The 68,126-nt window shown below is 48.0% G+C and overlaps 8 protein-coding genes and 1 pseudogene across 16 annotated transcripts in view; 6 read left to right on the forward strand and 3 right to left on the reverse strand.

Annotated features, from left to right (window-relative positions):
* Positions 1-4,571: 4,571 nt before the first annotated feature.
* LOC120712836 lies at positions 4,572-6,330 on the forward strand. The gene is made up of 3 exons (XM_039998730.1): positions 4,572-4,809; positions 5,672-5,746; positions 5,866-6,330. Exons 1-3 carry the CDS (start codon positions 4,639-4,641, stop codon positions 5,917-5,919), a joined length of 300 nt encoding a protein of 99 aa, XP_039854664.1. The 5' UTR covers positions 4,572-4,638; the 3' UTR covers positions 5,920-6,330.
* A 528-nt stretch (positions 6,331-6,858) lies between these two features.
* Positions 6,859-9,525, reverse strand: LOC120712835 (disease resistance protein TAO1-like). 3 transcript variants are annotated; one of them, XR_005691036.1, is made up of 3 exons: positions 7,962-9,525; positions 7,465-7,554; positions 6,859-7,077 (listed from the first exon to the last, which is right to left on the reverse strand). XR_005691036.1 is itself a non-coding variant. In XM_039998729.1 (2 exons), exon 1 carries the CDS (start codon positions 8,866-8,868, stop codon positions 7,963-7,965), a length of 906 nt encoding a protein of 301 aa, XP_039854663.1. In that variant the 5' UTR covers positions 8,869-9,525; the 3' UTR covers positions 6,859-7,077; position 7,962. The 3 variants fall into 3 exon arrangements, 1 of the variants encoding a protein (XP_039854663.1); XR_005691035.1 differs by having other exon boundaries at positions 7,376-7,554; XM_039998729.1 differs by lacking the exon at positions 7,465-7,554.
* Positions 9,526-9,558: 33 nt separating this feature from the next.
* LOC120712837 (putative disease resistance protein RGA3) lies at positions 9,559-15,145 on the reverse strand. Of its 4 annotated transcripts, none has more exons than XM_039998732.1 (4): positions 14,752-15,145; positions 14,119-14,355; positions 13,923-14,003; positions 9,559-13,227 (listed from the first exon to the last, which is right to left on the reverse strand). In XM_039998732.1, the coding sequence occupies exons 3-4, from the start codon at positions 13,928-13,930 to the stop codon at positions 10,281-10,283; spliced, it is 2,955 nt and encodes a 984-aa protein (XP_039854666.1). In that variant the 5' UTR covers positions 13,931-14,003; positions 14,119-14,355; positions 14,752-15,145; the 3' UTR covers positions 9,559-10,280. The 4 variants fall into 4 exon arrangements, with proteins under 4 accessions (XP_039854666.1, XP_039854667.1, XP_039854665.1 ...); XM_039998734.1 differs by having other exon boundaries at positions 10,591-10,784; positions 10,853-13,227; positions 14,119-15,145; XM_039998733.1 differs by lacking the exon at positions 14,119-14,355.
* A 196-nt stretch (positions 15,146-15,341) lies between these two features.
* LOC120712839 (serine/threonine-protein phosphatase 7-like) lies at positions 15,342-19,974 on the forward strand. 2 transcript variants are annotated; one of them, XM_039998735.1, is made up of 5 exons: positions 15,342-15,993; positions 16,969-17,472; positions 18,687-18,833; positions 19,008-19,115; positions 19,417-19,974. In XM_039998735.1, the coding sequence occupies exons 1-5, from the start codon at positions 15,535-15,537 to the stop codon at positions 19,504-19,506; spliced, it is 1,308 nt and encodes a 435-aa protein (XP_039854669.1). In that variant the 5' UTR covers positions 15,342-15,534; the 3' UTR covers positions 19,507-19,974. The 2 variants fall into 2 exon arrangements, 1 of the variants encoding a protein (XP_039854669.1); XR_005691037.1 differs by having other exon boundaries at positions 15,415-15,993; positions 18,698-18,833; positions 19,417-19,526.
* Positions 19,975-20,025: 51 nt separating this feature from the next.
* LOC120712841 lies at positions 20,026-20,836 on the forward strand (annotated as a pseudogene).
* Positions 20,837-20,906: 70 nt separating this feature from the next.
* LOC120712840 (SAC3 family protein C-like) lies at positions 20,907-24,913 on the reverse strand. Of its 3 annotated transcripts, XM_039998736.1 has the most exons (8): positions 24,571-24,906; positions 24,281-24,381; positions 23,224-23,445; positions 22,392-22,613; positions 22,178-22,263; positions 21,850-21,946; positions 21,350-21,442; positions 20,907-21,274 (listed from the first exon to the last, which is right to left on the reverse strand). In XM_039998736.1, the coding sequence occupies exons 1-8, from the start codon at positions 24,830-24,832 to the stop codon at positions 21,119-21,121; spliced, it is 1,239 nt and encodes a 412-aa protein (XP_039854670.1). In that variant the 5' UTR covers positions 24,833-24,906; the 3' UTR covers positions 20,907-21,118. The 3 variants fall into 3 exon arrangements, 2 of the variants coding, with proteins under 2 accessions (XP_039854670.1, XP_039854671.1); XR_005691038.1 differs by having other exon boundaries at positions 20,984-21,274; positions 21,350-21,495; positions 22,392-23,445; positions 24,571-24,718; XM_039998737.1 differs by lacking the exon at positions 20,907-21,274 and having other exon boundaries at positions 21,350-21,495; positions 24,571-24,913.
* Positions 24,914-28,213: 3,300 nt separating this feature from the next.
* Positions 28,214-30,207, forward strand: LOC120713527. The gene is made up of 4 exons (XM_039999466.1): positions 28,214-28,998; positions 29,780-29,852; positions 29,932-30,090; positions 30,187-30,207. Exons 1-4 carry the CDS (start codon positions 28,214-28,216, stop codon positions 30,205-30,207), a joined length of 1,038 nt encoding a protein of 345 aa, XP_039855400.1.
* A 20,500-nt stretch (positions 30,208-50,707) lies between these two features.
* Positions 50,708-56,126, forward strand: LOC120712842 (squamosa promoter-binding-like protein 15). Its single transcript, XM_039998739.1, has 11 exons — positions 50,708-50,944; positions 51,050-51,788; positions 52,021-52,214; positions 52,301-53,145; positions 53,254-53,328; positions 53,439-53,546; positions 53,629-53,746; positions 53,882-54,017; positions 54,099-54,243; positions 54,338-54,958; positions 55,049-56,126. Exons 2-11 carry the CDS (start codon positions 51,106-51,108, stop codon positions 55,463-55,465), a joined length of 3,342 nt encoding a protein of 1,113 aa, XP_039854673.1. The 5' UTR covers positions 50,708-50,944; positions 51,050-51,105; the 3' UTR covers positions 55,466-56,126.
* An 11,431-nt stretch (positions 56,127-67,557) lies between these two features.
* LOC120712843 (probable L-type lectin-domain containing receptor kinase S.5) overlaps positions 67,558-68,126 on the forward strand; it is a 2,943-nt gene continuing 2,374 nt past the window's right edge. The window contains exon 1 of the mRNA XM_039998740.1: positions 67,558-68,126. This exon is cut by the window's right edge and continues 903 nt beyond it. Coding sequence (XP_039854674.1) covers positions 67,646-68,126 — 481 coding nt within the window. The 5' untranslated portion in view covers positions 67,558-67,645.

Raw genomic sequence — 68,126 nt, forward strand, 5'->3', positions numbered from 1 at the left:
AAGCCTTTTCTGAGGTGTACAACTGAGAAATGAGTTGGGCATACTTAATCTTCCAATGTATGTATATATGTTTTGTATACTGCAAATGAAACAAAATGAAGTGTTTACATGTTCATCTATCTGCTTGTACTCTAAAATTTAAAAATACAAGTTGTGAACTACACTTTCTTTTATTCAGTAATTCTGAATTAGTTGACTTGGGGATTACATTTTCTTTCATCCAATAATCCTGACTCAATTGAGTTCTTATTTGAAAATGGTGTACCAACAGTTCCAGAAAGTGACAGGACAATTTACTTTTCATATGCCTTTCTGAAATGATGAAATTTTAAATGACTAGGTAACTGCAGTCCTAAACCATTTATTTATGTTGTGAAATCCATCTCTGTTGATGCATCTATCAACATTATTATTTAATCTCTCATATGTTGTTTCACGATTTTTTTAATTTTAACCCTTTTTAATCTAAAATTTTAATAATAATCTGTATGGATCTAAATTTCCTAGAACTAGCCCTTTTGGTCACGCCAAAACTCGTGGCGCGACTCACTGAAGAGTCGCGCCAAAGCATTTGGCGCGACCAACCTGCAACGCTAGCAGCTACCTGGCAAGGCTGAGTCGCGCCACATGCTTTGGCGTGACTCTTCAGCGAACCGTGCCGTGCGGCGTGGCGCGACCCTTTAGGGAGTCGCGCCGTGCGGCGTGGCACGACTCAACTTAATAAACGATCGCCTCTTTTTTCTCCTCCATTTCTTCCCTCCGCCCCTCCCACCCAATTTGATCTCCATGGCACCGTCTCTCCCCCTCTAAATCCACTCTATCCTCCACCCGATTCGAAGGGGAAACAAAGGAAAATCAATCCTTGTAGGTAACTCCTCCATTCTAACTAGTTAGTTTTCCTTCATTTCTTGGATTTTCTAGGATTTGATTTGGTTGAGGTTATTATGACGACCGCGCTAGCATTTTTTCTGGCAACTCTTGTTTAATAGCCGAAGTTAAACACTAATTTCAATTGAAACTGGATATCAATTGAAACTATTGGCTCTATTATGTTGCGAAAGTAATCTCTTAGCGAAATCTATGTTGCATTGCAATGGAGATCTATTTCATGTCCGTTGTGCATCTCATGTCCTTAATCTTATTGTAAAATTTATTTGGAAGTGATTGATGGAGTAATCAATGATATAAGAGAGAGCGTGAAGTACATTAAGTGTTCCACAGCTACAAAGGAGAAATTTGAGGAGATAATAGTAGTGATGAACATAGATTGTGGGAGTCGTCCTACACTAAATGTGCCGACACATTGGAACACAACATGTGATATATTGGAGTTAGCTTTGCATTTAGATAAGCTTTTTATGAGTTAGAAAGACATGACCACAACTACATATACTTTCCATAATTTGAAGAATGACAAAGCACTAAAATAGTTTACAATTTGTTAAAGGTATTCGAAAAAGTGACCAATATTGTTTTTGGTTCAAAATACTCCACCTCTAATCTTTATTTTCATGAAATGTGGAGTGTGAAAAAAGTATTGGACAAGTAAACATCATGTCAAAACCAAATTATTGCATTTATGGCGATAGAAATGAAGACGAAATTTGAGAAATATTGGAAAATCTCATACTCAAATTGCATATTAGTTATACTTGATCCTCGATTCAAGTTTGGATTTGTTGAGTTTCGCTTAAACAAGACTTTTGGAGACGTAGCTAGTGTTCAGATTGATTAAGTAGGTAAAACTATAAGAAGTTTGTACAATGGTCATCTCATCTGAAATGGGAGTCTTTTAATTCTTCAGCTCAAGAAGGTGAGATTGCAAGTTGAGGAGATTTGCAGAACACCTAATCTAAGTTGGCGGGCTCCTGCAGAGCCATTAATTAGTGCATACGAGTGAGGCGGATAGCCCTACAGCGTCTGTAGATGGGCCCACTTGCATCTTGAGGCGGTGCCATGGAGAGTGGGAGGGAAAGAAAGGGGAAGGTGATCGTTTATTAAGTTGAGTTGCGCCACGCCGCACGGCGCGACTCTCTGAAGAGTCGCGCCATGCCGCATGGCACGACTCGCTGAAGAGTCATGCCAAAGCATGTGGCGCGACTTAGCCTTACCAGGTCAGCTGTGCTGTCAGCGTGGCAGGTTGGTCGCGCCAAAGCATTTGCCGCGACTCTTCAGTGAGTCGCGCCACGAGTTTTGGCGTGACCAAAAGGTCTAGTTCTTAGAAATTTAGATCCATAAAGCTTATTATTAAAATATTAGAATAAAAAGGGTTAAAATTAAAAAAATCCTTATTTCACTATACATACACATTAAATGAACATCTAATAAAACTTTGTAAAAAAAAACTACATATTCACCACTGTTACAAATCACTTCCATAGCTGTTGCTACTCTTCAATGCTCGGGGCCTATATTTGGAGAACATGAACTGCTACACTATTTTTTTTTTGCTGATCCCAAATGTCAGAAATCAACAAATCAACCAGACACAAGGAGAGAAAAAGGAAAATAAAGTTAAGAACTCATTTCCTCTTTAATACTTATTTCAAGTACACATACATCTGAATGACTTAGAGCTACTTACATTACTTACCTGCTTTGCTTTATTTCCTCCAAAAGGGAAAGGTTTACTGAAACTAGCACTAGCAGTGCGTCTTGCAATCACAAGGGCGATAGTCAAAAATCCCAAAATCTTGCTACTTGATTGTATATCTTGTGCTGTTTACTTGAGAAATCTATTGATAACTCAATATTCCAGCCTGACCAGGCCAATCTACAGCTTCCATCAGCAAGTACACATACATCTGAATGACTTAGAGCTACTTACATTACTTACCTGCTTTGCTTTATTTCCTCCAAAAGGGAAAGGTTTACTGAAACTAGCACTAGCAGTGCGTCTTGCAATCACAAGGGCGATAGTCAAAAATCCCAAAATCTTGCTACTTGATTGTATATCTTGTGCTGTTTACTTGAGAAATCTATTGATAACTCAATATTCCAGCCTGACCAGGCCAATCTACAGCTTCCATCAGCAAAACTTCTGGAAGAAACTGATGATCATATTACACACGTTCAAGTAACAAGCTGCAAGGCTGGCCGATGGTCAATGGCAAGCAAAGCATCCTTGCAAACCTGCATGATCTCATTCTTCATGTGCTACATTAGGTAAATATCATAATCTAGCATTGTTGTTCATCCAATATTGCCATCTACCCTTTTTTGTCTTTTTACCATAGGATTTTCAGAGTTATTCTGTTGTGCTCAACAGACAGAAAATGCCTAGTAGGAGCTATACCATGTTATCTGCTTGGACCACGACATGTGAGAGAATGGACAGAGACACAAACTATACGAGATTATGGAATATTTCTTTCTCAATATTTTCTAGCAATCCAAATTTAATTTTGTTACTATCGAACGATATGTATCCGGGCTCATGGTATTCATGCTGGCCAATCGAAGCCGAAGCGCGGCAACGCCGCGCGTTAATTCTAGTGCTGTCGAGAATCCGGTGATGTGGCTGTAAAAAAAAAAAATTAAAAGCGTGGCCACTGGCCAACCCCTCCATGGCAGTTTCTCCAGTTGCATCAGCACCCAAGCTTTCTGTTTCCGCCCGATTCCGGATCGGCGGTTTTGTTTTGCCACCGGATGCTCTCCAGGCCAGCGGCCTCCACACGTGCCCGTCCCCGGCGAGGTTGGCTGGACTTGGACGGACATGGAGATCACCTTGCTCTGCCAAGCGCCGTCTCGCGGCTTAAAGTAACCGAGATTCTCTCTGCGCGTGCGTGGGGGCGGTCGCCGCTGGTCAGGGGCGCGCAAGTTGCCCCGCGGTCCGGCGAGCGGAGGAGGGGCGGGGCCTGCCGGCGCCGCATGTGACGGCACGGTGGGCAGATCGGATCCGTCCGGCAACGGCACATGGCCTGCCGGCCGGCCTGGGATCCCCGGATCTCCGCCGCGGCCTCTGCGGCGCACGGGCATGCCGTCCACTTGTCGCCCAGGCGCCGAGCTCCCGGCCAAGGGAGCACAGCTAGGCAGCCCGGATCATCGATCACAGTTCACAGGCGAGCGCTGGGGGCAGGGATCTCCGGCGATCTTTCTGGCTCCTGCTCCGGGTCCGGGGGACGCTGCGGCGCGGGCAGCCGGGCACGCGCCGGCCCGAGCGCGCGGTGCGTGGCGCGCGCGCGGGCACGGGGCAGGCTGCAGGCTGGCAGCGTGTGGTGCGACGAGCCGGAACCGGAGCCCTTGGACCCTGGTTGTTAGCGTTGCCCATGTCCGCGTGCCGTAGTCCCCCTCTTCCGGCAGGATGGGTCGTCAGATCACCATCACCGCCGCCCGGGACCCTGCCGGGGAACCCGTTTCGTCTGGATGGACACGTACGCATAAAGTATAATAAAGTTTTCCTTGTTCAAAATATAGACATAATTCCTGACGACCACTAATGGGCCTCTTCTTTTGTTCTACCCCCACTAATGGGCCTCTGTAACTCGCCTCACCAAGGTAACTAAACATTGGGCCCACATACGGGCCCATGTGACGCGTTCACGTGGGCTCATGACTTGCTTCTTCCTCGGGGCGGCGTCGGCGGCAAGGTCGGTCCCGTTGCTTGCGGAGTGGAGCGGAGAGGGGGAGGGGGGAGAGATGGCGCCGGCGAGCGGGTTCGGCCGGGTGGTGGGGAACGCGCGGTCGTTCGTGGGGAACGCGCTGGGGGGGCTCCGCGGGTGGAGCAACCTCGCCTCCTGGACCGTCGCCGGGACCCTCGCCTACTACCTCTGGGTCAAGCCCGCGCGCGAGCTCCAGAAGGAGCAGGAGGTGAGCACCTACTCTTCGCTGCGCGCCCCTTCCCTCCCTCTCCGCCGCTTCGGATTAGTTGGGTCAGTGTGGAATTTGTTGCCCTCAGATCACGAGCGCCCGCTATCATCTGTTGATCGATCTAGCCGCGCCTGCTCGTTTTAGACCTAGCCAACTGTTGAATCCAGCAGTTTGTTAACTGTTTCGCTAGCTCTAGGCGCCGAGAGGTTTTGGCTCACCGGTAAATATGCATTGGATCGCTGAAAAATGTTGCCGCTGGGGGTTGGTTTTACTGCGAGCTGTTCCTATTTCTCTGCCAAATCAAGCCATGAGGATTCGTGGAAGCACGGATTACTTAGGCATCGTCTGTTGATGCTGCTTGTCTGTTTCGTTCTCGAGTTGCTGCTGCGGCTGTAGGGAGCTGTGGAGGCACTAGTCCTTGATTTAGTTATTGTGGCAAATGATGGTGTTTCTCTCATACCAAGCACTTCTGTGCAGCTCTTCTATCCACGGAGCTTATAAAAGATGGTAAAACTACAAACTACAATGATAATCTGAGTCCTCCACACTCCAAACCTGTGTGGGAACTTATTCTTGCAGTCCAATTGTCATAAAGCTTCGCTATGATAAAGTTGATAAACCAAACGGGCACTTATTCTTGCAGTATCTCTCGTTGCACCTGATAGTCGATCAGACAGTGTTTTTTTTCCCTTTATCATGTAGTCACATGCTTATCGTTTTTGTGTACTTTATTGAACTGAATGTGTGTCATTGGTTCCTCGGAAAATATTTTAATTGTGGATATGGCAAAATTACTTCAGAGCTGCACTGCAATCACCTTGCTTGTCCATTCACTGAAGAAATTATATGCCATTTTCTCCAGGAGCGAGCTGCTTTGGCTGCTGCCTCGGATCCTTATCGTTATGTTGAGAAGCAGAAACCAATTCCTGATCCACAGGTAACTACATCCATTATATGTTAGACAATGGAAAAACAAGTTTATTGGCAGATAGGCTGTATAGTTATTATTGACTTATTTCTCATTTTCCCTGTGCTAATTCTGCATGCGATGACTAGGATACTGGCCTTATTTATGGGAAGAAAAAGGAGCCTTCAAAATCTGAAGATTAGCTACTCTGGGCACATCTTGTACCAAAACGTGCCACCCATTTATGCTCAACAATGCAAAGAATGGTTTTATGCATATCTGCTGGCTAAATGATAAACATTCCATGAAACTGTTGCTTTATGCTAGCCATGTAAATGGAGTTTTTCGCAGTTCGAGTGCTTGAGCTCCAGGAAGTAATTTGTCACCATCGCCTGTCGTGTTTGCTCCGATCATGAGAGGTGTGTAAATGCTGTCAGAATAGGAAAAAAAAGAAAGAGAAACTTTTCTATACTTTTTTGCTAGCTAGATCTGAATGTTGACATGTTTATGTATCACTGTATCAATGCACACCATGCCAGGGACTACACATTTATTCTGTTGCATACTGTTAGTGCTGAATAATAATACTGTTGTTCGCTGATGGTGGAGACGAACTCTGATATCGGCTTATGTTATGGATTCATTCGCTTGTTGCCGGTTCATACTGGATCACTCTGAAGCACGGGTGGTGATTTTGTTTTATTAGTTGTGGCTGCTTTTATGTTACTGGTCATTAGTTGTGCTGTTTCACTTAGCATTCCTCTGAAACAAAGCTGTTTAACCCCTTTTTAACGTTTGATTTTGTGCAAAAAGAACCCCACATTTGATTTTGTCTGCCCTGCTCAAAAGACCAAATTTATTCTCCGAAAGTTTACAGCTGATGATAAAACGCATATCAGTCTGGACTTCATCACGAGACAGCGCCAAGGAAGGTTAAAAACAGCACACGAATAACAAAGGTGATTCAGTCTTCGATTATGTAAGCAGTGAGTGTATACGACTCGTCGAAACTTTACAGCCTCCCTGTCATGTTATTGTGATCTTCTCTTTTCCTTCAGTATATCAAATCAAACAGCATAAAGAATTTCCTGAGTTGGCGACAAAATCTGCAAACCGCCTGGATCACACGTCCCAATGAGAAAGAAAGGATCAGAAACAAACCATTTGCACGTGTTTCGCTAAATGGCAAAAATAAATAAACTGCCCAAGGTTTACTTTTCTCGGGGTGGATGCCAATGGATCACGCACTGATACCTCGAACCTCTGGAGACTCATCACCGTCTCCTCAAGGGTGCCACACATGATGAGACAGTGAATATTCGCCATTTTCCTTTGACCCAAACGGTGTGCTCTATTCATGCCTACAAGAGCAGAATCATATTATTCCATTTCAAAACATTGCTTAAAGAAAGCATGGACACAGACCAAGGGTCCATTCACTAATATGTTACAATTACAACTACTCTGGCCTCTTTTAATAGCATCAAACTAGGATACAGAATGAAAATACACCAACAGATACACCTTTACTTTTCTCATGACTCGTGAAGAATTCCCAAGAAAATTGACTTGGGTTGTGAAACAGATTAACGATTTTGAGATATCAAGACAACAAAACCTAATACAAGTAGATATCCTCTCATCATATGCAAAACTAACCTGAAGATCCTACATTGGGTCAAATTTATTTTTAGAGGTCACAACAGATGACCATATATTGCAAATTACAAATATCTGCTTATGAGCACCTCCATTGCAAGAATACCAGCTTCGGCAACCTTTGGTGAACTTTTTGAATCTCTAGCTGCTAGCAATGGGTTCCCATATGTAGCTTGGAACTGTACAGAATAATGTTAGTTTAGACTTCAGCACAAAATACTTTGGACAAGAAGAGACTGAGGTAGATGCAAAAAGACCAACGTGAGTGATAAGTAAGCATTTCTTTCTTCAGGAAGAAACTTTTCTTAGCTTTGAGATTCATAAGGAAGAAAATTATATCATGGAGTTGCATCCAAAATATAACGTTTCCATCCGAGCAAGACATGCATAAGGAAGTCAAATAAAGACATAGCTCCAATACATTATTCTGCAGTTTTTTGTATTAATGTCAAGACAAGGTAATAGATATCAATGGGTCATACATATACATGAAGAACCCATATAGTAATCTGAAGACAACAATGTAAAGAGGAATAAAATGATCCATGCACATATTGACAAGAGTTTCAGTTGCAGTTAAATTTACCTTAATAAAATGATGATGTGGCATCAAGCTTCTCCTGTCCTATCTGCAGATGAGGGATGTGGGAGATGAGGTGCCAGCCCTCACCCTTTCTCCTCTCGCAGTGCCTCGCGAGATTGGGGCAGCCATGGATATCCAGTTCCTGCAGAGCAGTGAGCCCTTTTACCCCTTCTGGCAAGGATTTGATGCCTGGACAGCACCCGATCAAGAACACTTTAAGGGAGGTGAGGTGGCAAATGGATTGGGGAATGCAAGTCAGCAGCGGCAACCTAGAAAGGCAGAGTTTGCGTAGAGAGCGAAGGCCTCCCAGGCATTCGGGTAATTGCTGAAGTGCACCACACATTACTATCTTGGGCAACTGAAGGGATGTGAGACGCCCTATTGATTGTGGAAAGCTTTCGAAGCAATGGCAGATCGTAATGGTCAGCTCTTGCAGAGACGGAAGCTCCCCTAGCGACATGGGCAGCATGCGAATAGCAGAGCATGCAAACACCTCCAGAGACCGGAGGGACTTGAGGTTCCCCAAACTCTCTGGCAGCTCAATTAGACCACTGGAATGCTGAATCTCCAATGACTCGAGTGCCGTCATTGGATGCAGCAGCTCCCACCCACGCCCAGATCCTAATCCTCCGTTCCCCCATACCACGAGCTTCTTCAGCTGGCTAAAATTGGAGGACTGCAGCAGCTGTTCGGTGCAGCCGCACAGCATCAACTTGTGCAGGGATGAAGGCAGGTATGGCTTCACCTTCAAACTAGGACATTTTAGTATTTCCAACTTTGATAAGCAACTACCAACTCGGACCTGTCCTGTATGAGGTGTGCTATTGCTGCAGCCTCCTCCCTCTTCTTCATCAGGCATGGTCCTCTCTGCTACCATCCACACCTCTTCCAACCTAGGCAGTTCACACATCGATAACTTTACCAGCAAAGGAAATGGGCCTCCGCTTATGGTCTAGATAAGGCATTGCTCGCAGCATAAGACTGACTTCAACAGGAGGGAGGCAAATTGAAGAGGCAAATGCAATTTGCCTTGCGTCTACAGTGGTTGAAATAGAGTATTTTCTTGGTGCCTCCAACAGTTGGAGAGGCAAACGCATCCGCCCGCCTTGCCGGCCATCCGCCCGCGCTCGACCAGCGTGCCTCCCACAGAGGAAGCCGAGCGTCGCGGGCAGCCATGGGCGCCACCGCAGCCGCTCCTCCAGCTCCGCGTTGCGGCAGCGGGCGCGGTCCAGCTCGCCGGTCCGCCACTCCGTGGAGCTCGCCGGTCCGCCGCCACTCTGTGGAGCTCGCCGGCCCGCCGCCACTCCGTGGAGCTCGCCGGTCTGCCGCCACCCCTGGAGCTCGCTGGGCTGCTGCGGCCTCGGGAGGAGGAGCTGCCGCGGGGCGCGCGGCCGGGCGGAACCCGCGGCACAGCGCGCGACCGAGCGGGGCCGCGGCGCGCCGCTCCCGAGCAGGGGAGCAGGGGAGGCCGAGAAGGGGACGCCGCCCTCGCCTGCTCGCCGCCGCCATCGAAGCTCGCCAGCGCCCCTCCGTCCCGCCGCACGCCGCGCGCGCCGCTCCGCGTGGACGAGCTCGTCGAGCTTGGCGGATCCGGGCCACCTCCGCCGCGCCGCGCCGCGCAGTCACCGGCCACCGCCGCCTCGGCCGCTCCGCGTCGCCAGCAGGCAGGGGAGGGGGAAGGAGGGCGGCCGCGTGCACAGGGGAGGGGGAAGGTCGGATGCTGCTTGTCTCGCTGCGCAACGCTCCGGCCGGCACGCCCGCCGCTCGCCGTAGCATCAGGAGAGGAGGGCCGCCCTCGAGCTCAGAGGGGGCCGCGCTCGCCGGAGGTGAAGCAGGGGACCTCCTCGCGGCCGGTCAGGTCATCGTCGAGGCCGCTGGGTCCCGACGCCGCCGCGCGCATCCGGCTCCGCCGAGGCCCGCCGCGCCGGCTGCCGCACCGGCCGCGCGCATCCGCTCCACTCCGCTCGAGGCCGTCGGAGGAGGGGGCGCCGTCGAGGTCGCCACGGCCGCGGAGGGAGCTCAAGGCCGCCGTTGGAGCCGCGTCTCGCCACTCGGGCCGCATCGAGGCCACCGTCGGGGGAGTCTAGGGAGACCGAGATTTGCTCCGCCGCGCCACGCAGAGGACACACGCCACCAGGGCGAGCTCCGGCCCGCCTCTGCTCCCCAGCCGGCGGGACCTCCTCGCGGCCGGCCTCTGCTCCCCGGCCCTCCTCTCCGTCCCCTTCTCCCGCGGCAGACCAGGCCCGCGCCGGCGGCCATGGATTGGGCTCGAGCTCCGGCGCCGGCGCTCCTCCGCCACGCTTGTCTCCCACCGGCGTTCCTTCACCGTGCCGCGCTCGCCCTGCGCCGCCGCCCCCGCGCACCCTCTGTGTCGCCGCCGTCGCTCGCGAAATGCATTCGAGGAGAGAGGGGATGTATTTTTACATCTCCTCTCTCCTCGGAAGGAAGTTTGCCTCGCCCGCTGCCTCTGCTGTTTGAGCTCCGCTCGTCGAGGCATAGTGGCGAGCGTGAGGCAAAATTGCGTTTGCCTCGCGCTGTTGGACTCAGTCTAAGCTCCTCCAAACAAGGCAGCTCCGCAAGCCCATTTAGATGCTTCAAGTTCGGCAACTTAAATAGCGCCATCACCCTCAAAAATGGGAAGAAAGGAAGCCCACTTACTCCGCCATCAACTCGATTTTGCATCCACCATGCATATTGCCTACCTGAATACCCACTGATCATTAGCTCTTTAATCCCTTGCGGTGGTTCCAAACAATCAAGGACAGCCTGCTCCAATTCAGTGTTCACCTCGACCTCGTCCTCCATTCTCCACCGTAGGTCCAATCCCTGTAAGTTTGTCATTAGTTTCAAGTGTGCATTGTATGCATCCACTGGGTACAGCCCATGATAAATACCTCTTATACTTAGTTTCCCACCAATCCTAGGTAAGTTTCCAAGTTCTGAGATTCCTGCAAACTTTTCATCCTTCCCCAAAGCAAACAAGCCCAATTTTTGTAGCCCACTAAGCTGTCTGATTCCAACCGGTATGCCTCCCAATTTTTTACATTTTGTGAGGTTCAAAACATGAAGCTTGTCCAAGTTGCCCATGTCTTTAGGAAACTCTACCAGATACCGACAATCGTGAAGGTCCAAACACTCCAAATTTCTCAATGCTGTGACACTTGATGGTAACCTCTCCATTTTGGTGTTGCCTAGTCTCAAAACTCTTAGCATTTTGTTTCTGCCAATAGAGCTTGGCAGTACCGTAAGCTGCTTGCAGTTGCAAAGATCAATGCTTGAAATCATTTGGCAATTAACAATAGAATCTGGTAAGCACTTTAGCTTTTCACAATGTGACAGGTTCAGTGTTCTTAGCTTCTGCAGCTTACCTATGGATTTAGGCAATTCGAGAAGATCACTAGATGTTAGATGCAGAGTTTGCAAGCTCCAGATATCTGAAATAGCTTCTGGAAGTGCTTCACCATACTGTCTTGAAATCTCAAGATATTTCAGATTTTTTACCTGCAATATGACGGCTTGTACTAGTTCTTTATCGACGCAATCCATGGTGACACTGCGCAAGTGTCTTGCATTCTTTAGTGCCTTGCTGAATATTTTACAATCAACTTCACACTTATCAGCATATAGAGCACGTGCTTTCTGGAAGAGATTTTTGGGTAGTAAATGGATTTTCTGTTTAGCTAAAGAAAAATATCTGTAGCTCCTGGTGGAACTGGATGCCTCCTTTGGCACGACAAGTGATATTTTTTCACCCAAGATGGACTGAGCAAGATCATGAACCAAATCACGCATCCTGCATTTCACTCTTCCATAAGAATTTTCATCTACATCCTGTAGAAAGGACCTCTGAACGAGAGAATTAAAGTACTTGTGGGCAGTATACTCGAAGTAATCAACACCAACCTCCACTCCAACCATATCATGGGCAATCCATTGGTCAATCAACTGTTCTTTATCAATCATGTAGCCTTTGGGAAAAAGTGAGCATATTGTGAAGCATGGCTTTAGATGGGATGGCAAATGGAAATAGCTCAACTTCAAGCATGCAAATAGTCTATTTTCTTCACCCACTGCATCTAATAAACTATTGTCTCTCATGGCCTTCCATTCTTCTATTCGTTCCTTGCCAGTGAGGGCACATGCAAGAACTTTAATTGCCAGTGGTAACCCACCACATTTTTTCACAATCTGATTCCCAACCTCTTCAAATTGAAGAGTCCAACGTGTAGCAGGCATTATTATGCTTTGTTGGAACAGTTGCCAGCTGTCGTTCGGAGACAACAATGGCAAGTCAAAGTGGTCACTGGATCCCACTGTTACCGCAACTTCTCTACTTCGAGTAGTGAGCAAAATCGTACTTCCAGGACCAGGTGCAATCCCATTTAGAAATGCCATGAATTCTTCCCATTGAATTGGGTCCTCTGTCCAGACGTCATCTAAAACAAGTAGAAACCTCTTTTCAGACAATTTTTCTGATATTTTTTTGCTCATATGAGGCAAGGGATGGTGGTCAGATTTATTTTCAGCAAATGCTTCAAACAACTTCTCGACAAGCTTTTGAATGGCAAATTCTTGCGACACATGAACCCACAGTCTAACTTCAAAATCCTTTGCAATTATATTCCCATCATTGAAAACAAGTTTAGCCAAGGTAGTTTTCCCAGAGCCGCCAAGTCCAATGATGGAAACTATCTTGATTTTCTGTTGGTGTTTGCTCTCTACCAGTTTGAATATTATTTGGTGCTTCTCTCTATCTCTTCCGATTACTGATGACGCATCCACATTGGGTAATGGTAGCAACTCCACAGTTATATGTCGTGCAGGATGAGCGTCTGGTATGTTATTTTTTATTGCATTGATGTCAGCTCTTTGCTTCACAATTTCAGCAAACCGCTTCTTGATGTCCTTGATTTTCCAGGCCGCCGTGCACTGAAGCAAAAATGATTTTGGCTTTGTGCGGTATGTGGATACTGTTCCACCATCAGAATTGACATCCTTTTTTTCAGCCTCTAGCTGGAACTCATCCACAACATCGTCAACATCATAGGCTACATCTTTCAACTTTTTGAGCCAATTTCCTTCTGCTCTGCCTCCTTGTGCTTCCAGCCAAGAGTTGATCTGCGTAGCAAGATCTTGAAGCTCCTGGAGATCCTTTTTGACACTCACTACACACCTGTACTCTTTGATAACCAGTGGAGCTAACTTGTTGCCCACAACCTTCAATATTCCTGTTACCACAGCAGCTTCCATAGCAACCATGTTTTTCTCCCTACAAATCGAATTTTTGAATTAGTGGCAGATACAAATCAACTTCTGAAATTAGTGGCAGTTATATAATATTGAAAACAAAAGGGTTTGCAAGGTGAAGTCTTCCAGAATAGGGTGGTTTTACAAGTCGCAACTATATTAATCAAGTCTTAGGGCTTTCATGTCTGATTATCTTGTTACGCTGCTACCAGTGTGACTAGTAAAGCGCGAACAATAATCAGGAGAGTGGACGGAAGTTCACAAAATTAAACAGTGGCTGATGGTATTGAGATTTAACCTCCGACGGCAAGTGCAGTACCTGTAGCCCTTTAGCCGCTGATGAATCTCTAGAGTGCTTAATATGCAGACAGACCCTATAAGGCAGCCTTCTTGGACAGGGGTGGTAAAGGGCTCAAAGTTTAGCCTAGATAATTTAAGGGCCGGGCTCTAATCTTATACAATTTTGAGCTAAAAATATACAAGGGATAAATTGGATTGTGAAGAGATCACTAGGGTCATGATCCGTTGCCACCCTACTTGGACATCTCTAGCAGCATAAGAAGGGACCAAAAAGAGAGATCGATGGGATTGGCATGTACTATGCTTGATCAGAAGAGAAACCAGCGTGTTCTTGAAACAAAATAAAAAGGTGCATAAAACAGATAAGGAAAGGTAAAAGCAGGTGAATATAACTTAATGACGGTAGGATGAACATACCACGGCATCAAGTGGAGGAGGATCACAGCACCCTTGTAGCTGTTATGATTTGCCTATGATGACTTGGGATGAACCTGAGAACTGGTGAAACAACATGAAGTCCATATTATTCGACCAAGGAATTACCAGTGAAAAGATGCAGAAGAGAGTGCAGTTGGGGGGGAAATGAAGAGGATTTGGTTAGAAGTATGAATACCTGTAGCTTAGGTGAAACGTGCTGCTTTCGCCCATGACATCTCCAAACACCACGAGCAGTGTGTGTGGATTGGAGATTTGGGATAGCCAGTGTTATCAACTATGGTTACTTTAGTTGCAGAGGAAGGGCAGCAACCAGTAGTGGTAGTAGTTAGGACTTGGGTGGGAGGGTAAGGGTCGGTTAGTCTCGGGGAAAATAAAAATATACGTGGGCGGCTAAAGTAACATTCCAGGCAAGCTGCAAGCACAAACCTTAGCATCACACCAGTGACCTTAAACAAATACTACGCGCTATGCAGTCAGTGTATAGTCCTTAAGAAGTAGTGACTGTGTTGCAAATGCTTAGCTACTTGTATCTGCACTCCACTCCATTTGGTGGGTCCTGGTTAAGATATGGTGCTTGGGATTTGGGAAGCTCCACTTGCAGTCTAAGTAATGACTGGTGATATGAAACGTGGGTTAAGAAAATTTGTAATATTGGAGCAGTTGCTAGCATATTTGGTGAAGGAATTTGTGGTGAAAGCAGAAGGTACAAGCCGAAGAAGAAGTGTGAACAAATGTAACATGGGTATAGGAAACTACGTAGATAGGATATGCTGTGTTGTTGGTTAACAAAAGAAAATAAAGGGAATACCTGGAGCCATGCAGATGTGCTGTTGTGTCATCTGCACACAAGCATTGATCTTCTTTCCTTTCCTCCTATATGGATTCTATGCAAACCAGAGATAGTTTCGGACTTTCGGCGTGACTCCAACTATATGAACTGAAAGGGGAAAGCCTTGCCCAGGAATGTCCGCTTCTGGCACGGCACGGTCCTTGCCAAAGCTGGTTGCCAGGAGGCGGTGGCCAACAGCGAGTCCGCGACAAGGCTCGAGTCATTGAGGATGAGCACCGCTCAGAGACGAGACGGCTGATCAGATCAGGAGAACGCCCGGGTCGAGACGCGGCGAGCTGGTAGATGCCGGTGGTGACCACGAGCACCCAAGCTCAAGACCGCACGCACCCACGGGCCGTCACAGGCGGCACATTTCGTCGAACAGGCCGCGTGCGCCCTCGGCCCCGCCACGCGAATACGAAACCTCCATCCTCTTTTCCTGCCGTCCGCTCGGCTCGCTTTCGCTGCCGCGTCAGCTCCACCTCCACCTCCACGGCGCTGCAAACCCGCGGCTCCGCGGCGGCCAACGCCATCTGAAACGGCGTCACGGGTTGAGGACGCGCAGGGAAAAGGAAAAGGAAAGCAGCAGCAGCCGCCGCAGCCAGCCAGCTGGGCCGAGCGCCCGAGGCCTCACCCGACTCCTGCTGCGATTCTGCCAGCAAAAGAAGTAGAGAAACCAACCAATCCAAAGGCAGTTTTTTTCTTCAAAAAAAAAAGGCAATCACGGGAGACCCACCCATCGCGTCCGCCCTGGCCCACGCCATGGAGCAGCCGGGCGCCGGCGCCGCCGACGCCGTGGCGATGGATCCGTCCCCGTCCCCGTCCATGGCGGCGCCGCAAGCGCCGCCGGTGGTCGAGTGGCCCGAGGGCGGCGCGCTGACGCGGGACTGGGTGGCGGGGCTGGCGTCCACGCTGGACTGGTGCTCGCGCCACCTCCCCGCGGACCGCCTCCCGGCGGTGCTCCCGCCGGCGCTCGTCCAGCGGCTGGTCCTGGCCGCGGCCGCCATCCTGCACCGCGAGCCCAACCTCGTGCGCGTGGACCCGCGGCCCGGGCAGTCCGTCGTCGTCGTCGGGGACGTCCACGGCCAGCTCCACGACGTCATCTTCCTGCTCCGCGACGCGGGGTTCCCCTCGGAGGAGCGGGTCTTCGTCTTCAACGGGGACTACGTCGACCGCGGCGCCTGGGGGCTCGAGACCCTCCTCCTGCTCCTCGCTTGGAAGGTTCAATTCCGCAGATTCGACTCGTTTCTAAGCTTGATATCCCCCCAGCATATGGGGGGTTTCGATTTCGTTTTCTTCTGTTGGATCTACGGAATTGGGGGTCGACTTTAGATTTTCGATAGGTGCGGCAAACACGCTTAGCTTACAATTCCGAGTTTGCTCATTTAGTCTTTTTATTACCCTGACGTAACTTAATTGAAATCAGCTTAGAATTATGAGGCATGATTCACACTATTTATCATTGATAGTACTTGTTCACATTTCCTCAGCATCCAACATTAATGTTGTGAAATATTTGGAGATTGACAGTTCACACGCACTAGCATGCTCGCCATAAGTGAATGTAGCCTATGCTACACTATTTGTAATTGTTTCTACAGCCCTCCCCCTGGTCCAAGGAGAGCTGCTGGATTGTAATTTGGACTAAACTCTTTTCCTCTTAATACAAAGATACGCAGCTCTCCTGCTTGTTCGAGAAAAAAAAGTTGTATTTATTCGACCGTTAAGCTATGTTCTATTCAACTCATTTTAGGTGTTCTATCACAGCACTGGTGGTTCCTTTTTGTTTGTTTGTGGATTCTGCTAAGTTGATGGGCATATTTAGAAAGGCATTTAGATTTTTCTATAGGCAGTGCTAGCAGGCTGAGTTCTTATAATGTCAGTCATGACTGTAATAATGTCGGCTTATGTTTGGATTGGGCTTGGCAATTATGAGCTTGCTCATTTTACTTTGTATGCAATGAATCAGGAATCAGCATAGAATTCTGAGGCACAATTCACAATAATTATTATTGGTACCTGTTCACATCTCCTCACTGTATCAGCATTCTCAAATATATTTGGATCTTTGAGTAGTTGACAGTTATGTTGCACACTCCTGTGGCATTTCAAAAGTAATTTATACTCAATTCTGTTCAACTATCAAATGGTGTGAAACGTAAGTGGATGGTCATTAATATGTCTCATTTCTTTCAGGTGTTACTTCCGAATTGCGTTTTTCTTCTCAGAGGGAATCATGAATCCAAGTATTGCACTTCGGTTTATGGTTTCGAAAAGGAGGTAATGACTAAATATAAAGATCAAGGCCCTCAGGTTTATCGGAAGTTCTTAAGATGTTTTGAGGACCTTCCTCTAGCAACAATAATAGCAGGATGTGTGTACACCGCCCATGGTGGGATCTTCCGTGGGACGATTGTGTTACCATCAAAGAGATCAAAAAAGGCAAAGAAAGGTCGCAAAAACAAGGCAGATTTTACTGTTGATACAATGTCCATTAGGCTTGGATCCCTGGATGAGTTATTGAAGGCAAGGAGAACTGTTCTTGACCCTCCTTGGGAGGGTCAAAATTTGATCCCCGGAGATGTGCTTTGGTCCGACCCTTCCTTGCAGATGGGTCTTTCACCGAATCAAGAAAGAGGCATCGGCTTGCTTTGGGGTCCAGATATCACTCAGCAGTTTCTGCGTACAAATAATTTGAAGGTTCGTTGTGTTTCATTTATTGTTGTTCCTGTTACATTTGAAAGTTGTTGGTTAATAGATTTATTTATTACTAACTAATGACAATGAAGTGTTAGGGTGCCAGTTTTGCTACTTAAGTGCTTGCATTTTGTATTGCTGCGTGCATTTTTAAATTCTTGCAAAGTTTTTGGTTTGTTTGGATTACAAATCTATGAGTAGTAACATGCTTTTCTACTGCTACTTGGAGTTCATTTATGTTTTTCCTGCTAATTGATATATCTCAGTGTTATGGATGGGAGCCTTGGTCTGGACCCATCAGTATGACAGCAGCATGTCATCTAGAGGAGATGAGGATTAGTTGGTTAATCTGTTAGCCTATTTCTTTACTGAGTTGTTAGGCAAATCAGGATTGTTATTACTTTGTTAGGACAATTAGTTGGCTATAAAAGCACAGCTGTACGATTACTTTGAGACAAGCAAGAAGATCCTAAAATAAGCTGTCAGAGCTCCTATAGGGAGAGTGACTAGCTGGTTCTTCCTGCTGTGTGCTGTTCAATCTATCCCAAGTCAATCCAAATGACATAGCTTATTGTTTGCTTGCCCTGGTAATTTCTTAAACCACGATGTACCCACTTTGTTTAATGAAAATAAGTTACCATAAAAAAAGAATATTTTGGATATTGTAGCGAGTACTGTCATTGGTCTGTAGCTAGCCTACTGTTATCTGTAAATTGAAAATGATAATTGTAATGCATTTTAACATTCACAATTATCTCTTAAGTGTCAGTTGTAAGAATGCTTACCTTATTTTTGGTTAAGAGCATGACAAACGATGATTATTAGGACTGTATACTGTCTGGCTTGATTCTTTCTTTTGATTCTCCTTGAATTTCTGTCTGTAAGAAATTCTTGCTTATTTTGGGAATGTGCAATTGATTTAGCAGCGTGGCTGATTGGTTGAGTCTTGTAGAACTCATTGCGTGCTTTGAGCTACAAGCATGCAGTAACATCCCACTAGTCTGTAACCTAGCATGTAGATACCGTAAATATGACATACTTATGTGATTTGGCTTGCTAAGTATTTATGGGCATATTTGAACCTGTTCAGTTGGCATTTGGTTCGAAAATAATATCTTGCGGCAAATTGAGCATGTATCTTGATAACATTTGAAAGTTTGCTAGAACTGTATCAGTTTTAAGTCCACATGCTTACTTCATCTTTTCTTTCAACAAAGTTAATCATCAGGTCACATGAAGGTCCAGATGCTAGAGACAAGCGGCATGATCTATTAAGAATTGATAAAGGATATACAATCGACCATGATGTAGAATGCGGGAAACTTATCACTCTCTTCAGTGCTCCTGACTACCCGCAATTTCAGGTTAATACTTCTATCTACTTATCTGATGTTCATGCACAAATATTTGCTGTCCAATTGCCAATTTATCTTTGGTGAATTAAGAAAACTTTGTGGCTAATGTAGAAGTTCTAATTTTGTTTTATGTATCTTTGCCACATGGTTTTCTAATAATACTTCTTTCCGGACCTGGTATAGGCTTCAGAGGAGCGATACAACAACTGCGGAGCATATATTGTCCTTCATCCACCAGATTTTGCTAGCCCTGTTTTCCATAGCTTTGAAGCTGTCAAGCCTCGACCTCCGGTATGTAACATAGTGTGCTCTTAGGCTTAACAAATTCTATGTCCTGAAGCCTGAATAATACCCCCTCCGTCCCAAATTATTAGTCGTTTTGGCTTTTCTAGGTTTATAGATTTTGCTACGCACCTAGATATATATTATGTCTAGATGCATAGCAAAATATATTATGTATATCTAGAAAAGCCAAAATGACTAATAATTTGGAAGGGATGGAGTACTTGATTATGTGATGTAACCGTGAGGCTATGGATTATGGTTTTAGTATGTAAATAATCATTCGGGAATACTTATTTTTTATGCGCAGGCGCATCCGTTTTATGATTTTGAAGAGGTGATTGACTCAGATGAAGAGTTGAATCTAGACGCCATGGACAGTGGCACATCAAGCCAATGATGATGCCTTCTCGCCTTGTATCATTGTATCTATGATGCCAACTGTCACGGTGTCACCAAAGAAGCATGCCATCAATTTTTTGTTGTAAATGATGCTAACGTAGTGACGTTGCAGGTAATGGCATAGCCGTCATGTGTGCCAATCTGATTTGTAGGTTCAGATTGGGTTGATCTGCATCTAAAAGGCAGTGACCCAGAAATACGACATTTAGCGATTGAGTGCGTGAAAATCAGACGGTTGCAAGGATCGTAATCTCTGAGTCTTCCTCCTGCCGATGCATTCGTTGGAGGATCTCCGCATCCATCCATCTCATGTTGTCTGCAGAAGCTTGTCTGCTTTCTGGTCTTTTAGCAGTGATGCATGTTGCAACATGCTTCCCTGCAATTTTGTGCTTGGGGTTGCTGATCCTGATTCTGCCACCCCAGAAAGAAATTTAAATTATTATGAAACAAATGATTTCCGTTTGAATTTCCATTTGTAAGAAAGGTAAATTTGGAGAGGATAAGCATGAGTAAGCGAAGCCAAGGGCTCTTTGTAGACTACGACGGCTGAACTTGCCGAATTTTCTAGCTATGCGTGTCCTCGATTAGTCAGCCCTCCCAAGTCCCAACGCAACACAATTCAGCACAGCCCGATCTAGTCTCTTCAATGGCGTCATCGTCCGTCGCCTCCCGCTTCTCCGCCGCCTCGGCTCTCCCCGCCGGCGTCGGCGCGCGCCAGCAGCCGAGGCGGCCGAGGCGGCTGGTGGCGGCGGCGGCGGCGGCGAAGCGCCGGTACAAGGGGACGGTGAGGAGGGAGGCGGCGCTGGCTGAGCTGGCGGAGCTGGTGGAGCGGAAGGTGGCGGAGGCGATGGAGGCGTGCGCGGGGCGCGAGGCGGAGGCCGGGTGCCGCGTGGCGTGGAACGAGGTGGAGGAGGTGAGCCAGGCCAGGGCCGACCTCCGCCGCCGCATCGCCGAGGCCCCCGGCGACCCGCTCGAGCCCTTCTGCGCGCACAACCCCGACCGCCGACGACTGCGCCGTCGTCTACGTCGACGACTGACTCTGAACCATCATGGGCGTGGTCTTTGCTTACTGCCTGCAGATCGATCGAGGCTCTAGAAAGAGGGCATGTTTCAGCTTTTAGCTTTGCATTGAATTATCAGACACGTTAGTTATAGCAATGGTATGATTAGGCACCATTAGCGTTGCCTCTTCAATTAGAGAGAGCAAGAATTTATTTCAGTTTCATGGCGGTTTCAGCTGCCCCCTGTATTCTGAATCTGAATGCGACAAGCATTTCTTATCGTAGTGACTGCATGTGCCTGGTGAGGGCAACTCAAGATTGATATCATCCACTTGTTTTTTATAAGATTGATTGCAATTCAAAACCGGAAGATGTACATGTTTCGAGGGGGGAAAAATTCATACCAAGTAGTACGAAGATTGGACAGCTTCATTTTTGGTTGTCACAACATAATTGACACTTTTTCTTGTTACAGTAGCAAGCATTCCTGTGGGTCGTTCCTTTAAAAAAAATCGTGTGGGTCGTGGAGAAATGTTTTACATGTAACATTAGACAAGTTCTTTCTTGATACACTCTACAATCCATTAAACCTGAATTACAATGTTCTTTTCATCTTCCAACCTCCCTTGAGATGTAAATGCCGTTACTTCGGGGCATGGATGTCGGTAGGCTGAAGCTTGTCTGTTTAGGCACAAAAGCTTTCATACCTTCGCTTGTCCTGATTTCAAGCCCACATATTCTGCAAAGAGTTTCCAGTTCCGACTCCTAAACGATTGCCAATAAGCATCAGATATCCCAACAGCAGTGCAATTTATAGGTTCTAGCTTACAGAAAGATTACCTCGATCATCAGGATTTCTGACAAATGTTCCAAAGGGTGGTGTTGGAGTTTGTAGCCGCTATGGTTAAAGTACATTAAGGCTCTAGCTCGGACCTTCAGCAGCAAAAGTGGAGAGATTGAAGTTGACACCCAAACAACAGTACAAGCTTGTGCGCAAGGCAAACAATATCAGATTGTTTATTTTCCTCCCTAAAATGCAGTACTAGTTTTGATATAGAACAATTGAAAGGAAAGAAAATGACACCAGCATCAGAAACTCCAGATGATTTTATTTTTAATATGATGAAAGGATCAAAACACAATTAAATGTATAATTGACAATCAAAACAACTTGAAATCCTTTTGCCACGAAATAAATCATATGTTCAGTATTATGTAGGCTTAAAAGACATTTCATTGAGAAAAAAATAGGCTTGTTAAAGAAAGGGCTAAGAAACCAATGTGGAAGAGAAGTTTATGCCAGCTGAAAATGGCAACCTGGCCATCTCATCTGGACTCACCTCATTTAGAAATGGCTCTACAAGGCGTAACTGAAGATCAGTTGCTTCAGCTGCTATCATGCAAAAGAAGCGCTTGAAGTTTCCTAGGTGGTAGCATCTACAATAAATATATACAATTATCTAAGATTCAAAAAACATGGCTCAGCATGAAATTAGTCAGGCAGTCAGCTAGGAATCAACAATATGTACTTGTGACTAGATCATACAACTGGATACATAGACAGAATCAAAATGATGCCATAGGCTTTGGGCTCAATGCTAAGAATGGAAATAGGAGCATGAACAAAAAAGAAGGTTCACATTGGCAAGCAATACATATAGAAGTTACCTTAATAAATTTCTCGCCAGTATCATTTCCTTTGACTGTCTAACTTGAGGAGCTAATTGGCTATACCACAAAGAGAGTGAATCTACCTGAAGATAAGCAGAAAGTCAGGCTATGAAGTATTTACTAGATGGAGTAAGGTAAACCATAAATAACATGAACAGGTAAATAGAATAAATTTGAACATGGAAGCAATAAGAATGGGGAAGGAATTTACCATTTTGGGTATCTTGCAGCCCAAATGTAGAAGCACATAGAAGGAATAATATTTGGCCTCTCTTTTGCTGTGGAAATCACTCTCATGGATTGCGTGATACATATCAAACAGAGAAAGCAGGCATTTTGTTAGTTGCTCCATGTTTAGGAAACACAATGAAGATGCATCTGAATCCTGACAAGACCTAGCAAGTCTTTGATGGGACCTAATATGAAATGTTACCTGGGAAGTAGGCAGGTATTAGATAAAGCTTTAAAGAGGAATACTTTAATATAAGTTACACTGGACGCAATGGTATTCCTCCAGCTGGAAAGAAAAGGTATGCCAGCAACACAACAAAAATTAACAGTGCCAAATAATTAAAAAAAAAGACCACCTGGTGGGTAAAAACTGATGTATAAAAGGCCTGACAGAAATTACCACCCATTAAACAATAGTTCAGAGAAAAAAAAAACATAATTTCCATCCCGAATTGGGAACAAAAGATAACTAAACAACCATTTGAGCATATCTAGTTATCCTGCCAGATATCATGTGCATAGAGTGATAAATTGGTACGAAAAAAATACTGCAACGTTTCTTCAAGGAAATAAAAGGAAAATTAAGATTGTTTTGTGAGTACAGAAAATTGAACTTAAACTGAATGAAATATGGTTTTTTAATCAAGAGGAACTGTTATCTGACCTCCCAAAACTTGTCTTTAAGGGTCATCAGACTAGACTCTATTGAAAGTTCAATGTTATAAAAGTGAATCTTCAAAAACAACAAAGACAATCTGGAATTATAAAACATGGTTGATGCGATAAAGGGAGTTCACAAGATGGGAATATACCACATCCTCATATATTTGAATTGCTTGATGATTCACTACATTCTGCATACTGAGGTCTTGTCTTATAGACCTTGTCCTATCAAAGATGAAATCATGGATTGTCTCGAATGGATGCTCTGAAGAATCCAATAAATGCAAAAGATAATCCATTGTTTCTCGCAAAACCGGCAGAGGACGTATATCTGAAGCCATTACATTTGTGGAAGATATAGTTCTGCAGAACTAGCATGAAACCAGGGGTTAGAAAAGAAATATGGAATTCATGAAATACTTAGAGGTTATTTCATTCTTTTATGATATTTACAATGTTCATGCGATCATTCAGACAAACATAAAAGCATAAACGGAGGTAAAACTAACTATTGCAATGTCCACATTGCTACTTATCATATATAATTTTCAGCAGTTAGTAAAGAGTTTAAGACCACAAGGATATAGGACAGGGGGTTCTATGATTTTGTTTCTCTGCCAATGTGATGACAAATTAAGCGGAATTCTTTTACAAGTTATTAAGCCTATTCCTGGCCAACTTTCCATTCGAGCAATTCTGGAACCCAGGATTGTCTCTTATCCGATAACTTTCTAGAAAAAGAGGGAATCCCAAGCAAAAGGAAATGCTTGTCTAACTAAAATGTAGGGCTAACGTCTGCAATACGTCCTTGTTGATCATAACAATACAGCTTCATTTTGTCCTGGAGATGATTCGACATAAGGAACGCACATGAAGGCAGGTGCCAACATCAGTGGCATATGCAACAATAGTTCGCAAATCGCAACTAACATAAAGAGTTCGCCAGTTCCAGCACCCATGGCGGATCTCCCTGTAAACAAAAGTACATGGACAGTTGCATGAACATATGCATCCAGCGACATAAATCCACAAAGTGCAGGCGATAACCTAACTACCGCATGGAAGGATGAAGCTGGTCAGGCCAATTGAACTGGGAAAAGACTACAAGTAGTCAAGCACATTCAGGCAAAAGGACCAGCAAGGAAGTAGAAACCTCACACATCGGCACGAACAAACACAGGGCCAATCGCGAAAGGGGCATCTCACCTTCTTGACGGCGAGGGAAGGAGACGTCCGTGCGGGGTCACCGCCCACCCGCTCAAGCACGGCCAGGTCCCTCAGCCGCTCCCTCTGCGCTCGTTCCCTCGCTGCAACAAAAGACCACGGAATCCATAAGATCGATCACCGCACAATCGATCAAACCGGACCGTACTCCTCGCGTAATTTCGTCGAATAGGTGGTGCGCATTGGGGCGCCATGGAAACATCAACCCGGCAGGCGCTAGTGCCTTCGCCGAACAGGCAGGTTGCACTGACGTGAGCAAGGAGGGGGTTTACCTGGGCACATGTCGGGGCAGGTGCCCACAATCGGCGCTGCGTCGTCCACCGTACTGGCAGGTGCCGGAGTGGGGTTGACCGCCGCACGGTAGGCGGTGGAGGAAGGAGCTGGTGGGGAGGGGCGGCCTCTGCCGCCGCCGCCGCCGCCGCCGCCATGGCGTCCGCGTCCACGCCCTTCCCAGCCTCCGCCGTCACGGCCGCCACCGTGGCGTCCCCGTCCTTGCCAGCCTCTGCCACGGGAGGAGCTCGAGCCCCGGTCCATGGCTTCCTGCCTGCAATGTGATGGCTTCGATCTGGAGCTCCTGGGGGATGGGGGTAGTTTGGGAAGTTGTAAATGGTTGAGGAAGCGGCTGGAGCAAGGGTTTTTTTTACATATTTGCCATTATAACAGTTGTCACTCGTCCGAAAACTACGCTTAAAACTCCTACATATTTGCCACCTGAAAGAAGTTTTACTCTTCATTTTGCCATTTTTGCCTAGCTGGCACGCCACGCATGCATGCCACTGTGGCTCCCAGTCGGCAAGGGCATATGAAATGACCTCCCTACCCTTGCCTGCTCATCTCTCTCCCTCTTTGTCAGCCGGGTCCTATAGCTTCCTCCCACTGCCAGGTGGGCCCCACTTGACAGCTTCGTCTCCCACCTCCAGCACCTGCATTGGAACTGGAACTTGCTGTCGGGAAGTCGGAGGTGCTCTCGGTTCCTGCGAATCAAGATGTGGCGCAGGTGACAAGACCGGGAGGAATCAAGATCGCTTTTTTTTTCTTCTCTTGAGGGCTGTCGGCTCAATCGTCCGTGCCGAAAGCCAAAGCAAAGCCACGGGGAGTCAGGAATGAGACGGGAGAAGCGAGCAAGCGAGGCAGCGGCGGAGGAGGGGGCAGCATGGACGCCACGCCGCCGCCGCCGCGCAGGAAGAAGGCACCCGCCGAGGCTGCGAACAAGCGACCGGGAGGCGGCGCACGCGGACCTGGGCCAGGCGCGACCCCGGCGGCGCCGCTCGCGGACCCCACCAGGAGCGGCGCAGCGGCGGCATGCTGCGTGCTTTGCGCGTGCCTCCCCGTGGCCGTGCTCTACTGCGTGACACGTGCACGCCACTCCGCATCGCGAAGCGGGGCTGCGGACGGTGGAGGCAGCGTCCAGTCCTTGCCGGGCAGCGGCGCCTGCGGGCAATGGGGCAGGAGGAGGGCCAGCTCCCAGCTTGGTTGCGCTCGCCGTCCCGTACAAGCAATGACCTGCTAGGCTGCTACCCAGTACCCAGTCCCATCCTAGCCTCTGCATTTTTTGCAATTTAGCCCTTTTTTAAAAAAAATTCACATATAGACCCTTTTTGCAACTTTTTGTAAAAATGGATCCAGGGGGCGGCGCTGAGGTGCCACGCACACACAACAACCCGGATGAGGTGTCGTCCAACGTGGCAAGGATCTCGGCGCCGTAGATCCTGGCATCGAGCTCGATGCCATGGATCTCGGCGCCGAGCTCGACGCCAGGATCTGCGGCGCCGACCCCTTTTTTATCGTTTAAAGAAGAGATTGAATTTTCCTTTTACATTTACTACCCGGCCATTCTTTTACAACGCCGCCCACCCTCCTCGTCGCTGTGCCGCCACCACCGCCGATGCCGACAACGCCTGCCCGGTCTATCCTCCGGCGCCCTCGCCTCGTCCTCGTCTCTGTCGCCCCCTAGTTTGCCTCGCCTCCCCTCCCTGGTACAGGCGGCGCCAGGATCCCGACTCGGCCGCGCAGCCCGCGCGGCGAGCGGCAGGGCGGCAGCAATTTAGGCTCCTCTAGGAGCCGACGCTGGGGAGGGGGAGGCGAGCTGCCGGCGGCTGCGGCCTCCTCCGAGGTACTTCTACGCTCCCATTTTTTTTCAAAATAGTTCAACTGAAATTTAATGTAATTAGTTTAGTTGCTATAGTTATTTGCTGCAATTAGTTTAGTTGATATTTAGTTAGAAACTTTTTGTAGAAATATACTTAGATATGTACTTATGTAGTTTAGTTATCAATTTTATTCAGAAAATTAAGGTAGGAATGGAGGATATTTATTTTTGTTAGGAAATTAATATAGTTAGGTATCAAGTTTCCTAGACAATTTATTTACATACGTCTAGGGAGACAATTCCATTATTTTTAGTAGTTTAGGCAGACAATTCCATCATTGGTGGAAGTATTATAGCTAGCAATTTAATTTAGTGTCAAGTTTATTTAGTTAAGAAATGTGTCAATCTAATTACAAATTTCGTGTCGTGCACACCAACTAGATGGACAATGTAGTGATCGTTTATCATGGAGGAATTGTGGAGACAGATCAGTTTTCGAATGTCACATTTGTTGGAATGGACAGTGTTTCTTTGATGTTTGATACTCGACCACTGTTTAGTGAGCTGGTTGCTAGGGCTCGTGAGGAGCTAGAATGAAATTCAACAGATGATGATATCTCAATTGTAGGGGTATTGCATTATGATAAATCAGGACGAGTTTTTAGCCGGCAAGTCCAAATTGCATCTAAGGTTGGATGGGATACGTATGTCAATATTGTCATGAAGAATGAGATACAATGTCTTGATTTGGTTATGCGGAAGGTTTCAAAAGATCCAAGCCCCCCAGTGTGTCCACCTCGTAATGATCAGCCAATGCCTCATGTGCTATCGCCAGAAGGGGGTAATTCGGCACCTGCAGATCTGTCGTTACCAAACATTCAGATCGATGATGAGAATGGGGTTCGAGTTCCTGATGTTCAATCCAGTCCGAATCAAACTGGGATTGTTCTTGATGTTGGTATATCTCCTCAGGAGATACCAACTAGCCAGGATCATCCAAGTAAGTCTCTTTGTTAAATATTTTCATTTTTAGTTCGATTTGACCCTTAATTCCATTTGTTGGTACCAACATATTTTTTTCTATTTGTGGACGGAATGCAGGAGATGTCCCTAATAATATTGGTATTACTCCAGAGATAGCACCAGTCCATACAGTGCGGGGCTCTAATAATGTGGAATGGTCGATTCATGATGAAGAGGAGCCTTATGAGAATGAAAGAGCTGTAGATTCAGATGATGACCGTTCTATACCCCCATTGAGCGCAGAAGATAGAGAGCTCATCAGACAAGTTTGTCCTGATATTGATCCAGACGTCCCAGAATTCAGTGATGTCTAGAATCTTGACAAGGCATATGCAGAAGGAAGAGAAGCTGGTCTCTTAGAGTGTCGTGAACATGGTGATGATGAAGTACTTGAAGTTAAGAAGGGCATTGTTTTCAGGGACTTGCCTACACTGCGGAGGTGGTTGCAGGAGTACTCAATGAAACGGAAAAGGCCTTTCAGGGTGAAGTATTCTTATGTGTAGAGACGTTACACAGTTGTGTGCGACAAAGCAAATTGCAATTGGTGGGTCTGTGCTCGGAAACAGAAGGTCAAAGGAAAGTTCAAGATCACAAAGGTCGTAGGACCACACACTTGTGCCGAGGAAGAGCTAGAATAGAGGCACCGACAACTGACATCTACCCTCATTGCAGCAAGATTGTGCTCCATATTGAAGGAACAGCCCAATATGAAGGTTAACTCAATTATTGAAATAACAGAGAAACTATTCCATTACAAGATAAAGTATGGAAGATCATAGCGGGCAAAGCAACGGGCCTGGAAGATGATATATGGGGATTGGAAGAAGGCTTATGAGAAGTTGCTAGCATTGTTTAATGCAATGAAAGCAGCTAATCCAGGTATGCATTATGAGTACATCCCAAAACCGGATGAATGGAGGAATGGGAGACAGATTTTCTTCCGTGCTTTCTGGTGTTTTCCGCAGTCCGTGGAGGCCTTCAGGCATTGTCGGCCGGTGTTTTCCATTGATGGTACATTTCTCCTCGGCAAGTATATGGGCACACTATTGATAGTCATTGCATGTGATGCTAACAATACGTTGGTTCCTCTGGCGTTTGCTTTGGTGGAGAGGGAGAACAAAGACAGCTGGGGATGGTTCTTGCGACTTGTTCGGAGACATGTTGTAGGCCCTAGCAGAGAGGTTTGTGTCATTTCAGATAGGCACCATGGTATACTTAGTGCTGTAGAGGAGCAGATTCCAGGCTACCCACCGTTGCACCACCATTGGTGCACTCGTCACCTTGCCGAGAATTTGTTTAAGAAAGATGGTGACAAGGACAACTTTGCACTATTTGAGTTAGTAGCTCCACAGTTGGAGGTGCAATTATTTGGGGAGAAATTTGAGCAATTAAAGACGGCCACAAATGAACAAGGCAGGAGTTGGGTTAGAAGACTGCTGAGGCACCGTGAGAAATGGACAAGAGCTTACGATGAAGTTGGCTGGAGGTATTCATTTCAGATTAGCAACATGGCCGAGTCTTTTAACAGTGTGCTCAAGGGTATACGTGGCATGCCAGTAAATGCTATTGTAGAGTTCACATTCACAAAGTTGGTAGCAATGTTCAACAGCAAACACGAAGCCGCTGTAAAACTTCAGAACAAAGGTGACTTGTTGCCATCTAAACCCAATGAGCATCTAAACGATGCGAAGAGATGGGCCCGCACACATGAGGTCAGATTGTTCGATCTTAGCACGGAAAAATATGAGGTCACGGAACGGGGAGGTACAACGTCCGGCGGAGAGGTGCGGCCTCCAAGAAAATATGTTGTCCTTCTGTCAAATTTTTCATGCACAGGTGGGAGACCGAGGCAGTACCACTTTCCATGCTCTCATTACATTGCTGCAGTGCGGCATCGCAATTTTTCCTACATGAGGAGCATACCCCCAGAGTTTACTATAGATAAACTTGTGCAAACTTGGTCTCCGCGATTCGAGACTTTCCTCGACGAGAGTCTGTGGCCACAGTACACGGGTCCGGTATACATTGCCGATAGAGCATGTTGTTGGGACAAATGTGGAAGCAGGAAGAGGTCTAGACACGGTATGGCTATGGACCAGATTTCCGGGAGGACAAAGAGGAGAAGAGCGAGGCCCTTCGTGGAAGAGCCCGAGCAAAACCAGTGCGGCCGCTGCGGCAGGCTAGGGCACAATTCACGAACATGCTTTTGGACTCTTAGTCAGGTGCCAATAAACCTTGTATATAAGTTCTACAGTTGTTATTATACTAATTGTTACCATTAATTGCAATATTATTCTTATTCTTTGATGCTTTGTCATGATAATTTCATTGAAAAAATATGCGTCTAACATGTAAATCATTTTTTGTAGGATGGCGCTACCCCAACTGCTGGAGCACTACTATGAGGAGAACCATCGAGGACGACGCATTGCAGCGGGGGAGGTAATTGGTTTTGCTGCTCTCTCTCTCTCTCTTTTGCACTGTGTTGTACGGTACTAACGGGTAATTTGCATTTGTGCAGGTAATGCCCCTCCTTCGTCCTCGAACCCATGATAGGTTCTTTGACATGCGGTACGACGACAGGTACACCCCTCTGTTGCAGAGGGCTGGCCTGGACGTTGTATCGTACCAGGTTCACCGCGGGTTGCCTGAAATCAACCCCGCGGCGATCACAGCTTTGGTTGACAGATACAAGACTAAACGGTTACTCCATTGTTTCCTCAATTACAAAATCGAGCATAAACTCATTGTACTAAACATGTGCTTCTTTGTGTAGGTGGAGGCCGGAAACTCATAGTTTCCACCTACCTTGTGGTGAGATGACAGTGACACTTCAGGACGCTCAGAAGATCCTTGGTCTCAGCATTAGAGGGTGTGCAGTCACCGGAATGTGTAAGCTTCGTGGCACGCTCGTATAGCTCAAAATAGGGAGCATAGTGCATCTAGCTACGAGTACGGGATCACAGGTTGCTACTGCTCAGCATGGCGATCACGGGTTCCCCACATGTGTCATCGTTTGCCCAGACAGACATGACAACAGACGACAGCCCAATATCAGTGCCCTTTCACCTTTTCAAAAAGATGTGACAACACGGCAAGCACACCAGCTCACCTTCAATGCTGGCTTTCTAGCGAGGACGACGGGCCTGTCGTCCTACAACGAAGGTCCGCGGCGTCTAGTGGGGAAGGCGGCACCTATGCGCGATCGACCGAGCGACAACGATGCAGTGGCGTGAGTCTGCGGCAAGGCTTGGTGTGCGAGCTACAGTGTCTATTCTCTGCTTGCACTAAGATGCTCTGCATGCACAGAGATGCATCGAGTAGTCAGTTCGAGAATCGAATCTAGCCTTTTCAGTGTCTGGTCAGATAGCCTCTTCACTGTGTTGTCATGTAGCCGTTTTAGTGTGCGGTCATGTAGCCTTTGCAGTGTATTGTCATCCAGCATTTTTCAGGTGCATTTACACATCCATACACCGGGTATCAGACCTTCGTCGACCTATAAATACTCCAAGTTGGTGCACTCCGATCCGCAGCACACAAGTTCATTGTAGAGCCAATGTCTGGAGGAGCGTCTAGCGGGAAGGGTTACAGCAGAGGGAAAGAAAAAGTGGGAAGAAAGGGAGAACCTATAATTGGGGACGATCCTCATGGACCTGATTCCTTTTCGGAAGCGGTGTTTGAGTTTCCACCACAGCACAAGAGTGAATTCACCAAGGAGACTCCTCTTAGATATTATGATGACCGTAGAGAACCGTGGCCACAATGCGTGCATGGTGAGGATTGCTTAGTGCAGATGTACACCGAAGGGATGGATGGCGGTCGTCGTTTTTTTCAAATGCCCACGCGCATGGGTAATATTCGGTTGTTTAATATCTTTGTCTTGCTTTCTAGAACTTATATGAAATTTCTTTTGCATTCTTCGGATGCTCCAGAAAACTGTGGTTTTGCTAGGTGGGTCGATCCTCCTGCACTTGGTCCGCATCAGCAGTTCATCGAGTACCTCCAGATACGTATCTTTGATCTCGAATGCAAGGTGAACTATTATGAGAAAGTGAGCGAGGGTAACAAAGACGACAAAGATGATGATACCAGCAACGCTGCAGCTTCACAGGATGAACCATACACTATTCCTTACTGCAACTGCCCTTGTCACAAGAAGAAGGGGCCTACGCCTCCGCCACCGGTGCCGGCACCACCTGCAATGGGTGGATATTGCGGAGAAGGCTCAACGCAGTTTGCTATGTGGGAGTACGGCTACTAGGACTACTCTAGTGCTAGTGACATACTGCATCGTTGTGTTTATTGGGTTTTCTTAAATTACCTAAGGCATGTTAGGTTAGTTCGGAATCTGTTTCCGTAGTTTGCAACGGGTTCTGCCGTGCCACTGCATGTGTGATGTGTGTTTCATTACCGTTGTATTATGATGTAATCCCGATGATTTACACTATGTAATGTAGTTCTCAATTCTTAGTTCTTACTGTTATTTTTAATGTGTGCTTTAAATTATGGTATGCAGTATTCTAGTGACCTGAAATGCTCCGAAAATATTAAAGACAAGTTCGAAGGTTCAATAGATTCCCGGCTAGCACTGAAAATTAATGGTACAAGTTACAACACACAGAGTCAAGCTCTCAACAGAAAACATAAACAACTAACTGCAATGGCTTGTGCACGCGACAAGGTAACTTCTTGTTGCATCTAAACCTACCATGCCTTAGGGAATGTTAAATGCCGGGATTACATGGATCTACTCTACTGAGTGAACCGAGGATATTTACCCTTGCTAATTGCATCGGGCCCGTCTTCCTTCGCACGACGTGCCCTCTCTCGCTTTCTCTCCCTATCAGCTTCACATTCCGCCACCGCCTTACGACCCACCTCCTCTATCCTCTTGTGGATTTCTTCTTGATCTTTCTTGCGCTTCTCCTCTTTTTGTTCCTCTTGCATCATTCGGTGCCAACATTTTGCAGCCCACCTTGCTTCTTGTTCCACATAGTCCTTAGCCTGCTGCAACTGCTCGGTGTCGAACCACTACACAAAATCACAAAGAGGCGGAGGAGACTTTGTCCAACTAAAGTTAGAATCATAACACAATCTAAGAGTGACAAAGACAAATAGCGTCTGTTCTGGTGCTACCTTAGCCCGGTCGTTGCCGTATCGCTTCGGTGGATCATATTCGTAGTTGTCACACATAAAGAACCTTATCCCATAGTCATCGCCTAAAACATCTGATTTCATTAACTTGCACAACGAACCGTAGAAACACATTGGCACATCAATTCCTTCGGATATGGTTGTTTTATGCTTGCTCCATGGAATGTAGGTTGATCCCGAGAAAGACATTGGCGCTTTGGTGTAGTGCGCCTAATGACGAAAAATTATTTCAACAATGCACCTTCTGAAAACAAAATCCATGCTTGAAAAATTAAGAGGGCATAGAGGATACCTTGCTCTTGTAGATCTGTGGTTTTAATCGGACTTCCCAAGGTCAAATTTGTCGTTTTGGCAAGTGAAGGTTGTGATAAAAACCAAGAAAGGGTGGAACAAATAATACAAGCTCGGGAAGAAGGGAAGAAAGGATAGATATAGGCCAGCAGGCTCGGCGCTGAGATCCACGGCGCCGAGCTCGGCGCCAAGATCTATGGCGCCGAGCTCGTCCACGTCGACTGGCAGCTCAATGCGGACGTGGAATGGCCTGGGCGGCTCAGCGCCGTAGTCCGTGGCGCCGAGACGTGTTATCTCGGCGCCGTGAACTGTGGTGCCGACCCCCAGGGTCCATTTTTACAAAAAGTTACAAAAATAGCCTATATGTGAAATTCTTCCACGAAAAAGGCTAAATTGCAACAAAAAAAACGGTCCTAGCCTCCTAGGAAGCCAGCAGGAGGACTGGAGGAGGCGCGCTGGGCCTCTGCGCCCAGCACCAGGAGGCGCGGTGCGCCCCGTGCCTCTGGGGTAGGCCCAGCAGAGCGCAGGAGGCAGGGATGGATCTGATGCTAGGGGTGCGCCGCCCACCGCCGAGCTGCAGGCAGGAGGAGGAGTCGGGGAAGAAAATGAGAGGGAGAGGAATTTTTTTTGAAGAAATGAGGTAGAGGAATTAGAGCGGGTCTGGCTCGGTGTATACAAGAAATGGACGGGGCATGAAGGTCATTTCGCATGGCCTCGCTGACTGGGAGCCACGGTGGCATGACTGCGTGGCGTGCCAGCTAAGCAAAAATAGTAAATGTAAGAGTAAAACTTCTCTCATGTGCCAAATATGTATGAGTCATTCTAAGAGTGGCTTTCAGATGTGCGGCAACCATTATAATGGCAAATATGTAAAAAAAAACCTGGAGCAGCGAGCGCGATTCTGGTGCTCTCGTGCCCCCGACGGATTCCATCCGTCCGATGCAATGTGGACGCACCAGATGCATTAGTCAGTTTTTCAGTTTCCGTCTGATGCAATGTGGATGCACCAGATGCATTAGTCAGTTTTTCAGTTTAGTCCCTTTCTTCCATGAATCAACCTGAAGTCATTGTGAATTGTGAATACAAGAAAACTTTTTTTACATAATGTATGTATGTATGTATGTATGTATGTATGTATGTATGTATGTATGTATGTATGTATGTATGTATGTATGTATGTATGTATGTATGTATGTATGTATGTATGTATGTATGTATGTATGTATGTATGTGGGCAGCAGACACGAAGGAGCTCGTGATGCAGTCCTGGCGCACGAGCTCGTGGCCGCGAAAAATGCCAAGTCTGTTTGATTGTAATCCCCTTGTTTTTTTATATTTTTTTGAATCGAGGAAAACCCCATTTCCATTTATAAAACAGAAATACTGAGGAAAGCCAGGGAAAGGGAGGAACGAGGGTAAGGAAGGGTCCAAGCCGGACTGAAATTCAGACCATGCAGGGCCCCAAGTTTGACGACCATAGCCTAGGAATCCTAGGGTAAGCTTACTTATTACAGACCACGGTTCACAGTACTCATACAGATCAAAAGAAAGATAGATCAGAAGGGACCCCCAGAAACTGAAGGATGGAGTCATTCCTCGTCGTCAGATGTTTCCTCTTGCGGCGACGCTGGTGTCTGAGTCGAGTTCATCAGAAGCAGCGGGGAGGGACGCCTCGATTCTGCCGACGCCCAGTGTACACAGGAGAGGAGAGTCTTGACGCCCTCCAGGATCTTGCCTTGCATCTCCGGACCGTACAGACCTGACCAATAAGACATAAGAGCGCAAGCGTATGTAATAATTTCAGTTGGACTTCGAAGGAGTTTATTGTCAAAGCACGCCTCATTTCTTCATTTCCAAATTGCCCAGCATATAGCAGAGAGCCCGAACGTATAGACCGAGCTACCATCAGGCAACCAGTGGCGAATCCAATTTTTATATTGTGTTACTGAACTAGGTATATTATTTGCTCCAATACAAGTTCCGACAACCCCCCAAATTACTTTGGCAACAGGGCATGTGAAGAATAAGTGTTCTATGTTTTCATCCTCCGAGCAGAAGAAACAGGAAGGGCTTCCCGACCAGTTTCTCTTAATCATGTTGTTTTTAGTTAAGATAACACCATTTTCCACAAGCCACAAAAGACCTTTATTCTGTGAGGGATCTTGGAGGACCAGATATGTGAGAAATTTTGTCCAGAATCATTGGCAGTGATAGAGTCATAGACAGATTTTGTAGAGAAAGCGCCCTTCAAGCCATTCTTCCGGATGATCAAATCATGTGAGTTGTTGTAGGGGTATGAGAAGACTTCATTTATTACAGTAAGCCAGGAGTCAAATAGGATTGAGGGAAGTCACCTAGAAAAGTTTAACTGAGCCCCTCTCACTAGCACAATATGCACAGATACATATTTGTCATGACAGAGATCATAGAGAACAGGGTATAGGGTGCACAAGGGCTTGTCCCTCAGCCATGCCTCTTCGCAAAATAGGACAGCTTGCCCATTGTTTACTTTAAAAGTCCTATTCCTCAGGTAAAGATGTCTGATCTTGAGTAAATCAGTCCAGACAGGAATCATTAAGTTTGTAAAACTTTTTTTACATAAAGTATGTATGTATGTATGTGAGCAGCAGACACGGAGGAGCTCGTGACGCAGTCCTGGCGCACGAGCTCGTGGCCGGGAAAAATGCCAAATATGTTTGATTGTAATCCCCTTGTTGAAGATAAATGCTTGTGTTCTGGGCTTCTGGCAGTGCCAATCTCGTAAGTTCTAGTTCCTCGCGTGCGTTGGTGGCTTGGTGCGAGATCATCGCGTTGTGGTTGTATTCATGTTGCTTGCTGTCTGGTTATTGCCTGCAGATCAACGGAGGCTCCCGAGACAGAGAACATGTTTCAGCTTTGCGTTCAGTTCTCGCAGACACGTTATTTTTAACAACCTGTGCTACGATCATGCACTGCAAGAATTTATTTGAGTTCCTGGCGTTCCAGCTGCCCCTGTGCATGAGGCCGTGTTTGGTTGCATAAACCAAAATTCCAATTTTTTTTTCGGCATCTGCATGGAGATTTAAATCTAGACAAAATAAAAAACGCATTGCGACTGCTGTCTGTAAATGGCGAGACGAATCTAATTAGGTTGTAATTAGATGCTAAATTGCTACAGTAATGCTACAGTGAATAATCTCTAATGACGGATTAATTAGGCTCATTAGATTTGTCTCGCGATTTACAGACGAGTTCTGTAATTATTTTTGTGATTAATCTATGTTTAGCCTTTCAAATGTAGAAAGATGACTTTTCAAAAAATTTACAGGAGGCAACCAAACACGACCTGAAATCCTGAATGTGAACGACCCTGAACATTCGGGGACTGCGGGCAACTCGAGAACCCATAGGCACGAACAATAGGCCTCGGCGAGCATTGCCAGCGCATGCACGAAGCTTCCCCACGCAATGATGTGTCCTTCCCAAAATTAGGACACCGTCCATCTAATTTCTGCAAGTGGGTAACACCCTCCTGATGTGCGCTTTCCAATCAGTCCTCGAGATAGTGTGTACGAGCAGTGACCACCGAATTGATAGCGAGGCAGCAGGTAAGGAGTAACACTCGTCCACTGGTGACTTGAGAGTCTGAACAGGGCGATCGTCCGAACTTGAGACGATTGGTATGGTGCCCTGATACCCCCCCCCCCCCCCCGTTCGTTTACTGAAAGACTCGAACGAACAAACCCATAGCCGCCGCGTTGGTGACAGATTCAGAGCATGAGCCTCTGCTAGACTCGCACAAGCACACACATAGACAGACACTTTTCAAGCTGAAGCGCGCGGACACGGCGAACACGTGCTCGCGGCCGCATCGGTCTGAGGTGGCTCCTGATTTGTTTTTGTCTAACTGCAACTGCTGGAGGCTGGACCATGGTCAGCTTAGGCTTCAGGTTCAGGCTCAGCTACCACGATTCCAAGCGCATGTGAGCAATGTACGCACGCCACACTGATTGACACACCACACTGGTACCCACGCTCCCCCGGGCTCCCCCTCGCAGCATGTTCTGGAAAGAAAGAAAACCGCTCTCCGTCGGCGACGGGCGAGGTCGCCATGGACGGACGGGACGGCGCGATGGATGGGCTCCGGCCGCGGCCTGCGCGGTGGTACGAGGGATCCAGCCGGATCCCGACCAGCTCAGACGGGCGCCGCGGCCAGCTAGCTGCCCTGCCCCCGAGTACTGCTGGTACGCTGCAGTCTGTTGGCGGGCGCCTTTGGTTAGTTGTGGGGGCCCCGCGTAGTATTCGTATCTCGAGACGTACGCGCCTCATTCAATCTCGCGCAGAGGTTGGTCGAGATCGGCTTCTGCTGAGCAGCGCCCTAGAGGCCTAGAGCTCCAGGCATGGCGCCAAGGTCCTGCCGTTCCGTGGTCTGGTCTTGGCGCGCGCCGCGGGAATGGAGGCGAGAACGAGAGCACGGTGGAATTGGATGGATGGATGGCTTGTTTTTTTAGCGGGTCCATGTCCGAGTCAACCTCGGCCCGGCTCTCGTCGCTGACCGATTCCTTCTTGGCAAGCGGTCGAATCCACACGCTGACACTATAACTGTTTGGATCGCGCAGGCGCAAGTTGCGCGGAAATAACGGGCCTGTGACGCGATCGAATTCCCTGTAGCCTGTAGGCGGCCGCAGGGCAGACCCGCACGGCGGTAGGCGGCGTCCTCCACGTCGCCGTTCAAAGCCCGGCCGGCCGGACCGGACCCAGGACTGCATCTCGCCTCCCAAACCAGGGGAAACGATGGTCAGGTCGCAGAGGGCGTACGGCGCCGGAATGATTGCCCTTGGGCCAGGCGGCCAGCTCCAGCCCGTACCCGCCGCGGCGCGCATGTGGGGCTCGCGGCACCGCGTCGCACGGACTGGCGCCCGCCATCGCCATCGTTATCCTATCCGCCGAACGGCCCAGTGCCCAGGCCGGGGGCCGCGCCATGTGACGAGCGACAGGGGGGTCGGGGCGCGCCGCGCGCGGCAGGTCATGTCGCGGCCGCGCCGCGGGAGCGCCGAGACCGGCAGCCGCGCTGCCCGCCCGGCTGGAGCAAGAGCAACGGAAGGGGGGCGTTCCGTCGTTCTCGCGCGCAGGCTGGCATCACGTCCCGTCCCCGCGCGGCGCGGAGCGACGGCGACGGCGTGCAGGGAGCCAGGGAGACGGCGACGCGCACGGCATATGCTCGTGGCAACGCGCGCCCCTGCCGCCGCTGCTACTCCACCGCCACCACCCGTCTCGACGCGATCGGCAACGAGTGCGCGGGGAAAACGACCACCCGTCCCGTCGACGGGGACCACGTGGCCGTACATGTCGCCCGGCGATAGGCGGCGGGAGATACGTCCGGCGATCGTCGCCGGCGTACGTGCAGCGGGAGGGAAAATGTCCATGCCGGGCCGTCGCCGGCTCGCGCCATGATTGGTGGGAATCCTCGCACCGGCCCGGACGGGGGATCGGAACGGCGTTCTAGAATCCGGTCCGGACCCCCACCACCCGGATGCCACCAAAAACTGCTCTTTCGCTAGCTCTCGCTGGAGCAAAAAATCGGACAGTCCCCCTTTTTTCCCCAAAAAAAAAGTTTTTTTAAAAGGTGGTGATCGACAATGACACCTACTCGTGTGCCCAAAGATGCATGTTTCCCAGCCGTGTGTTGGGTCGTGTGTGAAGGTAGAACCGGGTTGGCTGCTCGACGAACCCAGGCGTATTTCATACCCAACCACCACAACATCTGATGAGATCGAACGAAATCCAAATCCTCGCGTAGTCTTCAGGGCGAAGGCTGCGTCTACTAGTGGCACGCTCGCACCCGTCTCCATCCCAACCCACCCCCATGGTTATCTTGTTCCCAATAGGTCAGGTCGTCGGGCCCAGGGCCAGGAGCACGGCCGTTCGTACACGTGGCGCGTACGCTGTACGCAGGGTAGAACGACGGCTGGGCCGGGATGACGACGGCGAGGAGGGGTAGCCGCCGGCCGGTACGTCGTACGTGGGCGTGCAGCGTATCCGTAGCGATGACGGGCACGGGTGTCTTACGTGTCGGCGTTCACGTGGGGGCGCCGGCGTACGTGCGCGACAGCGACAGCGCCGCCGACGCGGCCGGCCGGCCGGGAGCCCGGAGCCGAACGCTCCGGTCGCCGCGGCCGCGGCCGAGCCCCCGGGGGATTACGATTACCGCGTCGCCAATGGGCGCGCGGGCGCGTCAACGCTTTTCCGCGGGTGCTGTGGCTGGGCCGGGGATTGGACGGGACGGGATCGGATAACCTCCGGGGCGGGGGATTAGAATACACGGGCGCCAAGGAGAAACGTAAACGAGGGCGTCATGAGAGGCTCATCAGCTGATTAGCCAGCCATAGGAGCTCGTGATGGGCGAGGGCGATTAAGAAACTGCAGGGGAGGGCAAGGGGTGATGGCGAGTGGGGGCCACTTGCAGCTCAGCGAAGCACTAGTGAACTGTTTTTTTTTTGTGAGAATTACAGTGCTTGTTCCAAAGATTTATCGTAGGCTATAAAAGCTAGAAAACAAAAGTGCATCTTGCAGCAGCGATCAGTGTCGCGCATGGAATACAAAATCGCTCGATAATCGCGATTATTGGTGAAATTTACCGTTACCGATGTTGACTGATAAACGTTATCAATTGATTTTTCGATGGATTTCAATCCAAATTTCAAAAATTCAAAAAAATTTATAACTAGTGTGGAAAAAATTCTATAAAAAACTAGAGCCTCTCTATAGTCTAGAATGATGTCACATATTAAAAACAACCACCGTTTGCTTAGACAAAAAAATGTTTCCAATACTAAAGCCTGATAATTGATGCAAATCCATCGATAATCAATGCAAATCAGTTGATATTCAACAATTTTGGTTGATTTTCTATTTCCTTTCACCAACTTGACCAAATATGCATGGGGTATTTACTATATTGTTGTATATTATGCTACAAATGGATGGTTATACTGATAATTTGCAATGTAGACTAGTGTTAAATATTAGTGGTGGGAAGAAAGACTTCAATGTTGACTTGTTGTTAAATCGGTTAGGATACAATAGGCTTCAATGTTGACTATAATATGTATGCTTATACTAAAAAAACTATGTCTAAATGTCTAATTGGTTTACATAATTATTATATAAAAAAGTGTCATTTATGAAAAATGGATGTTTTAAGTGTCTTTCTGTATGAATTATGGATGTGGTCATATGAGTCTGTTACCAATTTGCATAAAACTTGTGTCAATTTATGCTAATATGGACAATGTGGTTTGTATGGACTATGTATTTTTTTGTATTTATGTGCAATTTCATTTGGTGTATGTCTATTTGTGTGGTTTGCATAATTATACATAACATGGATATATGTAATATGTATCTATAATTTATTCAATTTATGTCCAAAATATATGTACATGTTTATTTCTAATGCAATTCTATCGTAAGCTACGTATGTATGTATAATTTACCTTATAAAATACCATACATAACAAACCAAATAAAAATACTATAAAAATTTCTATTTTCCATCTGCTAAATACATTTCTCAGCCGAATTTTCGATAAATTGACCGATTTGCATCGATTATCAATGATAAATCATTGATTATCGATATTTGAATTTGATCTTCCTTATCAGTCGATTTTAGCGATATTTCACCGATTTTCAATCGATTATCGATATCGGAGGGCACTGATAAATCATGTATCAGTGATAACGTAAACCCTGGTGTCGCGTGATGATATGGTACCACGTTTTTCTTTTAACTACTACTAGGCTTTTGCAGAGAGGAGAGTGTGGTGTTCGATGGCACTGTCACGCTCGAACAAGCATTAATGAATTGTAGATCTAGAAGGAAAGGACCGTGCTTCAGTTTAGAATACTCCTTCCCGCTACACGTCAAACCTCCCTAACCCTAACCAAATTTGCAATAAAATACACCATTTTTCACATTACCAAATTAGTTTTTTGTTAAATCACCTCGAAATAGATCATTATAATGCCTTTGTTTATTATTCGTATGCTTGCATATTTTTTTTCTATATAAGCTTATTAAAAATTAGAGAACTAGAGAATAGTACGGGGTTTGATTGGAGCAGCAACAAGCCAACAAGCCCAGCTGCGCGTATAATTATTTTCCTCGCGAGCCAACGATCCCTTGACACCGCCCTCCCCGGAGCTAGTACAAGATTTGATCGGGCAGCTGAAGCGGACGCGCGCCCCTTTATTAACCACTGTTTGGACCATACGGTTCGGCTAACCGCACGCCGCGGTCGGTAAACGCTAGACGCCTCGCCCAGATAGGGCCTCCTCCTCCTCGCCTCCTCCCGTGGGGCGTGGGGGGCGTGTACCCACAGAAAACAGACGTGAAAGAAAAAGAGAAGGAAAATGGACGTACGGACCACTTCCCGGACCTGTACTTTTCTAATCCCCCCTGGTCGACCAGGGACTTGCATTGTATGATTGCCGTATTATATTTCACAATGACGATAGCCATGTAGCCTTACCAGTTAGAACTGTACTATGTTTTCCATTTTTCTTTTATGGCGCGTATCGCTACGCGCACACGGCGAGACGACGCGAGACGTAGGGGATGGCTGGTTGGTAACACGGCGGGGGCGGCGTTAGACCCTCTTGGGACACGAGGATTTCATACAAATTACTCCCTTCATTTTAAATTATAATTTATTAGATTTTTTATCCTAAATTTATCCACTGGTTTCTAAATTTTGCGCAAAATATTACCTTTTTTTATTGTGGTCTGCTTTATTATTAAAAGTTTTTCAAGAATGAACTAAACTTGACTATGTTTGCACAGATTGTTTTGAATACGACAAGTGGCTAATTTTGAAGTTAAAAAGCCAAACAAATTATAAATTGGAATGGAGGGAAGTATGTAGGAGCTCCAATATGTATTTCTCGAAAAGTTTTGCGTCAATTCAATTTCCGTTATGAGTTATTTTTCCCCATTTTTAGCTTGCGCAAAAACGTGACCGCGTATTCCTTTAGCCCTGTTTAGTTTGCGATTTTTTTTATTTTGACACTGTAGCACTTTTATTGTTATTTGGCAATTAATATCCAATTATGAATTAATTAGACTTAAAAGATTTATATTGTGCTAATCAGTTAAACTATATCATTAGTTATTTTTTCAACTATATTTAATGTTTCATGCATATGTCCGAATATTCGATGTGACGGGTACTATAGAAAAATTTTTAGAAACTAAACAGGGCCAGCTGAGCTTAGTTTTGGTAACAAGGAGCTGTCAGATCACTGTTGCCATCTTACCAAATAAGCACGGTACCAAGCTCCACTGTTGCTCCGGGATCGCTGGGGGGAAAGGCCTGGTTTTTACCGTCTTTTCCGAGGTAGCTGCTGAATAGCAGCTGACGAGACTTAATAGAACCGTCGACGGACCGTCACATCGGCGGGCGGAGCACATTCCGCAGGGCTCGCTGTTTTCCGGTTGCAAGATGCGATCCACCCGCAATTTACAAAGGCAGGGGGCCGTCCTGTTCGAGAGGAAAAAGAATAGCGGCAAAATGACGGAAACGTACCTGTGTGGTGGGTCCATGTCCTGATGTCCTAGGCTCGCATCGAGGATTCGAGGGTTGGCGAAGGCGAACCGTAGCTCATAAGACTGACTTCAACAACGGTACGTAAAAACAAAACTACATCGCGCACAGTGTTTTTCGATGAAAAACATCCTCCAACAGAAGAGCCAAATAAGACAGGCATTTTGCCTCCGACGCCACCGGCGATGCAAAAATGCATCTTCTCTCTCCACCGATGCAAATCGCTGGCGCGAGCTCCAGAGGCGAGCAGGAAAGGAAGGGGGTACAGGGGGCGGCGGCGCGTCGATTCGAGGCGACCGGAGACGAATATGACGACGGCGATCGCACCACGGGGAGGAGGTGACTGTGGCCGTGCGTGTGCGGCCGTGCCTGCTGTGGCGGCAGTGCGATGCCTCGGCCCCGGATGCCGCCGCCGCGCTCGCCGCGGTCGCCGCCCCGCCCGCGCACGCGCACGCCGTAGCGGCCATGGCTCCCTTCGGCCATGGCGGGCGCGCGTGGGAGCTCAGCGCCATGCGGGCTGCTGTCGGAGGGCGTGCTCCACCTCATCAGCAACACCAGCCCCGCCATCGAGCGCAGGCTCCTCAGTGTTCTCGTCGGCCTCACCGCCTCCCCGGCCACCGCAGCTTCTCGGGGGACCGGCGGCACCGGCAGCGGCGGCAGGAGCTCGAGGGGCAACGGAACGTGGAGCCATCGAAGCTGGGGCGCGGCGAGGACACGCGATGAAATCCCGCGCGGATGAGGCCGGAGAGGCCTCCTCCGCCGGGCTCCACCGCCGCGACGGTGCCTCGACGAGCGTGCGGTGGACCTCGGCGAGTGCGGCGGCCCGGCGGACGGCGTGCGCGAGCACGACGCTTGGCCTGAGCGGCGGTGGCGGGCAGGGGAAGCCTGGCGGCCTGGCGCAGGGACCGCCTCCCGAGCGACGGCGAGCAGGGAGGCCGGGTCTTCCTCCTCTCCGGCGGAGCTGCTGCAGCGTCGGGGCAGAGCGGCGGTGGCGCGGTGTCGGGTGGGCGTGCGGAGGATGCACACGCAAATGCAACGGCTGTTGGAGGCACAGCTTTGAGGAGGAAACGAAAAGTACTGTTCATGCGAGGCAAAGATGGATTTGCCTCACGAGAATAGCACTTGTTGTTGGACTCAGTCTAAGCGTCACTGCATCGTCGCACGGGCTTACCATACTATGCAGTAATTTTTTTTAGAAGCAAAACGTTTACTGCTGCTTTTTTGTATAGTAGTTCGTACACGAGCGGCAAGAAACAAAAAAAATGGTGGAAATGTGTCTTAATTGGAAATAATGAGTAGCATCGGAGTTGGCTAGGTGGGAAAACCGAATCCTACAATATTGATGCCTAGCTTTTAGACAAAGATCACTAGTTTTGGCATCCTAATGTGCGGTGTGGCCGTAGATGGTGTGTGTCCGAAGTGTTCTTTTGTGTGCCCGGGAGGACTTCACATCAGCTGGAACCTTTTTTCATGCGTTCCTGTCCTATGTTTATTATTGGATCTTAAGTAAGGCTCCTCGGATAAGCGAGCTTTGAGGTTCACCATGACAATTTATAGCACTTCATAAAAAGTCTGCAAAAAAAAAATTAACCCACTGCTGCCATGCACCAAAGTTATTTCTCAGAACTAAAAACGTGCATACAATTTTATTTGGCTAATAAAAGTATTTGATACGTTTTCTTTTGTAAAAAGAGGATTTTTTTTGTTACTCCCAACTTATTCGGAAGCAAAGCTTCCATTTTTCCAATAGCGAAAGCTAAGTATCAGCAGGGGCCGGGCGAGGCTAGATCAGAGAAGATCCTGATGCCCGACTTCATCATTTATACATTAGCCACAAATTTTTCAAGCAAAGCTTCAATAAATAAAGGACACTATAGTCCCTGGTGCTTGTGCAGCATGATGAATGAAACGTGGCGCCGCCCCTGAGTATCATCAGTAAACTAATAACGAAATAACGAAAAGAAACGTGACGAATCAAACTAATACTACTATCCGAGAGGACGATGGACGAAGAGCTTGGTGAGCTCAAGAAAAAACAAAGATTGACAAACATGCAGTAGCCATGGCCTAGGCTGTGTTTAGTTTGCGAAAAAATTTGAGTTTTGATACGGTAGCACATTTTGTTGTTATGTGATAATTAATGTTCAATTATAAACTAGTTAGACTTAAAGATTCATCACTTATGAAACAATTGTACTATGTAATTAGTTATTTTTTCAAATACATTTAAAGCTTCATGTATATTCAACCACATCGTGTCACCCTCGCTCCCTCTCCAGCCTTGCTGAAAGATTGTCATTTGACCGAATAAACCTCTCGCCTATTGCCTTATTTTTACCCGACGGGGGAGGAGTACAGTACAGTCCAGTACAGTGGCAACCTTTTCGTTGGCAGATAAGGACTCACGCGTGGCCGCGCCGCACGGGCCCGCCCCGCCCCGCCCCCCGGCAGCCGCACGGCCACTACCCCCGCGACACGCGTGACGCTTGCGCAGCGGCGACGCGGCGGAGGCCGGGGCTCGGACCCCGCCGGAGAAGGGAAACGCGCGCCAGGCGGGGACGGGTGGCGCCATCGGCCGATTGGTGGGCGAGCCGCGAGCCCCCGCGCGGAGGAAAAGGAATCCGGGAGGACAAATAATTGAGGCCGGGCGCGGGCCCCGCACGTCGTCCTCGCGCTCCACCACGGCATTTCCATTCCCCGGTTTGCCCCTCGGGCGGCGTCCCGCGGCGAGCTGACGGCGGATGCGAGTGCGATCGTGCGGCGACCGCCCCCCGTCTCGCCGTCAGATAAGCACGCGCTCTTCTAAGCCCCAGGGTCGACTCGGATGTACACAATGAATCTTTCCGGTCCACTTATCTTGGCATGCCAACATTTGTTGGTAAATCAAGAATGAACAGTTTCAACTTTATTTTAGAGAGGATGTGGAAACACATACATGGATGGAGTGATAGGCCTTTATCTAGAGCTGGGAAAGAAATCATGCTTAAATCTGTGGCACATGCCATCTCAGTTTATGTCATGAGTTGCTTCCAGTTGCCGGATGGTATTTGTGAAAAAATGAGGGCAATTGTTTCAAACTACTGGTGGGGGGTTGAAGAAGTAAAAAGAAATTGCTTTGGCGATCCTGGGATTGGTTGACAACTCCAAAATTCATGGGAGGATTGGAGTTTAGAGACATGAAGATTTTCAATCAAGCAATGCTAGGGCGTCAATGTTGGCAGCTACTGACGGAACCTAATTCATTGTGTGCAAAAGTTCTGAAGGGGAGGTACCATCCAAACTGCTCCTTCATGGATTCGGGTCTCACAAGGTCGAGCTCTTTTACGTGGCGAAGCTTGATGCATGGAAAAAGCCTCCTGGATCGTGGGATCCTTTGGCGGGTGGACAACGGAGAAGAAATCAGAATTACAAAAGATAGATGGATTCCTGATGCACCCTGTCTTCCAATTCTCCCTACTGTCCAAATGCATGATGATCTAAAGGTGAGCTCCCTGATGGATCACTCCTCTAAAAAATGGATCGAGGAATTAGTTCGGATATGTTTCATACCTGCTGATGCTGAATGCATTCTAATATATTGCTCTAAGCCATAACCAGATCCTAGATTGTGTATCTTGGCCTCTAACGAAGACAGGTACTTACACAGTCAAATCAGCTTATATTTTGGCTAAAAGTGGGGAAGTACATCTAAAGGCTAGTGCCACCGGTAAAGGGGAATCATCAGATCAGTTATGTAATGCAAAAGAATGGAAGCGTCTTTGGAGTATTAAAGCTCCACCCAAGATGAAAATTGTTCTGTGGCGATTCGCACATAATTGCCTTCCAACTGGACAGCAACTCAGACTTAGAAACATCCCAGCCTATGATTTATGTTGTCATTGTGGAAGATACGAATCTATTGAACATGCTTTCCTCACTTGTCAATATGTTGCTGAAGTCTGGAGAGAATTGAAAAGGAGGTGTGGTTTCAGGAAGCTGCTCAAATCTTTTATCTCACCCAGGCAATGGATTTTTGAAATTTTGGCTGATTGCTCAGAGCGAGAGGCCTCTATATTTGTGATAACTCTTTGGCATATTTGGGAGGTTAGAAATGATGTTCGAAACAGAGTAAGTGAGATGCATCCCTTCGGTATAGCTGAGAAATTGACGGTATACGTCAGTATGGTGTTGCTGCATTTGTATAATCCCGTCATTCCCAACAGGTGTGATTCTCATAAGTCTAAACGCTGGGATCCACCACCTGGGGGATGGGTTATGGTGAATGTAGACGCAACAATCTTTCATAAAACTAATCGAATGGGGCTGGGCATTGTGATCAGGGACCACAAAGGGGATTTCCTGGCTGCTTGCAGGCAGGGCATTGACAGGATCACAAAACTGGAATTAGCGGAGGCTATTTCTTTCAGGCGGGCGATTCTTTTTGCTTCTCAGCTCTCATATAACCGGGCCATAGTAGCAACAGATTGCCTCTCCTTAATCAAGAAGCTCCAGTCAGAGGCCATGGACCGATCCCATACAGGAATCATTATCCAAGATATCAAGAAAGCGGATTATGTTTCCTCTGTTGTCTTCTCTTTTATCCATTGTCGTGGTGTGGAAACCCATAGCCGGGTGGCGTAGTGCACCCGCCTAAGCCCAGAGGGTGAATACTCGGGGGTTAGCTAGGACTAGTTCAATCTCGGTGTAAGAACACGATGAACACAGCGGGTTTAGAGTGGTTCGGGCCGCCGGAGCGTAATACCCTACTCCACTATGTGTTGTATTGCTTGTGTTCCTTTTGTATCGAGAGAGTCTCAGAGAGCTTTGGTGTGTCTGGTGCTGAGTCTGAGTATCTGTGTTCTAGCGGGCGTGCTCTCCCTTTTATATGTCCAAGGGGAGCACGTACACTGAGCGGGGCCCCGACATGTGGACCCGGCGATGTATTATAAACTACATTTTGGCCTTCAATGCCTCAGATCCGGAGATCTTGTCGTCAGCGTCCGTGCATAGCTTCTGACCAGGGATGGTCTTGAGCTGTCCTGTTAGAGTAGAGCCTAGCCTCTGCAGCCGCACATAGAGGTCATGATGAAGCACCAAACTACTGACTCAGTCACTGTAGCAGCGTGCACTGTTGCTCCAGTCAGTAGCTGTTCATCATGACTCGTCGCCCATGCGCGCGACGCTGAGTCTTTAATGCTTGCCTTGGTAACTGACGAGCCGCCTCGGTAACTGGCGATCCACAGTGTGTACTGACAAAAGCTGCCCCGTGCCCAGAGGCAGCAGAGCCCGCCTCAACCACTCGCACTTTAATGCGGGTGGGTGAGGGAGCTTCCAGCGGAAGGCTTGCGCCCGCGCCCGCGTCTGTGTGACACGTGGCGGTTCCGGACCCCTCCCGAACAGCTAGCTGAGCCGAGAGCTCACGGGGGTCCGGATAGGCACGTGGAGGTCCCGGACCCATCTGCGGGAGTCCGGATGGCACGTGGAGGACCCGTACCCACTTGCGGGGGTCCGGGTCCGTGGCCACAGGTGCTGAGCATTTCTACCTCTGGGACACGTGGTGACAATGGACCCGTCCCCGAGCGGGAAGCGGGTCTGGGACCGTTGGTCCGGTGAGATGGAGTCGGACCCCAGGGGTCCGGCTGCTCAGCTCCTTAGGGCGTAGTTATGGATAACTACACGAGTCTTGGCACAGTAGGAGTGGGTACCCCAGTTGCAGGGTACCGACATCCATGTTAGCAGAAGTTGCAATGAGGTAGCTCATGTACTTTCTAGGTCAACCGATCAGATCTCTGAATCGGTTTGGTTTCATGTTGCACCAGAGTTTCTCTGGTCTTCTCTGTGTAACGATCGGTTAAGGCCCTGTTTAGTTCTTTACATGTAAACGCAAAAACGCCGTAAACGCATTATTTTATAACGGAATCTTGTTAATTTGAAGCACTAAATGAAGTCTATTTATAAAACTTTTTGCATGGATGGGCTGTAAATCGCGAGACGAATCTAATGAGCCTACTTAATCCATGATTTGCAAAGGTGATGCTACAGTAACTATCCGTTAATTATTGATTAAACATGGATTAATTAGCATCATTAGATTCGTCTCGCGATTTACAACACATCTATGTAAAAAGTTTTGCAAATAGATTTCATTTAGTATTTCAAATGACCAAGATTTCTTTGCAAATTTTTTTTACAAAATGAACTAAACAGACCCTAAGTGAATGAAAGGCTACCGTTTCAAAAAAAAATTCACCGTGTGTGTGTTGACGATGCTTGATGTGACGGGCAAGCCCCACGCCAGTGAATCTGGTGTGGGGGTGATGAGTGGGCAACTGTGCCCTCCCGTTTGGTGTTCGTCGAGGGCTGAACGATCTTCGGCCACTCAGTTCATATATGGGGTCTAAGGGGTTGTTTGGTTGTAGGGACTTTTTTTAGTCTCTGGAACTTTTTAGTATTTAGAAGTATTAAATAAATATTAATTATAAAACTAACTGCAGAACTCTGGAGCTAAACTGTGAGATGAATCTAATGAGGTATATTAATCTATGATTAGCGGATGATTACTGTAGCATCACTGTAGCAAATTATGAATTAATTAGGCTCATTAGATTCGTCTCGCGAAAAAGCACTCAGCTGTCAAAAAAATTTATAAATAGATTTTATTTAATATTATAAAATAGTAAGATTCCTTTTGATGTGATAGGGACTTCTGAAAAAAATTTGGTTCCAAATAGGGCCTAAGATTGCAACATGTATGTCACGAGGCATAATATTTTTTTTCCGGAGAAGAACACAAGGGGTGATAAGGGACCGGTATCATTTGTTGCTATGGCGGTGTCACGAGAAGATTCAGATTCAACCGATGGGTACCCGGATTGTAGAGCCAAAAAGGCAACAACTTAATTTTCGATACTAGGGTCACTATTTTGCATAGCGGAACGATTGTGTTGAAAGAGGTAAATTTTTATAAGGTGGATTGGTCTAAGACTGGCAATGGAGCTGGAACTGGATGGCAACCCATAATTGGTTGAGAGAGACCACGAAGCGCGGCGTGTAGATGCCAAGGACGCAAAAATATTGTGTTAGCCACTTTATACATTTGCTCTCATTTGCAGTGGCTCAGGATGTAAATTTTTCTTATAAATTTATTTACTAACCTCACTGCAAATCTATTACGCCAGATACTCTATTGGTTGCCCTTTGTGGAGCTACGTATTTTACCCAAATCTTCCACACCGCGGGGAGGGTAAAAAACACGCAGTACTGCCGGGTAGGGCACTGTTTAGTTTTTTTTTACATGTAAACGTAAAAACGCCGTAAACGCATTATTTTGCAATGGAATCTAACTAATTTGAAGCACTAAATGAAGTCTATTTACAAAACTTTTTACATGGACGGGTTGTAAATCGCGAGACGAATTTAATGAGCCTACTTAATCCATGATTTGTAACATTGATGCTACAGTACCATCCGCTAATTATTGATTAAACATGAATTAATTAGCATCATTAGATTCGTCTCGCGATTTACAACCCATCTATGCAAAAAATTTTGCAAATAAACTTCATTCTATACTTCAAATGACCAAGATTTTTTTACAAATTTTTTTTGCAAAATAAACTAAACAGACCCTAAATATGGGTAACGTACCAAGTACAATAATGCATGTGGCAGATGGCATCGTCGTACGAGGACGCCAGAGGATCCGAGTCCACCTCGAGGGGGGCCGGCGCGCCATGGCCGTACCGTGAAAAGCAGGCGCGCGCATCACCACGGCACCACGGCGGGGGGGCTGTCAGGTCATCGCCGGCCTGGCCAGGCCAGGGGCGACGCACGTCGCGCGTACGAGCACGAGTGGTGGTGGTGGGGCTCGGACCACCGGTACCCGTGCCCGCCGCTGCCCGCGACGCGCGATCGCTCTCTCGCCACCACCCCCGCCGTACGGCCCGGCCGGCGGGGCAGCGCCGTGGGGCGGCGGCACCACCACCCAGCACCGCGGCTCCCGCCGCGCTCCCCGTCCCGCCCCCGCGCTAATTACGCGCGCCTGCCATCGGTGGGTCGATCGACATCCACGCGCACCGCGCACGCCACCACCCCCACCCCCACCCCGGCCCTGTTGCCGCGCCAGGACGCCACCGCGCGCCAGCCGCCAGGCAAAGCCCGAGCCGTCTCCTCCCCACCTCGCCTGCCCGCCCGCCCGCCCGGCGCCGCTCGATTCCCCGCGGTCTCTCCCCCTCTCCCCCTCTCTCTCTCTCCCCTTCCCTTTGACGCCTCCTCCCTGCCAGCGCCGCATCACGGCACCAGCCCATTCCTCCCACCTCCCTCCCCCCATCCCCAACCTCCCCGCCCGCGCGCCGCGCTCTTTCCACCGCCGATTCCACCACCTCTGCTCGCTCGCGCTCTCGCGCTCTCTCGCTCGCATCGCAGCGTCGCTTCCTTCCCGGGCGGGATATTTCTGGTGCTATTTCTGGGGGGCGGGTGACGTGACGCGGGCGACTTGCCCCCTCCGCGAAGACTTGCCGAGAGCAGGTAGCTGGAATCTTCCTGGCTTCCTCCGGCGCCGCCGCTGGCGTCTCCTGCTGCTGCTGCTGCTGCCTCCGCGTCGCTGATCGGTTGACCGGCCTCGTGGTGCAGATCCGTCGGGGGTGGACCAGCGGCGGCGGCGGCGGAGGAGGCGGCCTTGAGGAGCGATGCAGCGGGAGGTGGGGCCCCAGGTGGCCCCCCCGCTGTTCATGCACCAGATCCAGCCGCTGCCGCCCCATGCCGCCGCGGCGAAGAAGCGCGCCCACCCGTGGCCCGCCGCCGTGGCGCCGGCCAGGGCGGCGGCGGCGGCGGGGGACGGGAACTGGAACCCCAAGATGTGGGACTGGGATAGCCGCGCGCTCACCGCGAGGCCGTCCTCCGACGCGCTCCGCCTCGGCGGCGGCGGAGCGCAGGGCCAGCAGCAGCAGCAACAGCCGCAGCCGGCCTCCGCGGCCGCGAAGGCGGCTGAGGCGCACCGGCAGGGGAACGGCGCGCTGAACCTTCAGCTCGGGTTGCGGAAGGACGCCGCGACACCGATGGACGCCAGCCCGCCGGCTCCTATGGCGTCCTCACCATCCCCGCCCGCTTCGGCTGCGGCGGGGCAGGAGCCGGTTGTTAGGCCGAGCAAGCGGGTCCGGTCCGGATCGCCGGGGAGCGCTGGGGGATCGGGAGGCGGTGGGGGCGCGAACGGAGCCGCGAGCTACCCGATGTGCCAGGTGGACGACTGCCGAGCGGATCTGAGCAGCGCCAAGGATTACCACCGGAGGCACAAGGTCTGCGAGGCCCACAGCAAGACCACCAAGGCGCTCGTCGCCAGCCAGATGCAGCGCTTCTGCCAGCAGTGCAGTAGGTAATGATAGTAACCCGCATCCTTCTCCAGAACCTTCATGACAACTTTTGTTGTTATGATGGGCTACTCGTAGGAATCTGTTTTTATGATTTGATCGCTTCTTCACACGCCGTGCGTATTGGGCCGGAGAGATGGTTGCGGTTCTCTGTCATGGTGCTGCCGGTGTTGGGGGTAGGCTATGGGTGAGAGAGTTTAGTTACTAATAAGTTGGTTCTTCTCGTCAATCGTTTAGATTTCACCCACTCGCGGAGTTTGATGAGGGTAAGAGGAGCTGCAGACGTAGGCTTGCCGGACACAACCGGCGAAGAAGAAAAACTCAGCCAACAGATGTTGCTTCACAGTTGCTGCTACCTGGAAACCAAGAAAATGCAGCAAATAGGACACAAGATATTGTCAATCTGATTACGGTTATTGCACGCTTGCAAGGTACCAGCACTCACTGTGCTCTCAGTATACTCTCTCACAACTTTGTGATTTTTAACAAGTACTGAATTTCATTGTTGCAATGATAGGTTCCAACGCTGGTAAAGCGCCAAGCATCGCTCCAATACCAGATAAACAGAATCTGGTCGAAATTATCAGCAAAATAAATTCATTGAACAACACAACCTCTGTTGCAAAGTCTCCTCCTTTAGAAACTGTTGATTTGAATGCTTCACAAGAGCAACAAGAGGATTCTGTGCAAAAGACGGCTAATGGAATTGACAAGCAAACTGTGCCGTCAACCATGGACTTGCTAGCAGTTTTATCAACTGGCCTTGCGACTTCAACTCCTGAGACAAATACTTCTCAGTCCCAAGGTAGCAGTGACAGTAGTGGTAACAACAAGAGCAAGAGTCACTCAACGGAGCCTGCAACTGTTGTAAATTCACACGATAAATCAATCCGAGCTTTTCCTGCTGCTGGTTTCACGAGAAGCAACAGCACTCACGAGAGTCAACCTCATACATATATGCAGACAGATCAAGAACCTCGGCCATACTTGTCACTGCAGCTCTTTGGTGGTACTGAGGAGGACATTCCTCCTAAGATGGACTGTGCAAACAAGTACTTATCATCAGAGAGTAGTAATCCTCTGGATGAGAGATCTCCGTCGTCCTCTCCACCTATAACTCACAAATTCTTCCCCATACATTCAGTGGATGAGGAGGATAGGCACCCTCATGATTATGGGGAAGATGTTGCAATGGTTGAGGTTAGCACAAGTCGGGCATGGTGTGCACCACCACTTGAACTATTCAAGGATCCAGATCGGCCAATTGAGAATGGATCACCACCAAATCCTGGGTATCAGTCATGTTATGCCTCAACATCTTGTTCAGATCATTCACCTTCTACCTCAAACTCAGATGGACAGGTAGGTCATATTAGAAGCTTGCAGTTCCAGTTGTCTGCGCACTTTTCCAAGATGTCACATATTACCATATACTAAGTTGTCTTATTCTCTTGATTTACCATTTTATAGGATCGGACTGGTAGGATTATATTCAAGCTGTTTGGCAAGGAGCCAAGCACAATACCTGGGAACCTTCGTGACGAGGTATGGTTTAACTAGTTAGATTATTTCAACAATATCACTTGAAGTCCTGCTTTAGCCTGTTTACTACATGACTTTGTCATTGTAATATTTCTCTTTTCTTTTGTGTTCAGATTGTAAATTGGCTCAAACACAGCCCTACTGAGATGGAAGGATACATTCGCCCTGGTTGCCTTGTACTATCCATGTACCTATCAATGCCAGCTATTGCATGGGAGGAAGTAAGTTTGCCTTTCAATTAGTCAACAAAATTAGACACCTATTTAATATATCTAATGCGGAACCTCTGTGATGTGAACACAGCTTGAAGAAAATCTTCTCCAGAGAGTAAACGCGCTAGTCCAAAATCCTCATTTGGATTTCTGGAGGGAAGGAAGGTTTTTGGTTCGAACCGATTCCAAGTTGGTATCATATAATGAGGGTATGCACACGACTAGTCAATAGTGCCATTTTTTTTTGTCTTACCCGGTTCATCTGAGAGCTTACTTTGATTTTTGCTTATGAGTTTATTTGTCACTTCGTTTTTATTGATGCCAAGTTTCCTAATTCATTTCAGGAACGACCCGTTTATCGAAATCGTGGAGAACATGGAATACCCCTGAGTTGACCTTTGTGTCACCAATTGCTGTCGTTGGTGGGCAAAAGACCTCTCTTATTCTGAAGGGCCGTAATTTAACTATTCCTGGCACCCAGTAAGTTTCCAGTCGTAAAATTGTTGTATTAACAATAATATCGGCAATTTTATTGACTTTCTGAACTTTGCTTCAATGCAGGATCCACTGTACCAGCACAGGGAAGTACATATCCAAAGAAGTGCTGTGCTCAGCATATCCAGGTACCATATATGATGATTCAGGTGTTGAGACCTTTGACTTGCCAGGAGAACCAGATCTTATTCTTGGGCGCTGCTTTATTGAGGTTTGTAATTCAATGTCGTTATTGTTTTCGTATATGGAAATTAGTTGTTCACATTGGTAAAGATGATTGCAACTGCCATGCTTGATATTTGCATGTGGAGAACAGGTTCAGGGGTAACAGCTTCCCTGTTATTGTTGCAAGTTCAAATGTTTGTCAGGAATTGAGAAACCTTGAAGTTGAGCTTGAGGATTCACAGTTTCCTGATATCTCTTCAGATGATCAGGTTCACAACCCTAGGCAATCAAAGCCAAGGGATCAAGTTCTGCACTTTCTTAACGAACTTGGCTGGCTCTTTCAAAGGGCCGCTGCCTGTACATCTTCCTCCAGATCCGATGTTTCTGATTTGGATTTGATTCAGTTCTCAACTCCTCGGTTCAAGTATCTTTTGCTGTTCTCTAGTGAGCGTGACTGGTGTTCTCTTACTAAAACACTTCTGGATATCCTTGCCAAGAGGAGCTTGGTTAGCGATGAACTATCACAGGAGACTATGGAGATGCTAGCAGAGGTTCATCTTCTGAACAGAGCAGTGAAAAGAAAGAGTAGCCGCATGGTACATTTGCTCGTGAAGTTTGTTGTAATTTGCCCAGATAATTCCAAAGTTTACCCCTTCCTACCAAACTTTCCTGGCCCTGGTGGTTTAACTCCGTTACATCTTGCTGCATCAATCGAGAATGCAGAGGACATAGTTGATGCCTTGACAGATGATCCTCAACAGGTATGTTCAGTGAAGTTTAGTTTGTGTTTCACACTTCCGCTTAAGTTATTCACATCAATATTTCTTCTGATAATGCATACATCACTGCAGATCGGTTTAAACTGCTGGCAGTCGGTTCTAGATGATGATGGTCAATCTCCTGAAACATATGCCAAGTTGAGGAACCATAACTCTTATAATGAGCTTGTAGCGCAAAAGCTGGTGGACAGGAAGAACAGCCAGGTTACCATAATGGTCGATAAGGATGAAATTGGTATGGATCAGTCAGGAAATGTTGGTGGGGTTCGAGCATTGCAAATACAATCTTGCTCCCAATGCGCCATTTTGGAGTCTGGTGTGCTAAGGAAGCCTTTGCGGTCACGAGGGTTGCTTGCTCGGCCATATATCCATTCAATGCTTGCCATAGCAGCAGTCTGCGTTTGTGTATGTGTATTTATGCGAGCTTTGCTGCGGATTAATTCTGGTAGGTCCTTCAAGTGGGAGCGGCTGGATTACGGTACAATGTAAACATTGAGGATGCCTGAGCCATGTGGTATTGTTAAGTTAACAAGCAGTGGGAATGGAACCACATACTTTTTTTTTAACTGTTGAAGTGTCCTTGGAACTCTATCCATGGATGAGTGGCAGAAAGTACTGCTGATGAAGGACAACTCCTTCCCGGGGCAAAAGAAGTGTCAATAGGTGAGGATCTGGAGATGTTAGATGTGCTATAAGGAAAAGTGGCAAAACCTGAAACTGGATTGAGCAGAGTTATTGGCACATGCTCTTTGTGGGGGAGGGACATAGCAACTGTGCCCCCTTGCAAATCCACCAGATAGATGGATGCAATCACAGTTCCTGGACGATGAGTAAGTAACCTTGATTTTGTCTTTTTGCTGTTGTAAGCGTGCGAATCGCTTGGTTCATGTATCAAAAGATGGTGTTTAATTATCTTGCTCACCTTTTCCACATTTTTTATTTTTTGTGTATTAAATACTGTACTCTAGCATGGACGCGTCCCATCTTGTCTTCAGATAGTAGCAGCGGTAAATGAGAAAGAAAGCTTGCACATCTGTATCCTTCATAGTGCCTTTGTAGCTAAATAGAAAAATAGGCAGATTTGAAGTGTACTTGAATTTCTACTGTTTTATTTGACACCCACCATAACCCCATAAGATTCCGTCTTGAATAAGCTCTCTTGCATCTTCCTATGGTGGTTTTTCGCCGGTTTTATCGTGCCTGCTCAAGTGCCGATTGCTATCGTTTCCAACTTTGTCAGCACTATATTCTCTGGCTCATGTGGCTCATCATGTGTGTGCTAGTACGATTGCAGCACTAGGAAAACAGTGTCGCAACTAACTTTCTGGTGGCTCGTCACGTAAAAAGGAAAAAAGATGGTACTGATCCAGCTGCAGCGTTGCGGCATCGTGCGTTGCTGTCGTCCCGGTGGACGCCGGGGGCCGCGTGACCAGAATGCGATGCCTTGCTTGGCCCTTCCTGGATGTCGCCGTGTGCGGATCGCCCTGGGGACACGGCGCTGGAGATTCCGGCGAGTGGCAGCCAGCCGGGGCCGTGGCGTGACATGCCCCGCCCGCACCCGGCCGCAGCCGCGGCAAGGCGGGCACCATGCGTCGTGAAGCGCGCAGCTCGGAGCCACGCCTTTCCCCGGCCCCGGCCCCGCCGGGCACCGGCCGGCCGGCAGGCCGCACTCGCGAGGTGCATGCACGCGCGGCCCGGGTCGCGCGGCCGGTAGCTTTCCCTTGCCACATGGCTGTCGGATTGGACGCGCGCTGGCCACGTTCGTGAACGATGCCGTGCCGGCGTGGCGCGGTGCCATGCCAACCCCTCGCCACAGTGATCGGTGGGGTCGGCGCGGCCCCCGTGTGCCCCCCCCCCCCCCCCCCCCCTTCGCGTTCTCGTGGCCGCGCGGCACGGGCACGGGCACGTGAACCCCTCCTCGCCGTTCCCGTGCGACGGGCACGCTCGTTCCGTGGACCAACGGCGACAGGTCCTCGGTGTTCACGGCTTGGGGCGACGAGGAAGGCGCTGGTCCGTTGCTCCGGGTACGCACGCGGCACGCCTAACAAGACGATGGACCACGCCGCGACGGCGTTGTTGCGTGCGGGCAGTCGGCGGCCGATCGGCGGCAGGCAGGGCCGGACACGGCGAGGAGGGCGTCACGAGGAGGTTATGGCCCGGAGCGGCAACGCGTTTGCTTTCGGGAGCAAAAGTGGCCGGTCTCCCCTGCCGCAAGCCGCCCGTCACGGCAGCAGGCAGGCAACGCCGCCGTGTACGTCGGCGTGGCCCCACCAGGGGTCGAGTCCAGTGGACGATCCGATGAGCACAACTTGGACTCGCATCTCCCTCCCTCCCGTCACGTCGGCCGCTGGATGGATGGACGCACGGTGGAGAAGCGATTCCACGGGGCAAAAGACGCAGTTCCCTGCTCTGGATGGGGGCACCGGCGCGTCCTCGACACGTGTGGGATGTGCACGGGGCCGGCCGATCGGCAGCTAGCCCAGCGCCGTGAATGACTGCACGATCGAGACACGTGCGTACGGACACTAGCTAGCCTGTCGAAACGGGCGTGGCAGTGGCATCTCGCCCTCCTGCAGACAGCCGGACGAGACGGGCAGTGGCGATACAGGGCGCGCCGTGGCCGGTGTGCCTGCTCCAGCGACGGTCCTGGATTCCTCGTCAGCCGTCACGATCGGTGGCCGCTGCTGGTCCAGCGCGGCGCCCAGGCCCCCCCGGACGCAGGCGCGGGGGACAGGGAGCCGCGCGCCCTGGCGGCTGGCGCGCCGCGCGACGACGAGGGCGGCGTGCGCGGCGGCATCCGCGATCCAACAACTGGGGAGGAGGAGGCGTTTCGTGCGCGGGGGCGCCGGGCGCGGATGGGGATCGTGGGGGTGAGGTGCCCTGACGCTGACGGGGGGTGGCCTGCCTGAGACGAGACGGGTGCCCTCCTGCCCAGCCCTCGCATGTTACCCGTGCGCGCCGACAGCGTGGCCGTCCGCTTCCTCCGGGCTCGCGGCCCCTGCCGGCGCGATCCAATCAGGCGGCCAGCCACCGCCCTGCCGCCGCGGCAGCTGCGGTGGCCGGCAGGCCGGGGCGCCCGCGGGTGCACGGCGGGAGGATGCTGTCGCCATGTGACGCGATGCGGCGCGAGGAGATTCGGATTCTGCCTGCAGTTTTGGGCATCAGTTTATTGATAAAAGAGGCTCGATTCGTGATTCAGGCTGTGATTTTGCTGGCACTGCGACAGCATTTAAAAAAGCATCAGAAGTTTTCTAGGTTTAAGATATGGATGGAGCAGTTAGTTTACTAGGAGCTACTGTCGCAGTAAAAATCTTGCTAGAACCAGTAGAAACATTCTTGAAACCAAAGAAGACTGACTGCGGGCACATCAGTGAGACAGTGACCAGACGGACAGACCTTTGTAGCGGGAGCAGCCACTGAGCTGAATGGGTGGGCTGAAATGAAAGGGTTTCGCTGGCTTAAGCCCACGAGCGTTGCTGCTGGTTCGGCGCTTTTTTCTTTTTTATATTTAAAAAAATCAAAATTTTAAAAATATATGCCCGTTTTGAAATATTTCAAAAATACCTCTCGGTTGCCCCCTAGGGCGACATGCGCTAAGTGTAATTTTTTTCTTCAAATTTGCAACGAGATCCCTGGCAAAAAAAAAAGGGCCTATCGCCCCCCAACGGGCGACAGGGGCCTGTCGCCCACCCCAGGGGCGACAGGGTCCCTCCCCCCTATATATAAGCCCTAGCTGCCATTCTTTTGTCATTTGAGTCTAAAAATTCAGGAAAAAAGAGAGGGGTGAGGAGAAGAAAAGCGGCGAAGCTCTGCCGAATTTCGCACTTGTGATCTACCGGTAACTTCCGTATGAATCCGTTGATATTGTATAACAATTTTATTTAATTAGCGGATTAGCTGAATTAGATTTGGTGCTTTAGAACACTCGTTTAGTATTACAATTTGAGTACTATTACAGACTTGTTTTTAAATTAATTATGTATTAGAATAGAATTATGACAGTACCTTATTGATATTGCAGCATAAAACAATAGAATTATGACAGTACCTATATTTTCACGCATCGATTTGGTATACGATATGTGCATTATTTAAATCATTGTTCATCATTTGGCGCACCACACTATAGCGCCAATGTCTTCGTCAGGATCAACCTACATTCCGTGGAGCAAGTGTGTAGCCACCGTACCTGAAGAAATTGATATGCCAATATGCTTCTGCGGTTCGTTATGCAAGTTCATGCAATCTGATGTTTTAGGAGATGACTACGGCATGAGGTTCTTTATGTGTGAGAACTACGAATATGATCCACCTAAGCGATACGGCAAAGACCGAGCCAAGGTAGCAGGACAACATACACTATTTTTCTTTGTGACCTAACATTGAGTTATGATTCTAACTTTTGTTGGACAAAGTCTCCTCCGCCTCTTTGTGATTTTATGCAGTGGTTCGACACCGTGCAGTCGCAGCAGACAAAGGACTTTGTGGAACAACAAGCAAGGTGGGCTGTAGAACGTTGGCGCCGAATGAAGCACGAGGAACAGCAAGAGGAGAAGTGTAAGAAAGAGAAAGAAGAGATCTGCAAGAGGATGGAGGAGGTGGATCGTAAGGCGGCGGCCGAACGTGCATCCACGTTGCAATTTCAGTATTGATTGCAGCAGACCTGCATGCCTATCACTAATAAGGCACACATCTGGACGTGCAGCAACAACATGAACCTTCACTCGTTCAAGGAACCAATACCAACTGTCTAAGTTCTCATTCTCAACAAATGCAAATGCGAGCGGAACTATTTGGTTGTTGCAATCTACCCCGATTGCGGTGAGTATCTGACCTTTATACCTTCCAGTCAGAAATGTGCTATCAATGTAGATCACCGGAAGACAACACTGAAATACTCTAACACAAGCACCTATGCAAAAGAAGGCTCGTTGCATAATTCTTTGCCCCCTAGTCACGGCTGGTACGAGGTATGTGTCATAAAAGCTTCCAGGATTTCTAGCAGCAACCTAGGATAACATACGAGGTAGGTTATCAAATGATGCCTCGTATGTGCCGAACCGCATCTCGAACACCCTTTGTTTAGCCCGCCATGTCTTCAAATAACTAATGGTGTACTGGTAAGTCTGCTCAATGTGTCGAACAATCATTTTTTGCTCATAATTTAGGTTGTCCATAATCAACCCATACATTTGCTTTGCAACAAAGTCGCATGATATATTGTGATGCGAGGGAATAACTTCTGACAGCAAACAAGTGTGCTCTGTCACAATGGAACATTTCCAGTTCGACTTTCATTTTCCCTTGAATGCATGTACTCGCCATGGACATCCATCATTCACACACTTCACATCATATTCTTTACTGCCAGACTTTACGACTCTGAATTCTCATTTCAATGATATTGTCCATAGTCACACAGTATCTTTTACGGCTTCAATGTTTGGATATGTTGCACCTTGCACTACCTCATTCCCTCTGTACTCCCACTCCTGATTTCGTACGTCTTCTGCGACATGACTGCCAAAACCATGCTCCATCCAATCTTTTGGCAATGAGTACTGCTCGTCATCAGATGAGCCCTCATATTCTTCCATCTCTATTGCGGTTTGGTCTTCTGCTTCCATCTCGTCCACAATGCTATGTATCATCTCTCCCTCATCAGCAAGGCCCTGTGGTCTCATGTTTTGGTTCTCTATCTCTTCTGACTCATCTTGCTCAAAATAATTGGTCTCTCTTCGAATACTCGGAGTTGCTTGATCTGCACCATGTTGGATTTCATTTTGTGTCTTCTCCCGGATTTGAACAAGAATGGCCAGAGGCCACCCACGCTCTAGAGCTGCTTGCATGTACTTCTGCCAGTCATCAGTGCTGTGTATCATCATCAATTCCCATAAATCACTTTCTACCTCCCAATTAACAAGAGACTGGACGGTGATCACATGTGTCAACGGATCAACACGGAACCCACGCTACAGCTACTTACATATGGAACCAAAACTCCTTTCTAGAGGTTTATCTATGGCGCTAGATGTGCACTTAAAGGCAGAAAGATCTACTCTATTTGGCCCATACAAAACATTGTAGTCACCATAAAATATTTGAAACAACATCTTGCTCGACATATCTGTATATCACATAATACTTATCGAGTTATACTCTTTACTTCACTACCTTATTCAATAATTCGTAAAAACTAAGTATGAAATTCAACTACAACGTATAAGTATTCATAACTACGTGATGACACTCAAATTCTATACTGCATATGTCAAATTCTATTCTAAATCATAATTAATTTATAAACACGTCTCTAATAGTACTGCAATTGTAATAATAAATGCGTAGTACTAATTTTCTAAACTAATTTACTACTACGTAACTACAAACTAAAGTATCATTAAACTCCTACTTAAATGGTTCTACTATAGCAATAATTAAATTAAATTACTCACCCCTACTTAAATTACTCATACTTAAATGCGTAGTACTTAAATGGAAAAATACATAAACTAAATGTACTAACCTCCAGATCACAAGTGCTGAATCCGGCAGGGCTTCGCCGCTTCCCTTCTCCTCACCCCTCTTTTTTTTCTGGATTTTTTGTGGAATTTTCGGGCTCAAATGAGGAGGGAATGGGGGTCGGATGCTTATATAAGGGGGTACCCCGGTCGCCCGAGGGGGGGCGACAGGCCCCCTGTCGCCCGCGGGGGGGGGGGGGGGGGGGGCGACAAGCCCCCTGCCGCGCCCGTGGGCGGGGCCCAGTGGTCGCCCGGGGGTGGCGACAGGCCCCTTTTTTTTGCCAGGGCCCTCGTTGCAAATTTGAAGAAAAAAAATTACACTTAGGGCCTGTCGCCCTATGGGGAGCGACCGGGGGTATTTTTGAAATATTTCAAAATGGACATATATTTTTGAAATTTTGATTTTTTTATATATAAAAAAGAAAAAGCGCGCTGGTTCGTCATCGTCGGTCGGTCCAATAATCCCAAGGCCCAACACCTTATTGCACGAGTTTTGATGCTTACCAAACTGAAGGCCCAGTTTGACCCAGTCCAGTCCAGTCAGCCTTGGCAGCCCACATGAACGGCCTCATCTATCTTCTTCCCACGGCCCACGCAAAGCATCCCGTGCTCATCAGCCCATCCCGATGCTCGCATGATTGGGCCCATGCGCGCGCACTTGCCTGCCGCGCATCCCAGGCGCCGGCGCCGCACCCAACGTGCAACCTAACCGCCGAAGACCCGCCGCCGGCCGCCGCTCGGCCGGAGCCCTCGGCCAACCGATCGCCAACCCATCCCGCCTCCAGACTCCTGCACACAAAGGCGACGGGGGGCTGCACCTTTCGCCGTAATCTACTCAAAGGCTGCATACGAGATCTACTTTGCGGGAACCTACTGCACCTTCAACACCCAGGCAATCTGGAAGGCTAAAACGGAAGGAAAACACCGTTTCTTTGCTTGGCTGCTAGTTCAGGGGAGGATCCAAACAGCTGACGTCCTGCTGCCAAAGAGAGTGCAGTGCAATCCAATTTGTTGCTTGTGTGATCAGGAACCGGAAACAGCGGCACATCTTTGTCTTCATTGTTGTTTTGCACAGGAGGTCTGGTGGCAAGTGCACTTATGGTCAGATGGCTTGATCTGCACTCCTTCGTCTAGTGTCGACGTTGAGGAATGGTGGAATTCATCATTGCGAGCAGCAAATGATGAAAACAGGGCTCGGATAGCGGCAATCTTGATTTATACTTCCTGGAATGTGTGGAACGAGTGAAACCGTCGTATCTTCCAGGGGACTTCACAATCTCCGGCACAGATTCTCAGTCTGATCAAATAAGAAATGGACATTCGAAGACAAGCGTGCGAGGGAAGAGTCACCTAAATACCCTTATGTATTTCTTAGTTAAGAGTTTGAGTATGTTATTTATTTATGTAATCATAATTATTGTACGAACCCGCATTCTTCTCCTTCTTATATGATCCGGCAGTGCTCCTGCCTTATATTCAAAAAAAAAAACCTTTCGCCGTAAGCCCGTAAATGCAATGCCCTGATGTGGCTTCCTGACGAGATTCAGTGGTGGTAAAGCCCGGGTACTTTTGCCAAGGGTCTGTTTTTTTTCTTTATTCTGAATCCAGTTGTAGAGGCAAGGAAAGCTTTCAGACTTCCGAGAGCTCGTTGTAGAGGCAAGGAAAGCTAGCTGCTAGCTGACGAGGATTCAGAATTCAGAAACCTACGGCTACCAGCCAAGGAAAGGCTGGTAGTTGTGGGGGTGGTGATGGAAAGGGACTTTGGTTTGCAGTTACCACGATCATAAGCTAGTCAGATCATCTCACCATCAGCATTCCAACAGCTGCATCAGGAAATTCTTGCGTACATTGATGATGTCTCTCTCGTTTTGATCTCCGAGAATGCCATGGCTCCAGTGCCCAGAAAAAGCAGCGGTTGTCTATTTCAGTTGCTAACTTGGTACACCTGCCCTGCTCCTATTGGCCTGCTGATTCAACATGCTCGTTAGTCGTGTGTTCTTCATACAATTTGTAAAATGTGGGAATCTTTACCTCACTAATCACTAGTGCCCAAGAACAAGAGATAGTGACCCGCTTTCCTCAGGGAAGGGGGGGGGGGGGGGGAGGGGGTAATTGCTTCTGATCATTGCAAAGGGGTTGCAACTGTCAAATTATATGGTATCTGCAGCTTATTCATACACATTGACCCTCCACCAGTCGTCTACCCTGCTGCTTTATAGTCGTCCCGAGACGCGTTTAGGGGGGGGGGGGGTGGTCTAAACTATGGTTGCTAACATATTATCAAACTGTTACGATAATCGGAGATGCTGACCTCTCTTTTTTCCCGACTTGAGATGGAGATGCACACCATTGACCTTCTGCTCGGTGATCTGGTGAGGATTCCGGTGTTGTCTGGAGCTGCCTTCTTACTCCAATGACCGGCAGATTGGCCACTTGGTCTGCTTGACTGTCCATGCTTGCCTTGCCGTCCAGAATGGATGAATGTTTTTTTAACAGAAAAATGACATGATGCCTCCGTTTCAGTTTGACCTGATCTTGCTATTGATGCGTTGCGTCGTGACCATCTCGTGTGTGAAGTGTGAACAGATGAGCTGCTGCTGAGAAGAAACTGTGCAAATAAAAGATAACTAATTTCGTACGGATATTGCAGCAAGGCAAGGACTGTTCTGACGAGTGCAATTCAGGGGAAGCTGCAATGGATAACGGATTTTGCCAACCGGTGAACTGAGAGGGTAAGCAAATGATACTATAGTATAGCTGTGTTTACACTTGGTAATCGTCAAGCGCGTTCAGAACTGAGACTTCAGCAGGGTATAAGGCTATAAGCTATAATTCATTCAAGAAGTGCTGATCTCTGACTAAAGACTATTGCGCTCAGCTTGATCGATGCATGATTGGATCCATAATCCATTTTCAGCCTTGTGGAAACGTTTTTTTTAAATCTGTATGTATTCCAATTCCCAAGCGTGGAGAGTGAAAACGTTGGTGGTCATGATAAGTTTAATTATAGGAAGGATAATAACAGATAATTCACTTGTCACCAGGACGTGCAAGCTCTTATAGTTTAAGCCAAAAGTCAATGACATATCTCCAAGCATGAAAACATGAAAGCAGCAGAACGAAAAAAAAGGGGAGGACCAATGAAAACGTTCCTAATGATGGAACAAGATATTTTTGCAGCTAAATAATCAGGATATTCATCTGCAAGTTTTGACTTTGAATTTGAAAAATTGATATTTACGGGGATACCATTCCAACGGATCTGGCGATAGTCAACTTTTTTTCTTTCTTATTTTGCTTGTAGAACATAAATAATTTCGGTTTCTCGAAGATACAATCAGAAGCGCAATGAGTTTCCAGGTACTGAGGTACTTCACCCTTAACGAATGCTCACTCCAACACGCTAATGGACTTGTTCACCATTCAAAAATAGCATGCACCTTCAGTATCTCGAGAAAAAAAAAGCTTATACCTTCAGTATTTTTGGAATCGAAAGATGGGCAATTTGCACTAAAGTACACTAGCAAGCATACATACATACATACATACTCTGAAGCATCATTTCCTCCTAGCAGGAATAAAGGGGGAAAGAAAAGCTGCCTAATTATGCTTACAACTTCTTTGCATCTATGTCAGCGAGCCTACTTTGTCTTGCTCAGTTACTCTTTCTTCCTAATTATCTACATAAAACAACCTCCTAGCGACATGTTATCTTTTCCTCTTCTTCAGAGTTTCATCTTCAGAGCACTAATTGGTCAAGATCTCCTTCATTGCTTCGTCATTTGTGAACTCTACTGAGTCTTCTTTTGCAAACTTGTTTTCTTTCATGTGCTCGGAATCTGAACCCAGCTTAGTGCAATCACGAGCATGATTTATTTATTTACACAAGTATGACTCATACGTAGTTTGATGACACTATTCAGTGGCGATTTAATAATTATAGGCTTTGTTTGTTTGGGGAAAGCTTTTTTTCAACATTATGTCTCGCTAACACATGTGGTGAGAAGTTCATAAATCCTCATTCTATAGTTTAGATTGAGGAGGACACTAAACAACATCCGTGAGAAATTTCGCGTAACTTTTTTTTTGCTTCATCTTTAATTAGCACAACCTCCATCCCAATGTTATCCTAAACGCTAAACACTCAGTCACCCTTTGTTTAGAGTTTAGTCCGTTTAAACGGTGTTTAGACAGAATTAAATGGTCTAAATAGTTTAGCATAGTAATATTAAAATATACATATTTATGTAGGTAAATGTCAAATATGCTAAAAAATCTGTATATTTGCACATATAAAAAGAAACTATGCTACCAAATAATTTTTTTTGAAAGAAATCTAAATCTCACAACACTTCATATACTTACGATGCTAGTTCGTTCGGTATTGATTGTGGTAGTTTTAATTCTCCTATTGACTAAATTATGAATTAAAAGGTCATTTAACTCATTTAATCACGTTTAACTCGACTCTATTTAGACAGTTTTTAACGATTTAAACGGGTTTAAACGGGCCAATTTTTTAATTTACCGTTTATGGCCTAAATAACACAGGTGACCTCTGTTTACTGTTCAAATTCAACTCTTTTATTCACCATACCATGACACTACACTATATGGCGACTTGGCCATTTCCTATTTGAGACCTCTTATGCCATGGTATAGCAAGAGGGGAGGGAAGCACCCCCTATTTATAGGACTCCATGGCTCATATGGTTTTGTCATGTGTTCATCTTCTACACACTTCTTTACAAAATATCTAACTTTAGAATTTTACTCATACTTATCTAATCATACAAATATCTAATTTCTAGAGTATTCCATATTTCACCATGAAGCGTAACTATGGTTCATGTGTACTCTCTAATCTTCTAGAAGCTTCTCACAATTATACATTTCTACTTCAATATAATGCATAAATCTATGAGTAATTTTGTATATTAACATGAAATAAAAAAATCATATACTGAAGTACATCTTGAGATTCATTCCCTTATTACATCAGTGATGAAATACTAAATTTTGTAAATAACGAAGTTAAATACTAAACTAACAATAAATAAAGATTAATATATGGTCTAGCTAGCTAAATAAACATTAATTTAGTGGCTATAGGAGGATATAGCCAGCTATTAACGGATTTAGCCTTTTAGAGTGCCCAAAAACCAAGAAGCAGACTGCAGTTTCTCGTTCGAGTGCTAAGGCTGAGTTGAGGGCTATGACGGCTGTGACAGCTGAGGTCACCTGGCTCGGCGGTTCCTTGAGGATTTTGGTGTGATGTCATCTGCACCAACTCCTCTTTCCTCTGATAGTACTGGCATGCTCAATATTGCTCGGGATCCTGTGAAGCATGAACTCACCAAGCACATCGGTGTTGATACTTCTTACATGAGATCGCATGTGCATGATTAGATTGTGGCTCTTCATTATGTGACTTTCGAGTTTCAATTGGCGGACTTCTTCACCATGGCACAGAAAGTGACTCAACATTAGATATATATATACCCACTCACTACAAGGATAAGCCTATTTTTGCTGTGCATTTATTCACTCGCTTCCATTTGAAGCAGTTTTTGCACATAATTAGATAAGCCGGCTGATGCGTCCGCTTCCCGTTTAAAGAAAGGCGACTGACTTCCCGCGCGGTTATTCAAGTCATCAAGGAAGCCCCCAAAACATGAAGCCGCAAGTGGGCCGGGGCCGTTGGGGCGGGCCCGCGCCTCGTGTCCGAGCGTGGCTCCGGCGACCAGCGGCGGGCACCTCGTCATCTGCTGCCGTAGCGCCCCCGGGTGTCACGCTGCCGCCCGCACGCTCGACGGCGACCCCTGCCGGCTGCCCGTTGACCACCGAGCCGGTCGGGACGAGACGCGAGCGCGGGCCACCGAGTCAGGGACGAATCCGCCGGGCAAGTTCCCCGCCGCGCGCGCGCACCAACCCTCACCTCCCCTCTCCAGGTACCAGCGCCGCCGCCGCGCGGACTCGTCAACGCTGGCTCGGCCGCGCCGCGCCCGGTACAAATAGCGCCGCGCCACCACCGTGGATCCCCCCTCTCGCTCTCGCGTTCTCGCCTTTTGGGTCCTTTTCCTCCCTGCGCTTTTTCTCCAGCACCCGTTTGCCCGTACGCCCGTGCGCCGCCCGGCGTGAGCCCGACATGGCGCCTGCATGCGGCGGCGGACGTGGTCGCTCTCTTCTGTCGCCTCTCCTGGGCTGCCTCCTCCTCGTCGTCGTGTTTTTCCTCTCCGCCGCCGCCGGCCGCGCGGGGGCGGCGCAGCTGCAGCCGCTGCCGCCGCTGGAGGTGGCGACCTACAACTACACCGCGTTCCAGGCAGGCAACTCGCGGGAGGCGGCGGAGCTGGTGTTCAGCCGGGACGCCCGCATCTACCAGGGCGCGCTCCAGGTCACGCCGGACACCGGGAACGCCGGCACCTTCGCCGGCATCATGGCCAACAAGTCCGGCTCCGTGCTCCTGCGCCGCCGCTTCACGCTGTGGCGCCGCGTCGGCGGCGGCGGCAACGGCACTGGCAGCAACGCCACCGCCGGCAACGCCACGGCCGCCCAGCAGCAGCAGGTCCAGGTCGTGTCGTTCAACGCCACCTTCTCCATCAACGTGTACCAGCTCACCACCGCGAGCC

The sequence above is a fragment of the Panicum virgatum genome, chromosome 6K, assembly GCF_016808335.1.
Source record: "Panicum virgatum strain AP13 chromosome 6K, P.virgatum_v5, whole genome shotgun sequence".
NCBI classification, from domain to species: Eukaryota; Viridiplantae; Streptophyta; class Magnoliopsida; order Poales; family Poaceae; genus Panicum; species Panicum virgatum.

Coding starts and splice junctions, on each gene's coding strand:
- LOC120712842 (XM_039998739.1), top strand. CDS start 51,106: ATGCAGCGGGAGGTGGGGCCCCAGGTGGCCCCCCCGCTGTTCATGCAC. Junction 53,329..53,438: donor CTGGGAACCTTCGTGACGAG/GTATGGTTTAAC, acceptor TTTTGTGTTCAG/ATTGTAAATTGGCTCAAACA. Junction 54,018..54,098: donor TTAACTATTCCTGGCACCCA/GTAAGTTTCCAG, acceptor GCTTCAATGCAG/GATCCACTGTACCAGCACAG.
- LOC120712840 (XM_039998736.1), bottom strand. CDS start 24,832: ATGGACCGGGGCTCGAGCTCCTCCCGTGGCAGAGGCTGGCAAGGACGG. Junction 22,264..22,391: donor GCTGCAAGATACCCAAAATG/GTAAATTCCTTC, acceptor GCTTATCTTCAG/GTAGATTCACTCTCTTTGTG. Junction 21,275..21,349: donor CAGAAATCCTGATGATCGAG/GTAATCTTTCTG, acceptor GCAATCGTTTAG/GAGTCGGAACTGGAAACTCT.
- LOC120713527 (XM_039999466.1), top strand. CDS start 28,214: ATGATATATGGGGATTGGAAGAAGGCTTATGAGAAGTTGCTAGCATTG. Junction 29,853..29,931: donor GACGCATTGCAGCGGGGGAG/GTAATTGGTTTT, acceptor GCATTTGTGCAG/GTAATGCCCCTCCTTCGTCC. Junction 30,091..30,186: donor CCGCGGCGATCACAGCTTTG/GTTGACAGATAC, acceptor TTCTTTGTGTAG/GTGGAGGCCGGAAACTCATA.
- LOC120712836 (XM_039998730.1), top strand. CDS start 4,639: ATGGCGCCGGCGAGCGGGTTCGGCCGGGTGGTGGGGAACGCGCGGTCG. Junction 4,810..5,671: donor AGCTCCAGAAGGAGCAGGAG/GTGAGCACCTAC, acceptor CATTTTCTCCAG/GAGCGAGCTGCTTTGGCTGC. Junction 5,747..5,865: donor AACCAATTCCTGATCCACAG/GTAACTACATCC, acceptor TGCGATGACTAG/GATACTGGCCTTATTTATGG.
- LOC120712835 (XM_039998729.1), bottom strand. CDS start 8,868: ATGTGTGAACTGCCTAGGTTGGAAGAGGTGTGGATGGTAGCAGAGAGG.
- LOC120712839 (XM_039998735.1), top strand. CDS start 15,535: ATGGAGCAGCCGGGCGCCGGCGCCGCCGACGCCGTGGCGATGGATCCG. Junction 15,994..16,968: donor TCCTGCTCCTCGCTTGGAAG/GTTCAATTCCGC, acceptor CATTTCTTTCAG/GTGTTACTTCCGAATTGCGT. Junction 18,834..19,007: donor CTGACTACCCGCAATTTCAG/GTTAATACTTCT, acceptor GACCTGGTATAG/GCTTCAGAGGAGCGATACAA.